Source organism: Nicotiana tomentosiformis, chromosome 6 (genome assembly GCF_000390325.3).
Source record: "Nicotiana tomentosiformis chromosome 6, ASM39032v3, whole genome shotgun sequence".
NCBI lineage: Eukaryota > Viridiplantae > Streptophyta > Magnoliopsida > Solanales > Solanaceae > Nicotiana > Nicotiana tomentosiformis.
The window spans coordinates 50,249,124-50,321,212 of record NC_090817.1 but is presented as its reverse complement, the minus strand read 5'-3'; the positions used below and the strand labels follow the sequence as shown (position 1 = coordinate 50,321,212).

The 72,089-nt window shown below is 38.1% G+C and overlaps 1 protein-coding gene and 1 long non-coding RNA gene across 6 annotated transcripts; both read right to left on the bottom strand.

Moving 5' to 3' along the window:
- Positions 1–19,102: 19,102 nt before the first annotated feature.
- On the bottom strand, positions 19,103–39,452 carry LOC104088496 (uncharacterized). Of its 5 annotated transcripts, XR_011408557.1 has the most exons (5): positions 39,143–39,452; positions 37,661–37,946; positions 25,261–25,327; positions 21,277–21,358; positions 19,103–19,440 (listed from the first exon to the last, which is right to left on the bottom strand). It is a non-coding gene; the product is annotated as an uncharacterized lncRNA (long non-coding RNA). The 5 variants fall into 5 exon arrangements; XR_011408554.1 differs by having other exon boundaries at positions 21,277–25,327; XR_011408556.1 differs by lacking the exon at positions 21,277–21,358.
- Positions 39,453–42,626: 3,174 nt separating this feature from the next.
- Positions 42,627–43,193, bottom strand: LOC138893974 (uncharacterized mitochondrial protein AtMg00860-like). The gene has a single exon (XM_070178646.1). The coding sequence runs from the start codon at positions 43,191–43,193 to the stop codon at positions 42,627–42,629; it is 567 nt and encodes a 188-aa protein (XP_070034747.1).
- Positions 43,194–72,089: the final 28,896 nt, after the last annotated feature.

Here is a 72,089-nt window from a genome sequence, read left to right as displayed (position 1 = left end):
AGTGTTTGAGAGATAAAAGAATCAGCTTCAAATTTATAGAAAGCTTCTTCAAAGTAGGTATTTAAGTTTGAGGTATTACTGGGTGTATAATAGAGAATGAATCTTAAGACGACGAGTTCACATGGTGGGATCAGTTGGGATGAGTTTTGATTGAGATCCACAGTGAACTTGGAAAGAGTAGTGTTTCCGTGAAGGCGAGACATGAGTAACCTAAAGAAGTTGGATCCGTTCACAAGTCCTTGGATCAGCATGGTAATAGAGATGATCAGTTCCATTGGTATAATAGGACAATACATGTGTTTTTGTGATAACACTGTTGGGTTTGGCAGTTTGTGTGACTTAGTTGATCTAGAGGGGTTCAATTATGATGGTTTGGTTTTGTGCAAATGGAATCCAAAGAGTTTGTGTTTATTTTGACCATGACTTGTGGTTGGTGTCTTCTACAGGCATAAGAAGTTTGTTGCATGTTGTGATTTTCTTCTAAATTGAGCTAAGTGGAAGGTTTCTAGAAGATGGAGTGTGTATCGTATTTGTGATTAAGAGTTGATAATGAGATTCTCGTATTTTTGCATTATAACATGATAGATGCGGTGAGTCGTGTGGCATTAGGATTGAATGAATAGGGTTGTGGTTCAGTTTTGCATAATAACATAATAATTGTCTTGTATCGCATAGGAAGGGTGCATTTGGTGAAGATGCATTGTGTATTGATTTGCAGATGCTTGACTAGGACTAAAGAAATCGTATGGTTGGCAGCCATTGATGTTCAGATTTTGCTACTTGGTGCGGACGTTTATGGGAGTATCTCGGATGGGGTGATTGTGTATGCATGATATGTCAGTTAATTAAGTGGGAGAGTTAGAGATCATGTATGGGGGTTCTAGTACTCTCACAGCTTGGAGATTATATTTCTGAGCGGACTATCTCTCTATTGCAGATTGTGGAAGTGGTGTTCAGGATTTGACTGCTGATTGTATATGTCATGGATATGGTCATTGTGGACTTTTCGAAGGTCATTTACCTATTTGGAATGATTCGTATCGGTTTGTAGGCCCATTGGTAGGCTAGTTAGAATGTGTATTCTACACTGTATTTGTGTTTGCATACTGAGCGCAACATTTTGCTACAGTTTGTCATTCAAATGGAGTTGATCTTATTCGCACCCTGAATTATTTCATGTGTTACTCTCTAATGCTATGATGGGTTGTGAGTCGCCGTGATTATTTATACACATGTTGTGGCCCTGTTTAGGCCTCGTAGCATTATATGAACGAGATGGATCTAGAGATGTTGATTTGCTTATTGCACAATAGATGTGCTTGCCATTTTCATAACGCATTATGCTATCGGTATTCCTAGGGTTATGTTTATGCACTTTATGTGCTTTTTATTGATACATATGTGTTAGGCGAGTATGAGAATTATGGCTCAATGGTTATTCCCATGTGGATTGATATGTGTGGATCGAGTTGCACTCCGCAAAAATATTATGTGTGGATCGGGTTGCACGCCCTAATGGGGTTATGTTTGACACAATTCTCTGCGCTATTTTCATGCGTTTTGTTTCATCCTTGCGGGATGCATTCATAGCATTATATTTTTATTTGTATATCTTTTAAACTTGTTGGATAATCACCTTTTTGTTCTCCTTCCATTATTGGTCGTATTCGAGCAGTTGCTTGGATGTCACACAAATCGCTTCAAATGAGGTTCTAAATGTTATTCATGTAGCCTATCCGTCAAGCGTCTTGTACTGGGTGAGATGAATTTATTAGACCTCTGATTAATATAATCGGGCGGATAATATATGTTTGGAAGAAGAATGTCATTAGTCAGCTTAGGTTTGGAACCAGGTTTTATTTTTATGAGGTATATTAACGTTACCGTATTTGGTAATGAACAGCTATTATGGTAGAAAGATATTGCTATGGGCATATGAGCGATGGGGTACATCAAGTGGTTACATCTTGGTAGTATGCTTATTGTTTGATACAACTTGTTGAGATTGATACTTTGTATATATATATATATATATATATATATATATATATATATATATCTTGGAAGGAGTTCTGGAAGTTTGAATTTGGTTCTAGGATTTGTAATCTAAGATTGAAGGAAGAATCATCAGTTAGGATTGTGTTAATGGTATTATATGGATTGATGTGATGTGAGACCACCCATGGTCATGTGTACGATGAGTTGTTCAGCGATTTGGCAGCTTTGGAACAATTCGTGCCATGTTTGAGAATGAACGCATGTCTAAATGGCGGAGTATGTAACGGCACGACCAGTTGTTTTGAGCTTTAGCATTTTGTTTGGCGGTTTGAGACTTGAGTAGATTCATATGATGCATTATGACTTGTATATATAGTTGGTTTCAATGTTCGAGAGGTTATGGGATTGATTTGGTAGGGTGATTCTCAATTTGGGCATGTATAATTGACATGCAAACATGGAGTTGTATTTTCCTCATGCTAATTGATATTTGATGTCTCTATTTGATGTTTGAAACATGAAATCACAGTTTATCTTAATAAATCCATGTCTAGGTGATTTCTGGTCGTTGCCTTGACTTATATACCTGAAAACATGCTTATTTCTCATCTTATTGTGTTAGAGTTGAAAAGGTTATATTTGAGCTACTTTTTGTTGTTGTTGGTTGTTGAAACTGAGCATCGGACCATGCCAACCTCGTCACTGCTTTTAGGCCGAGGTTAGGATTGCTACTTACTAAGGACATATGGTTGGTTGTACTCATACTATACTCTGCACTTCATGTTCAGATCCATGTGTTGCTGATAGAGGTGGTTGCTAGTGAGTAATATCTGGATATGCTTGGACATTTTGAGGTAGCACTATTGTTCCGTTCACAGGCCTTGAATTACCCTCCTTTATCTTATGTTATTACTGTTTAGTCTTACGAGCAATGTTGTATGTTATTTAGACTTTGTAGTTAGTACTCTGTGGAGCTCATGCACTTCGTGACACCAGATTTTGGGTTGTTTCAGTTTTATCATCATTATTACATTAGTTATTTATGTTATTCCGCTAATTGAGACTATTTCATTTTGTTGTTGAAGATTTATTCCGCATGTTTGTTGTTGGTTTGCCTAGCGAGTGGTGTTAGGCGCCATCACGGCTCTGGTGGGATTTTCGACTGCGACAACTTCACCTTAGTGATATATGGAGGTTGTCGAAGAACTCAGAATCAATATTCTTTTGTGAGGGTACTGCAATGGGAAGGGTTCGCTCGATTGTTTATTCTTGGAGTATTCATGTGCCAACAAAGCACTAACCATTCATTGTCTATTTATTAGGATCTAGACTGAATGTGTGACTCTTGAGAAGGTTCTAATGGATTCAAGATTCAATATGTGGTAGCTAAGGATTTTCGGATTTGGGTGTGACTAAGGATTCGAGATTTATGGTGGATTATGGAAGAGATATGGAGAATTTCTGTATCATTATCGATTTTGCGAGGCAGTGTTTGAGAGATGGAAGAAACAACTTCAGATTCATAGAATGCCTCTTAAGAGTAGGTATTTCAGTTTGAGGTATTATTGGGTGTGTAAGAAGGAATATAGTGGCTTTCGAGTCTTTGGACAATGAGTTCTCATATTGGGATCACTTGGGATGAGTTTTGATTGAGGTCCATACTGTACTGGGAAAAAGTAGTGTTGCTGTGAAGGCGAGACACGAGTAACCTAAAAACGTTGGGACCGTGTAGTAGTGCTTTGATCAGCATGGTAACACTTTTGGGTTTTATAGTTTGTGTGAATTTGTTGATCTATAGGGGTTCAACTATGAAGGTTTGGTTATGTGCAAATGTATTCCAAATAGTTTGTGGTGATTTTTACCATGACATATGGTTGGTGTCTTCTATAGGCATCGAAAGTTTGTTGCATGTTGTGATTTTCTTCTGAATTGAGCTAAGTGGAAGGTTTCTAGAAGATGGAGTGTGTATCGTATTTGAAATTTAGAGTTGATAATGAGATTCCCATATTTTTTCATAATAACATGATAGATGTGGTGAGTCGTGTGGCATTGTGATTGAATGAACATGGTTGTGGTTCAGTTTTGAAAGTGGAGGTCATGAGATCTAGAGAGCATGAGAGATTTCAGATGTTTAAGAGTATGCTAGAATTGTCTTGTATCGCATGTAAAGGGTGTGTTTTGTGAAGATTCATTGTGTATTTATTTGCGGATGCTTGACTAGTACTACAAAAATCGCATGGTTGGTAGCCATTGATGTTCGTGTTTTTCTATTTGGTGCGGAAGTTAATGGGATTGTCTCTGATGGGGTGATTGTGTATGCATGACGTGTAAGTCATTTAAGTGGGATAATTAGAGATCAAGTATGGAGATTCTGGCACTCTCAAAGTTTGGAGATTACATTTCTGAATGGACTACCTCTCTGTTACGGATTATGGAAGTGGTGTTCAAGATTGTATCGCTGATTGTATGTGTTATGGACTGGGTCACTTTGGACTTTTGACAGGCCATTTACCTATTTGGAATGATTTGAATCGGTTTGTAGGCCTATTAGTAGGCCTAATGTCACGCCCCGACTTTGGGGAGCGCGACCGACGCTCAACCGGAATAATCCGGCCATGCAAGCCTGTTAGATTTTCTTCTACCTAAACTCATCCATGAATAATGACGAGATGTACTCCATTAATCAAACACTGAAAGAATTTCATTAACAACTCCCATTTCATTTCCATTAACAGCTTCATTTATAATTTTTAAATTATTACATGTTTATAGATATAATGAAAAACATGTTTGCCAAAAATACAAACACATCTAGTTCAGTTCCCAACATCAAACACCACTCACAACCGGTCTACGGAGCCTCTAAGTACAACAGAAGAGTAGTATGGAAGTGTCGGCAATAAGGCCCCGCCTATACCTTAAAACAAAATGTACGACTCAAATATCATCAGGCTCCGGAATAGAGTAGGGCTCACAAAAACCTGTTGAATAGAGAGTGACTGCTAACGCGGACTAAAGCTGCCCGCTGATGAACCACTTGCATCCATTGAAGATGCAGCGCCCACGACAAAAAGGGACGGTAGTACATACAGAATAGTACTAGTATGTAAAGCTAACTGTCCACTCTCAAAATAGAATGCCAATATAAGAAAGGCAAAATCATAGAAACAACAATCAACAATCAATAATATCCAAATGCCAAGTTAAAACATATTAATTTCCAAAATACGAAGATAATATTATTTTTGGTTAGGAGATCTTTAGCACCGATATACCACTGTTCACAATACCACCGTTTACAATACCAATACCACCGTACGTTTAGCACGTAGTCCGATCACGACCCGATCGTCTAGGTCGTCTCATCTGAGACATCAACCACAATCACAATCACAATTTCAATTACAATTTACAGCACAATCACCACCATGTGTGCGGCATGGCATCCGATCACGACCCGATCTGCTAGGCCATCTCACCACAATGCCGTGTGGATCGACATCATCCTTTACTTTCAACCATCTCATCCCAATTAAGGGGAATAATGTTATCACATCAACCTGATCTCAAATAAGGGAAATAATTTTATCACATAAATCTCATCCCAAATAAGGGGAATGATCACAATCCAGTCCTACACCGGCACGTGTAGTTTCGGTGTTAGGTTATTTTAACCTACCCTTCCTCGATGACTATCGATACTCCCAAAAATATTTTTAATTTGCATACAAGGGAAACAACAATACAAATGCATTAACCTCATAACCTTTCACACCATTTATAGCCTCATTGGCATTTTTGATTTTCTTATAACATCATTATTTCATTGGTTTTCTTGGCCATACATATGATTCTTCTTTCATGGCACAATGGCCGTATTTCATATTTCACACTTTCATTTCTTTTCTTTCATGGATCAACATCATAAATATCAACATATATAATATTTCGAAAATCACAACTTTAGATTCATTAGTAATGTAGACTTCAAAAGCAATGGATTTCTTTCCAAGAAATGGAGTAAAATGATTGACAATCGAAGCACAAGTTAAAATCATAAACATATAACACACCATTTATTCTTGAAACACAATTTTCACTCACGAATATGTGAGAATGCAAAACACATTAAAAATAATCATAAAACATAGCATTAGTTAAAACAGCCACATTGGGGCATGACTCAAGGACATAAGCTTTTAGGAAAATTTACTTTTGAAGTAATTTTAGAATAGTTGAATCAAGTCTCATTTCATAATATTTCTAACATCATCTAATTTCATTGGCATATCTAGCCACAAGTATAGCTTTCATTCTTGGCACAGTGGCCACACTTTATATCTTCAACTCACTTCTTTCACTTTCGAGCATCTTTATAGATTATAAACAACAAGACATTTTCAATCAAGACTTTAGGTACCCATATGAGAAATTAAGAGTCTTAGGCATATCGAGTTTTTCTCACACAATTAGGCGCACTAGCTTTTATTTGAGACACAACTCAAAGCCATAACATTTTAATAAGAAATCAACACTTTGAACATATATATATTTCGACATAAGGCTCATTCGGAATAGTCAAGTTTATAAGGGATAACCCAGAACATAGGAATTAGGAACTTGAGCCACCCAAACTAAAAGAGTAGTTTAGCCATGGAATTCAATTCTATAAGAGTAGTTTAGCCAACATACCTCGATTTGAGCTTTTTATAAATTACTACAATGTTCCGAAAATCCTAGCAATCCCAATCTCAACCTTCAAGCTCCGAAAATACTACAATGCTATAATTGATTAAAATGTCCAAATATCACCCATCATTCAATACCTACTATTAGATATCCTAACTACATCAAAATAAATACGAAAAGATTCATAAATATCAATTTAGGCTTGATAATTCAGCAACAAGCCTTCAACCAACCCAAATTATCTAATAGGCACATCCATTAGCCTGTTCAATTTACTTCTTATCATTTAATACTCATTTGGAGTCATTAATAATACTATATTAATTACCCAACATCATCAAATCACTATTCATTGCCTTCTCCAACAAAACTCTAGGTTCAAGAACATCCATTTCAAGAACTAGTGTTGTATCTTATCCAAATGGTGATTCCCAATTAAATTTGTTCATCAATTAAGTTATCAAGTCTATTGGACTCAATAGAAACTCAAGGCATATGTATTTATATTAATTCATCACTATTTATCTTCTTCTTTACCCAAAAATTGCATTCTTAAGACCCACCCTTAGCGTTCATATAATATCCCATTATAACTTCAAATAAAACTCATAAACATGCTACCCATACTCCAATATAACATATATATGAAGCTAAAGTGAATGGATTGCCTCTTGGTGGAAGAATCTCACTTTTCCTCTTTTTTGTGTTCTTTAAGATTCAACCCATTTCCTATGGATTTGATCCATAATAATGTTTGTGTTATCACTAAATGATGTTATATAATCATCCTTGTGCCAAAATAACTTACCTTGAAGTGTATACATGGTGGAAGAGCTCCTCCTTCTCTCTAGAAATAAATTCCAAGTTGAAGAACTAATGTTTTCTCTCTCTAAACCCCTTGTTTCAGCCCCTTTAAAATGGCCCCTAAAACTGCGTAGGCTATGCAGGGTGGAATTCTATCCCCCTTCAGTTGGAAGCTTCTGGATTTGCCTACGCAATGGTGCATAGGCTACGCTCCTACGCTGCATAGGCTACGCTACTATGCTGCATAGGCTACACTACTATACTGCGTAGGCTACGCAAGACTCGCGTAGCTGTTCTGCCACCCTTTAGTAAAAAGGTGCTAACTTCTTGTAGGAATCTCCAAATGACAAACGGTTTAAAGCATTAGAAATTAGACACATAGACATTTCGTGTTATAGGTTATACACCATATAACTCTTCATATCTTGAGAGTTATGCTCGTTTCAAGTTAGGTCTGTGCGCACTTACTTGAAACTTTAACCCATCGTATAATTTCCAACTTGACTTAGTATTGAGGCTCTTCTTAGACCATAAACCATTCTTAATGTACCTCATACATATATTATCATGATCAATTGATATCATTCATATTATTAGTCTTGTTCATACCCGAATTAATATAATTAGTACCTGCCAATCTTCTAAATGGTCTTAATACACTTCGAACTTTTTTGAGGTATTACATTCTCCCCCACTTAAGAACATTCATCCTCGAATGTTTTACAAGTCATTATTAGGAATAGTATTATCCTCCTTTCACCTTAACCATCATCTTTAATCGTTCTTGACTTCCTATAGATCTTAGATATTCTTCCAATATTTCAACTTCCTTAAGGCCCCAAAATTTGGCTAACTCCCAAATTCTTTAGAAATTTCGGCAGAGTGTCCTCTGCAATTGGGCCTGGGCCTAACCACCTGCAAGGGAATCATCAAATCCAGTCCTAACAACATATACATGAACCAACGGCGCAACATAAAATTAAAACAATGCCAAACGTGGCCTCACGAGCAGTATACTACCAAAACGGAACACCTTTAACATCAGTTATACAGTTGATACATAATTCATAGAAGGTAACTCTTAGCATTTTCGTAGAACACAACTTTATAAATACATGACTATTCAAACAAATGAGGGTACTTCTTCTTCATTTCTTCCTCGGCATCCGAAGTGGCCTCCTCAACCTGCTGGTTTTGCCATAACATTTTCACGGAGCCAATTTCTTTATTTCTCAACTTTCGGACTTGCCGATCAATAATAGAAACTAGAATCTCTTCAGAAGTCAATTCCTCATTAACATCAATAGTCTCAACCGGAACAATGAATGTCGGGTCTCCAACTACTTTCTTCAACATAGACACATGAAATACCAGATACATGGAGGACAACGATGGGGAAACATCATACTCATAGTTTGGCCTATTTCCTTCAAGATTTCATAAGGCCTAATATGACTACATATACTTTACCTTTATTAGCAATTCACCAAATATATTCATAGAGAAAATCATGAGAATAACCCGTTCACTTTCTTCAACTCTAAATCCCTACGCCGAACACCCAGACTAAACCTTTGGCTACCTCCAACAATTACTCTAAGATGTGCTAGCTTGAATATTACAATAAAACTTCCTATCCAATATATTTGATCACGGGATGATGCTTCTTCTTTGACATGTTTGAACCTTGAACCACCATAGGTTACTATAAATATGAACAACGAGGTCCGAGATTGGGCTGTAATTTTTCAAGAATCCATCAATGTGTTGAGCAGAGAGTTTCAAGAGGTTATATCCTAAGAGACATGAAGGTTACTACCAATAGTGCTGAATTGTGATGACATCATTGATTCGACAAATGAGGCATAGAGTTGCCTAGTAGGCATTGATAATATAGGGACCATGTGATTCTGAGATTTAAAAGAAATGAGTCATTTTAGACAGGTGACATATGGGAGGCATGGTCGGGAGGATAAAGACATTAGCATCATCTATTCTTGGAAGACTATAAGTTATGAAAAAGACAGTAACAATTGTTTCATTCCATATGTGCCATGTTGGGCAATAGTAGGCCTCAAAGAGAAATAGACAAGTACGTGACACCAGTCGTCTCTTGGAATGTAGGGAAAATTAGTTCAACTCAAAATGGTAATATTTTGGCACCCCAAATGTGATATGGGTTTCAAAATGCATGAAATTGCATTATGCTCTTAACATTAACTAACACAAAGAATCTATGTCACAAGCCCATGAGGATGAAAAAAGAAGTTGAACACTTGTGAGATTATTATCATTCTGATAGCTTAACCCTTCACAATAGTTGATCCTATATGAGAGGACTAAAGATACAACAAACTTGTCTTTCAAATCAATATGCTCATGATATGTTCTAGAATCTTAAACATCCACCTGAGGTTGGGAGGGAAAGGTAGCGGTAAGGCTACTTTACTTTCAACCACACAGAAGAGAAACCATATAGCTATGACATCTTAATGTTAGGATGAAATCATATATTGGTTAGAGAGAATGAACACTTTGCTATGAGCTAGACACATTTCCGCCATAATAACTTTCAAGTTGCGATACCAGGCCATTTTATGGGCAACTATAATACTAGGAACAAAGTGATCCACTTACTGCGGAATGATCTAAGCGGACATGATAGTCATACTGAGATGTGCAAACAAAAACATCTACCTGTGACGAATTTGTGAAAATCTCAAATTTCCCAGAAACTCAATTGACAGGTACACATATGATAGGTGCTGAGATATGCTTTCATGTTACTAGACAGTGAAAAGGATTCATGATAATATTCATAAAGGAGTGAAGTGATTGTTCAAACCATAGGAGCCACATACACCGGAGAGAAAAAGAGTGGCTCAAGAAGGATCTCAACACTAGGCCGCTATACATTTGATTTGATACCACATAGGTAAACTTTATGAAGGTGCATGCGTAAGCATAAGTGAGAAGATGTTATCCATTTAAATTCAAAGGTTCTGTAAGAAATTCATCTGGTATAGTCCCTTGTTGAGAATTTAGGGAAGCAGTGGGAAGTATTAACCTAGGGTTATAACTCATTCCAAGGAAATCATTATAGAACTCAATTCCTCAAGAGGCCGTAAATAAGAGAATTTGTGATAGAGTGGCTTCATGAATAGTGCATCTCATTTAGAAAGTACGTACATGCAATGTTTTGTGATATAGCGTCTTGTTAAGACCGTGTTTATAAAGGCTCTTCAATATGGATGTACATATACAACAAGGAAAAATTATGCGTGTTCATAATGATGTACTAAGGAGTGACTTACTTAATGATTTTAGGTTGACAGGGTAGTACCTTAATTGATTCCCCTCTACTCCGCATCCATAACATACATTGGTACCATAGTGACATACCCCTGAATGATATCTCATACACTTCACACAACGAGGATGGGGTCCGCTAAACTGACTCACCCCACTTACCTGACTTTTAACCTTTTTGCATACGTTATAAACATTCCCCTTATCCTTCCTCACGGACCCCGTGATGGGATTAACCATCTCTGCAATAGATCGTTGTATGGACTTTTGGAATTTCCCAAATCTACCACCTTTAACGCTCTTCAGATCATACTCACAACATGACTTAAAATGTTCCCGCCCGCATATCGGGCAGACCAGGATGGGTGTATCCAACCTAAGGGAATTTGTTCTTCTTGTGCCTCCTATTTCCACAACCATAACATATTTCAAGAATCATCCAACATAATCCCGAGTAGCTCTTCTTTCATATCAAACATTCCGGCTAATTGATACCAATAATCCTCTTTCATTTATGAGGTGCTCTCACCACATAATCCGGTGGTGCGGTAACATTAATAGAAACAAGGACACTTTCCGTAGCAACTGGTTCTTTCATTCCCTCCTTGCTGTGTCACGACCCAAACCAATGGGCCGCGACGAGTGCTGGAGTCCTACATGTCGAACACCCTTAAGCATGCGACTAAGATATAAACATAAATAACATCCGTTGAATCATGAGAATAACATGCGTGAGGAAAACCTGTCCGAAAGACATATATATATACGTGCAAAATACGTAGGGTGAGCCGACAAGGCTGCTATAGACAACTATATATCCAAAATTTTGAAAGCCGACAAGGCCACATACTATCCAACTATACATAACTGTCTACATACCTCTAATAGAAAATACAACTGTACAAGGACGGGACTAGGCCACTTCATACCCATATATGTATACAAGCATATCATACCAAAATCAAAAGCAGCTCCGGATCAAGTGGAGCACGTCAACTCTCGCTGATCAGGGATCCTAAGAAGGGGGGCCGTCGACTTACCTACCTGCACCTGCGGGTATGAAACGCAGGCCCCGGGAATAGGGCGTCAGTACGAATAATGTACTAAGTATGTAAGGCATAAAAATCAGTACATAACAGACATAGATCAAACATGGAATAAGGAATTCCGACTGTAAGTCTAAATTACTTTGTAAATCCTGAAACATTTATAATGTCATGCACGTGCGTATAAATCTCGTGTCATACATAGGTATAGGTGTACATAATATCATCAAGCCTCTGAGGGCATCCCATCATATCATCTCGGCCATTGTGGGCCAAATCATCAATATATACCAACTGATCAGGTGGTGGTGCGTATATAACACCGTAACCTTTTCCCATATCTCATATACATATGTATACATATAATTACGCGTATATAACGCCATCTGGTCATGGGTCAATGTACATGTATAAATTAATAAAATGCATGAAAATATGTTAATAATCTCAATATTCCTTTCGGATAAACTTTATCAAATGCGTATCATTCGGAAACCCATGAACAGAAGATATAATAATATGTCACATGGGGAATCAAGAACATATAGACCCATAGTATTTCTATGAATATAGTCGTTTATGAAAACTGTGTGTTTGCTCATTTCTTATGTATAATTTGGATCATGCCAAAAATAAAGAAGGGATAGCCTTAACATACTTGGAGTAGGGAAAAATCCGTATGATATTATTGGAAAAGGTTGTACCGTACTCCTTTAGAACCGCAAAATTTCACGTTGCTACTGTGCTAAGAAATCTCGTTGGTTGAAGAAATCACGTTGCAAAAATTTGTACGACGTAATGAAAAATGTTGCTTCAGAACACTTTTACTTCATATTGTTTGCCAAAGAGACTCCTTAGATCTAAAGTGAAATATTGAATGGAAAAGAGTAAAATGATTCCTATGTCTCATTCTTTTGCTTTCTTGATAACACTTTTAACCAAATGAGATAAGGTACTAACTCTTTACACGTTGCCACCATGCAAATTGAATTAAGAGTCATTAAATGGAATATGGGGGGCTGCCACGTTTTGGGGAGGGGTTTTTAATCTTATCCTATAACCAATTAATTAATTAGGTAATATTCCGATACCCGATAATTAATCAATTACCCACATAATCAAGAATTATCTCAAATTACTTAAAATACTACTCACTTTTAATACACCTTACTATAATGGTCATGTGGTACCTTGTATGGCACTAGTCCATAAATACCGGGTATTTTAGCTCGGACCATATTTTATCCCAAAATGTCACACTTCGACGAAAATTCATTTTCTTCGATTTGCTTACCATCTGACCTTCACGAATTTACTTATTACTTGTTTGAAATAGCATAATTTTTATAATCTCAAAATAATTCTATTCCCGAACTTACGTCGATTAACTTACGACAAAACTTTAATTTACCAAAAATGCGGGATGTAATGTCTTATTTCCGAGCTTCCCTCAATTTATATATGCCGTACTTTCACGTACGAAAGCATGGGGTGTAACATCATTCCCCCCCTTTGGAACATTCATCCTCGAATGTTGACTGATGCACTTATCATTCCCGTTTGCGAATACTTTAATACTCTTCTTGCCATTTAGGAAACTGTTCTTTGAATAAATCCAAAGGCCAGGGCATTCCCCCCTTTAGGCCTCTTTCTCACACCATGACTTATGGTCGGAATCTTTCCAATCTCGTAATTGTTGCTACCTTCTATCATGCAGCCTGCACGACTCTAGCCTTCTAAATGCGCCTATGCAACTCTTCTCTCATTTTTCCTCCAACTTTTAGCCAATCGCTAGGCCTCACTGTGTAAACATATACAGAGCTTAATAAGGTGTCTCTCTGGGCATCTATAGGTATACTGAAGTTCTTCGCTCGGTACTTTGTTGAACTTAAGAATATTGCTATATCTTATTTTATAGACCCGGTTATCCATTCGAATGACTATACATCTAGGTAGGTCATACTATACCATAAGTCTTACTTCGATTTAACATTACTGAGGTCTGCTACCAAACTCCAGGTTACTTTCATTGCTTATCTCATATGTATAAATCTAAGTCCTTTAATGCTTCCTCATTACTGCTCATCTTAAGAATGACAGCCTAATCTCATCTCATACTTTATGACTTTTGTCCATTCATTGTTGATTCACCTTAACATTGATCTATCATCTACCACTGATAACTTGATCTCTTATGTAACACTGCCGCTAGGGCTCACGTTGCATCGAGGAATATTCGAAGTGATTTTCCTAATCTACTTAGCGGCGACACTAAACTTCAATAACCATACTTTATAGCATCCCAATGTGACTCGCTTACGTGGGTATTTTAATCCTGTACAATTCATGAACTCCCTTCAAATCATCACTCAATCGAAGGTCCAAACGTCATCCTTCATTTATCACAAGTATACCCTCATTTTACTACAAGGTTAACAATGCTATTAGTCTTAGACTCCTTTGAGTTCTTTCAGGCTATACTGAGCTTTCTATAACTTAGAGAAACCATGGGCTCTCTTGTTTTCATGGGCTTAATCCTAAGGAATTATCCATTCTCATCACCTTCTCACTCGCCCTTTCTTATCCTTACTCCTGTCTTCCTAAAACCTTGTCGCTTTACCATTATTTAGCTTGCGACCTACACATATCTAGTTATACTACTCGCAACCTTCTTTCAACTTGCTTGCACCATAGATTTCCTTGTGTTATTTTGGAACATCAAGCGAGATATCACATCGTCTCAAACTCTTCTTTACTCTCTTAACTAGGCCTCTCGGTACCTAGAAACCATAGGCTGGAAGATATATGCCACTAATGATGCCGCTATCATTCCTGGATACTGAATCCCAGTGCTTCTAGCCTTCTATCCGAAGTATGGACTATTCATGATCTTCTGCATTTGAGTATCTCGTACGTCTTTCACATTTACCTTACTTACCTTAAAATCTCGCATCAAATCTTCTATCTCTTTCATGACCTCCCTTCTACATAGGTATAATTCACATTCGCGACTTGAAGCTCTATTATAATACTTGCACCTCTGGTGCATACACACTCCGGTGGGAGCTTCATATTGACTTCTTATGAGGTTGATACTCTTCTAACTGACTTTATCGTAGACCATTATAGAATATGTCTACTGTACTATCTGTCTTATAACTCTGATATTAAGAGCGATCCTGCAATGTTCTCAATCACGATTTCTATAATTTTCTGGGTCCAATAATCAGACTCCCGATTTACTTTGTTGTTGTAACTCTTTAGTTTCCTCTTCCTTCTGATCAGCCTTTATGTAGGCTTAAGCTATCTTTTATTTCCATAACATTCATACGGTACCTTTAACTACCCCACCTCTTGTCTGAATATTTCCCAAGCATCACGATTTCATATCTGCGAGACTGAATTTCCCATGTTGGGGTTCACTACGTTTATCTTGCATGATCTGTTGATTTTTCTGTAACCTCTTATCTAGCCATGACTAGGCTGTTCCTGAACCAACTACTAACTACTCGTTGGCCCATTCTCATATCAATATTCCGCGTAATCTTTCTTGGGTCATTTTTTTTGTCTTAACTTACCACTCGCACTGGCTCCTTATTTATCCATAAAGTCCTGGGCAGGAACCCCTCACTTCCTCTCCTTGACGTCATGTTTGCATAATGTTCTAGGATCGTAGCCTATCTGTCGGCTTTGAATAAGTGCAATCTCATCCCTTTCTTATTTTTATTGCATTTTTCCTTTACCATTCCATAGCTACTAGAACCACTTAATTCTGACTTAATGCCACATCACTCCATATTCCCCCCTTTAGGGGAGTTCTAAGATTTAGAGCTACGACGATCTACCTATAGATGTTTTACCTCTTTATCTTTTTCGTCTTTTCACATCATCGATGATCCTTACTCGCCTTGATAACAAAATTTCCTTACTCGCGAGGGTGACACTTAGTATAACTGGTACATACAATCCCTTAAGCTTAACTTTGCTCACATTTCTTGCTTTAGGGAAGCGTCCTCCTGAATGACCTTTAAAGGTTATTCTTCTGTCGTCCATTCTATTATCGCCGGAACAAAATCTGAAATTCTCATGATGTCGACCATTATCAATTCATTCAGTCCCTAATTCATGTTTAGTTTATCTTGTTCACCAGCCCATACTGATTTCTAGTACTCTGGGTCTAACTTTTCCTTCCGGTAGTTGTGTTGGAGTCACGAACTTATTTCTCGAAATGAGGATATGACTTTATGGCCCGCATTCTTTTGTTGTCTCAAGGCATGTCACCTCTCGTCTTATCCTTCACTTGACTATAGACTCTGTAATACTGTCATTTTCATTTTTTTCCCACCGTTGCCATCCATGTATCACGTCTTACTCATAATCCTTCATTAACTCTCTTCTTATTTCCCTGCTAACATTTATGTTTATTACTTTATTTTAAAAACTCGACAAAGACATTCTTTTGCTTTTAGCTCCCCTTGCTCCATCTACTGGCTCTTCGGGTTACCTAACATTATTTCCCTAATAGGAACGGGAGCCACACTAAGGTAATATTTATCCCTTCAAGGCTTCCGGTGTCTATCCTTGTAGTACTCATATCTAGCTGTACTATTTTAGAGTGCACCATTTGGGTGTCTCACAAGGAGATCCATTACCACGTTTGCACTATCCTTTGGAAATGTCAACTAACACTGACAATCCATCCACCATTTTGGGTCACTCTAACCCCAGCCGGATCCTGATATCCGTCCTTCTCTTATATTGCTTCTGTTAGCTTCCATAGGGCATAAATGAGATGGGTGTGGCCAATTGTACATACCTCTATTACAATTGAAGGTAACTCAAAATGCTTATATTTCTATGCTTGAATTGTAAATACTGTTAATCTTCACCTTGCTTCTTTTACTTGCTGAAACTTGTGTCTACCTTCCGATTCTCTTATTCCTTTTTACCGTAAGAGTGGATAGGCATTCTTGCCTTAGGGATCCTTATCAAGAAGCTTACACATCTTAGTATACACATGATCTACTGAATACCTCATATTTATCCATCATAAGCATGATGCAAATTCGAGTTCCTCTGACTCAACTCTTCCACCACTTTCTCTCTTACCAACCGTCTTTATGGATGTAGGCATCGTCGTATTATGAATAAGATAAATTTTAGGAACTTGAGTTCTTACAACTGAGCTCTACCACACGATCTAGAGTAACAAGAAAGAGTGACAGTCCTAAATTCCCTGTAGCCTCCTGCTTATAAGTGTGGTGCACAACACACCCATAAACAAGACTCTACTAGACACGGTCTGTAGACAACCCTAGGACAGAACTGCTCTGATACCACTTTTGTCACCACCCAAACCGATGGGCCGCGATTAGTGCCCGAGTCCTACTTGTCGAACACCCTTAAGCATACAACTAAGATATAAACATAAATAACATCTGCTGAATCACGAGAATAACATGCATGAGGAAAACCTGTCCAAAAGACATATATACATATACGTGCGGAATACGTAGGGCGAGTCGACAAGGCTGCTATAGACAACTATATATAATGTCATGCATGTGGTATAAATGTCATGTCATGCATAGGTATAAGTGTACATAATTTTATCAAGCCTCTGAGGGCATCCTATCATATCATCTCGGCCACTGTGGGCAAAATCATCAACATATACCAGCTGATCAGGTGGTGGTGCATATATAACGACGTAACCTTTTCCCATATCCCATATACATATGTATACATATATTACGCGTATATAATGCCATCTGGTCATGGGTCAATGTACACGTATAAATGAATGAAATGCATGAAAATATGTTCATAATCTCTATATTCCTTTCGGATAAACTTTATCAAGTGCGTATCATTCTGAGACCCATGAACAGAAGATATAATAATATGTCACATGGGGAATCAAGAACATAGAGACCCCTAGTATTTCTATGAATATAGTCATTTATGAAAACTGTGCGTTTGCTCATTTCTTCTGTATAATTTGGATCATGCCAAAAAGAAAGAAGGGATAGCCTTAACATACCTGGAGTAGGGAAAAATCCGTATGATATTCTTGGAAAAGGTTGTACCGTACTCCTTTAGAACCGCAAAATTTTGCGTTGCTACTGTGCAAAGAAATCTCGTTGGTTGAAGAAATCACGTTGCAAAATATTGTACGACGTAATGAAAAACGTTGCTTCAGAACACTTCTACTTCATGCTGTTTGCCGAAGAGACTCCTTAGATCTAAAGTGAAATATTGAATGGAAAAGAGTAAAATGATTCCTATGTCTCATTCTTTTGCTTTCTTGATAACACTTTTAACCAAATGAGATAAGGTACTAACTCTTTACACGTTGCCACCATGTAAATTGAATTAAGAGTCATTAAATGGAATATGGGGGGCTGCCACGTTTTGGGGAGGGTTTTTTAATCTTATCCTATAACTAATTAATTAATTAGGTAATATCACGATACCCGATAATTAACCAATTACCCACATAATCAAGAATTATATCAAATTACTTAAAATACTACTCACTTTTAATACACCTTATACACCTTACTATCATGGTCATGTAGTACCTTGTATGGCACTAGTCGATAAATACTAGGTATTTTAGCTCGGACCGTATTTTATCTTAAAATGTCACACTTCGACGAAAATTCATTTTCTTCGATTTGCTTACCCTCTCACCTTCACGAATTTACTCATTACTTATTTGAAATAGCATAATGCTTATAATCTCAAAATAATTCCATTCGCGAACTTACGGCAAAACTTTAATTTATGAAAAATGCGGGTTGTAATGTCTTATTTCCGAGCTTCCATCAATTTATTTATGTCGTACTTTCATGTACGAAAGTATAGGGTGTAACATGTTGCCTCGAACCCATGGGTTACTCATATGGGAAATGAGACATGATGAGGATTTTAGCTTCCTATCTTGAGCTTTCTCGCACGTTCTGGAGTGTGAAAGAAGTTTGAAATTCTCAAATGTCCATGCAGCCTCCTCATTATAGATGTGGTCGACAACACACCGATAAGAAAGATTCTACTAGACACGGCTCCGAGACATCTTAGGACACTTTAAAACACTTGGCTCTGATACCAAGTTTGTCATTCCCCAACATTGGGGAGCGCGACTGATGCTCAACCGAGATAACCCAACCGAGCAAGCCTGTTAGATTTCCTTCTACCCAAACTCATCCATGAATAAAGAGGAGATGTACTCCACTAATCAAACACATAAAGGATTTCATTAACAACTCCCATTTCATTTCCATTAGCAGTTTCATTTATAATTTCTAAATTATTACAAGTTTATATATATAATGAAAAACATGTTTTCCAAAAATACCAACACATCTAGTTCAATTCCCAACATCAAACACCACCCACAACCTGTCTACGGAGCCTCTAATTACAACAAAAGAGTAGTATGAAAATGCCGGCAACAAGGCCCCGGCTATACCATAAAACACAATTTACAACTCAAATGACATCAGGCTCCGGAATAGAGTAGAGCTCACCAAAACCTGCTGAATAGAGAGTGACTGCTAACGAGGACCAATGATGCCCGCTGATGAACCAGCTACATCCATTGAAGATGCAGTGCCCCCGACAAAAATGGACGTTAGTACATATGGAATAGTACTAGTATGTAAAGCTAACTGTCCACTTTCAAAATTGAATACCAATATAAGAAAGGGAAAATCATAGAAACGTCAATCAACAATCAATAATATCCAAATGCCAAGTTAAAACATAATAATTTCCAAAATACGAAGATAATATTATTTTTGGTTGGGAGATCTTTAGCACCGATACACCACTGTTCACAATACCACCGTTCACAATACCAATACCATCGTACTTTTAGCACGGAGTCCGATAATGACCCGATCGGCCATGCCATCTTATCGAAGACATCAACCACAATCACAATTTCAATTATAATTTCCAGCACAATCACCACCATATGTGCGTTATGGCGTCCGATCACAACCCGATCGGCTGGGCCATCTCACCACAATGTCGTGTGGATCGACATCATCCTTTTCTATCAATTATCTCATCCCAATTAAGAGGAATAATGTTATCACATCAATCTCATCCCAAATAAGGGGAATAATTTTATCACATCAATCTCATCCCAAATAAGGGAAATGATCACATTCCATTCCTACACCGACACGTGTAATTTTTGGGTTAGGTTATTTCAACCTACCCTTCCTTTGTGACTATCGATAATCCCAAAAACATTTTTGATTTGCATACAAGGGAAACAGCAATACAAATACATTTACCTCATAACCTTTCACACCATTTATAGCCTCATTGGCATTTTCATCCTCTTACAACATCATTATTTCATTGGCTCTCTTGGCCATACATATGATTCTTCTTTCATGGTACAATGGCCATATTACATATTCCACACTTTTATTTCTTTCCTTTCTTGGATCATCATCATAAATATCAACATATATAATATTCTGAAAATCAAAACTTTAGGTTCATTAGTAATGTAGACTTCAAACAAAATGGATTTCTTTCCAAGAAATGGAGTAAAATGAATGGCAATCGAAGCACAAGTTAAAATCATAAACAAGTAACACACCATTTATTCTTGAAATACTTTTCCCCAAAAAGGGCAATACACAATTTCCACTTATGAATATGTAAGAATGCAAAACACATTGAAAATACTCATAAAGCATAGCATTAGTTAAAATAGCCACATTGGGGCATGACTTGAGGACATAAGCTTTTAGGAAAATTTACTTTTGAAGTAATTTTGGAATAGTTGAATCAAGGCTCATTTCATAATCTTTCTAACATCATCTCATTTCATTGGCATATCTAGCCACAAGTATAGCTTTCATTCTTGGCACAGTGGCCACACTTTATATCTTCAACTCACTTCTTTCACTTTCGAACATCTTTATAGATTATAAACAATAAGACATTTCCAATCAAGACTTTAGGTACCCATATGAGAAATAAGAGTCTTAGGCATATCGAGTTTTTCTCACACAATTTGGCATACTAGCTTTCATTTGAGACACGACTCAAAACCATAACATTTTAATAAGAAATCAACACTTTGAACATATATATATTTCGAGTTAAGGCTCATTAGGAATAGTAGGTACCCATATGAGAAATAAGAGTCTTAGGCATATCGAGTTTTTCTCACACAATTTGGCATACTAGCTTTCATTTGAGACACGACTCAAAACCATAAGATTTTAATAAGAAATCAACACTTTGAACATATATATATTTCGACATAAGGCTCATTAGGAATAGTCAAGTTTATAAGGGATAACCCGAAACATAGGAATTAGGAACTTGAGCCAACTAAGCTTGCACTTACGGGGACATCATGGAATTCAATTCTAAAAGAGTAGTTTAGCCAACATACCTCGATTTGAGCTTTCCTTAAATTACTATAATGCTCCGAAAATCCTAGCAATCCCAATCTCAACCTTCAAGCTCCGAAAATACTACAATGTTCCAATTGATTAAAATGTACAAATATCACCCAAAATTCAATACCTACTATTAGATATCCCAACTACATCAAAATAAATACGAAAAGATTCATAATATCCATTTAGGCTTTACAATTTGGCAACAAGCCTTCAACCATCCCAAATTATCCAATAGGCTCATCCATTAGCCTATTCAATTTAATTCGTATCATTTAATACTCATTTCGAGTCATTAATAATACTATGTTAATTACCCAACATCATCAAGTCACTATTCATTGTCTTCTCCAACAAAACTCTAGGTTCAAGAACATCCATTTCAAGAACTAGTATTGTATCTTATCCAAATGGTGATTGCCAATTAAATTCGTTCATTAATTAAGTTATCAAGTCTATTGGAATCATTAGAAACTCAAGACATATGTATTTATATTAATTCATCACTATTCATCTTCTTCTTTACTCAAAAATGACATTCTCAAGACCCACCCTTAGGGTTCATACTATATCCCATTATAACTTCAAATAAAACTCATAAACATGCTACCCATACTCCAATATAACATATATATGAAGCTCAAGTGAAGGGATTACCTCTCGGTGGAAGAATCTCAATTTTCCTCTTTTTGGTGTTCTTGAAGATTCAACCCATTTTCTATGGATGTGATCCGTAACAATGTTATTGTTATCACTAAATGATGTTATATAATCATCCTTGTGCCAAAACAACTTACCTTGAAGTGTATCCATTGTGGAAGAGCTCCTCCTTCTCTATAGAAATCAATTCCAAGTTGAAGAACTAATGTTTTCTCTCTCTAAACCCCTTGTTGCAGCCCCTTTAAAATGGCCCCTAAAGCTGCGTAGCCTCCCTGCGTAGGCTACGCACAAAAGCTATGCAGGGTGGACTTCTATCCCCTTCAGTTGGAAGTTGTTGTATTTGCCTACGCAATGGTGCGTAGGCTACGCTGCTATGTTGCGTAGGCTACGCTACTATGCTGCGTAGGCTACGCAAGACTCGCGTAGCTGTTCTGCCACCCTTTAATAAAAAGGTCTTAATTTCTTATAGGAAACTTCAAATGACAAATAGTTTAAAGCATTAGAAACTAGACACATAGACCTTTCGTTTTATAGGCTATATACCATATAACGCTTCATATCGTGTGAGTTATGCGCGTTTGCATTTAGGTCTTGTGCGAACTCACTTGACACTTTACCCTATCGTATAATTTCCAACTTGACTTAGCCTTGGGGCTCTTCTTAGACCATAAACCATTCTTAATGCACCTCATTCATATATTATAATGATCAGTTGATATCATTCATATTATTAGTCTTGTTCATACCCGAATTAATATAATTAGTACCTGCCAATCTTCTTAATGGTCTTAAAACACTTCAAAATCTTTTGGGGTGTTACACCTAATGAGAATGTGTATTCTACACTGTATTTGGGTTACATACTTAGTGCATCATTTTACTACGGTGAGTCATTCGAGTGGAGTTGATTGTTTTCGCACCCTAAAATATTTCATGTGTTACTCTCTAATGCTATGATAGGTTGTGAGATGCCCTAATTATTTATATGCATGTTGTTGCCCTGTTTAGGCCTTGCGGCGTCATATGAGCAATATGGCTCTAGAGATGTTGATTTTGTTATTGCACCGCAGATCTTCTTGCCTTTTTCATAACATTATGCTATTTGTATTCCCAGGGTTATGTGTATGCACTTTATGTGCTTGTTATTGATACATATGTGTTGGGCGAGTATGAGAATTATGGCTCAATGCTTATTTCCATGTGGATTGATATGTGTGGATTGAGTTTCACTCTGCAATGGTATTATGTGTGGATGGGGTTGCACGCCGTAATGGGGTTATATTGGATACAATTCTTTGCGCTATTTTCATGTGTTCTTGTGGGAAAGATTCATAGCATTATGTTTTTATTTTTATATCTGTTAAAGTTATTGGTTAGTTACCTTTTTGTTCTCTTTCCATTATTAGTCGTATTCGAGCAATTGCTTGGATATCACACAGATCATGTCGTATGAGGTTCTAGATGTTATTGATATGACCTATCGGTCAAGCATCTTGTACTGGGTGAGATGAAGTTATTAGACATGTGATTAATATAATCGGGTGGATAATATATATTTGGAAGAAGAATGTCATTAGTCAGCTCAGAATTTGCCAATGGTTCATGTCGGGGGATCCACTCCATAACTTGTTGTATTTGATGGGTGATTATGAGTTCCTACATGTTTATTTCTTCATTGTGGCATAGCAAAAGTTTGGAACCAGGTTTTATTTTTATGAGGTGTATTAACGTTATCGGATTTGGTAATGAGCAGTTATTATGGTGGAAAGATATTTCTATGGGCATATGAGGGATGGGGTATGTCAGGTAGTTACATCTTTGGAGTATGCTTATGGTTTGATACAACTTGTTGAGATTGATACATTCTATATATATATAAGAAAAGAATCTTTGAAGGAGTTCCGGAAGTTGGAATTTGGTGCAAAGAATTATAATCTAAGATTAAAGGAAGAATCATCAGTTAGGATTGTGTTAATGGGATTATAGGAATTGAGGTGGTGTGATATCACCCATGGTCATGTGTATGATGAGTTGTACAGTGATTTGGAAGCTTTGGAATGATTCTTGCCATGTTCGAGAATGAACATATGTTTAAGTGGGGGAGAATGTATTGACCCGACCAGTTGTTTTGAACTTTAGCATTTTGTTCACCAGTTTTAGACTTTTCATAGCTTCATATGATACATTATGACTTTTGTATATGGTTGATTTCGAAGTTCGAGAGGTTAAGAGATTGATTTGGAAGGGAGATTCTCAAATTGGTAGCTTAAAGTTGGAAGAGTTGATCAAGGTTTGACTTTTGAGTAAGCAACTTTTGAATCATGATTTAATGGTTTTAGTAGGTTCGTATAGTGATTTTGAACTTGGGTGTATGTTCGGATTTGAATTTGGATATTCCTGGAAGGTTTTGGCTCTATTTGTCGAAAGTCGGCAATTTAAAAAATTGGAGAGTTCATTGGTTTTACCGGAAGTTGACTTCAATGTTATTGGACTTCTATTGTAATTTTGTGACCTTGGTTAGGTTCATTTAGTTGATTGGAACTTGTGTGCGAAGTTTGGTTTTGATCTAGAATGTCTAAGTGTGATTCGGACGAGTTCGACAAAGTTGGAATGTTTGGAAGTTAAGAGGATGATATTGATCTTTAATTCTTGGTTTTGATGTTATTTATAGTGTTTTGAGCCTTTGGATGTTTGGATAATATATTTGGACTATTTGGTATTATTGGACGGGGTCCCGTGAGGCCCGGGTATGATTCGGGGTGGTTTCAGACAATTTTGGTTGAGTTTGGAGCAGCTAATGTACTGGTGTGTTGTAGTGCATCACGATCGCAGAGTAGGATTTTGGTTGTTTGGTATTTGTGCACAACATTCTCGGGGATGCAGTTTTCGTGTTCGCAGAGTGTTGTGGTAGATGGCTATCGCGTTCGCTTAAGGGGTTTCGCATTCGTGAAGTGTTGGAGAAGGTCGGACATCAGCCTTCTCCATTCACATTTGGTCTCTCACATTCGCGTAGTTGAGAGGCCAGTTAGACTTTGCATTCATGTGTTATAGTTTGCGTTCACATTGAAGGTTCCAGAGGCAGTGCTGGGTTGTGCATCGCGATTGCATGGGTCTAGTCGCAATCGCATAGTATATTTGCTGTCAGTGATTTAAGTTATCCAATTTTGGGATTTGAGCTCATTTTCACCATTTCAAATTTTGGAGCTCGGGAAGAGACATAGTCAAATCCTCAATACAAAACTATTTGAATGATAGAATAGTGGTAATAGAAATAAACAAAAGCCGACTTCAAGGTCTGCAAATAACATAACAGCTACCTCGTAGTCTCCACAAGCTAGAATCGGTGCAAACTGTAGAAATTACCACGCCCAGCAGTACCTGGATCTGCACATAAAGTGCATAGTGTAGTATGAGTACAACTGACCCCATGTACTCAATAAGTAACAAACCTAACCTCGGGCTGAAAGCAGTGACAAGCTCGGAAGAAAGTTAGTGTCCAACGCCAATAATCAATAACAACACATGATATACTGATGACAGTAAAAGTAAATAACTCAAAAGATATCCTGTTAAGCTCGTTCACAAGTATGGAAAAATTAGACATGCTTCCAAGTATAACAGTCAAATCCCAATCTTCCACCGAGATCACTAAAACATGATTTTAGCAAGTAAAATGTGATTTGATGATTTCAAACATGGACAATAACTCACGTAGTCATACAAATGGAGAATATATTGCATCAAAAAAGCATGATAGTAAAACAGGGCATATAATAGCATAAGAAGTACCCAGATCATTCAAAAGTACAGTACATGCATAAACACTCGTCACCTCGCATATACGTCACCCCCATCACATAACAAATACCATAGCCAATGAGAAAATACCCTCAAATCCAAGTTTAGATATGTTACTTACCTCATCCGGGCTAGTGTTCAACTTCAAATCGCGTAAAACCTTTATCTAGCTCTCCAACCGCACAAATCCAAGCAAAACATCATTCAAGGAAATCAACAATGCCATAGGAAGCGATCCCAATCTATAAAGCTTCGATCTTTGATGAAATCCCCAAAAGTCCACAAAAGTCAACACGGGCCCGCACACCCGAAATACGAAGCAAATACCAAAATCCGATAAATCATAACATGCCGAGTCCAAATATATAATTAGTTTCCAAATTCGGGTCTGAATCGATGGTCAAAACCCAAAATACACTTTCTTAAAGTGTAGGCGAAAATCCCAAATTTCATTTCAAAATTCCCCGTTTTAGGGTTAGAAATCCATGGGTAATCAAGATATAAAGTCAAATCCAAGTGAGAATTGCTTACCTCCAATGTAGTAGTGAAATTGCTCTGCAAAATCTCTCTTCTCGATGTCTAGGGCTCAAAATATGAAATAATAGGTAATGTCCCGAAATTGGCAACTTAAATGCACTGGTAGGCGTACCATGTATGATCGTGGTAGTACCACCATGATCGCTAAGGTCAATCTACCAGAAAGCTCTGCTATGCACCGCAAATGCGACTACAGCTTCGCGAATGCGAAGGTTCACATTGCCTAGGCCTTTACGAATGCATCACCTCCCACGCAAACGCAATGGCCAAAACTCTGCCTGACCATATTGCTCCGCATATGGGACCCCCTTAATCACGAATATGATGAACAAAACTCAAGTCAGCCAAAACCTTATGTGCGAATGCATCCCTTTGACCGCGAACGCGAAGCACAACTGAGCAACAAAACATCAGCAATCACAAAGGGGTTCTAAATGATCTGAAACCACCCCAAAGCTCACTCGAGCCCCTCGGGACCCCGTCCGAATGTGCCAACATGTTCATATACATAATCCAAACTTATCTGAAGTACCAAAACACCAAAATTAACATCAAAACCATGAATTATCGAACAAGATCAATCTCTTAGGTTCATAAACTTCTAACTTCGAACCAAGCGTCCGATTCAAACCTAATTAATCTTGAATGAACTGAAACTTTTCACCCACAAATAACAAAACAGACCTATTCCAATTCACGGAACAACAATGCTACCCCGGTAGCCTCAAAGTCAAGTGTCGGTCAAACTTGTGAGCTCTCCAATTCCTCAAATTACCAATATTCAACAAATAGAGACGAAACCTTCTAGGAACATCCAAGTTCAAATTCGAATATATGACCAAGTCCAAAATTACCATAAGAACCTATTGAAACCATCAAATCCCGATTCCAAAGTCGTCTACTCAAAAGTCAAGCCTTGGTCACTCTTCTAACTTAATTATTTCAAATCAACTCTAAACCTCTCGAAAATCAAAACCAACAATGTACGCAAGTCATAATGCATAATGTGAAGCTACTCAAGGTATCAAACTACTGAACAAGTGCTAAATCTCAAAAAGACCGGTTAGGTCGTTACAGATGGGAAGCGCGATGGTTGTGGTAGCATCGTCACAGCCAAGTATGCCAAATCTCGGATCTGTTGCACCTACCCTCTCGGCAATTCAATTTCCTCTTCCAATCGGGTGAAATATTCATCATTTTTGTTACGTCCCTTTCTATTGAACCCCTTGGGACATCAGTTCTTGCTAGAGCATTTCCGGCAGGGTTATTTTTGGCGGCCATCTTTCCTTTCGTCCTCGTGTTATAGGGTGGCTCACTACTGAAAAATTGTTCTACAGTAACACATGGAAAACCGTTCCCACATACTGTTAAACTATTTCCATAGACATATTGGAAAGGTTTACAGCCCGTTCCATCAGCTCGCGTGCCAATAGGTCTATATGAACGATTCTTGCAACGGTTTGCGTCGTCGTGGCTATAAATACGTCTATCGCAATGGTTTTCCTTTTCTCTGTTGGAACGATTATTGTTTCTAATTGGAACGGTTTAAAACTGTTACTATATTGTGTATGCAATGTTTCTTAACCGTTACCATATTATCTAACGCAACACTTAGGTAAGCTATTGTTACGATTATGTATGGATATAACAACGATTTCTTTAAGCTATCGTAACGGTTTTATTTGTATTGGAACGGTTTATAGATCATTTTGGAGCAATTTATAGGACCTATTACAACTGTTTGTATTGTCTAATGGAACGTCATTTGTGTCATATTGCAATGGTTCTACCCCAAATGCATAAGTTTAATACATTTCAAGAGAGTAAGTTTCAAAAATGTTGATAACAAAAGATTCCTATAGAACATTCATCTATAGCAATTCAAAATTTATCTTAAGTAAGGTCTAGTTCTTCACTGCTATCATCTTCTTCCATTTTTTGATCTACTCCACCTACAAATGAGGATAAATAAAGTCATTACCCTTCAAGAGAATTCGGTCTAAGAATGCTCACAGCACAAAGTGCCATGAGGAGGATTATCAGCCTTGCAACTTTGTGCCACTCTGGTTTTGTTCTTGTTGTAGGTAATGATATTTGATATAGTTGCATTAGGGTTTTAGCTAAAGTTATCCTGTTTTGTGGTCATGGGCTAATTGAAATGCATGTTTGTGTTCCTAGTGGCTGTGTGTGTTCTAAGCTACGCATATAACTGCATTTTAATGTTATCATAAGACAACATAGACACATACAAACTAGAAATGCATAGAATTTAACTTTTGTACACCGACGGTATAATTTAACCTGTTATAGCAAATTGCCTAGCTTATTTTTCAAGAGTATGGCCAGTTCTTTGTAATTATCTTTTAGGTGATCTCATCGGTGTATATGTAACACCCCGAAAATTTTTGAAGTACTTAAGCGCTATTAAGAAAGTCGATGTGCGCTAATTATATTATTTTGTGTGAAGACGAGGACTATTAATGGGATGGATATCAATTGGATATGATAATAAGTGTACGAGTCATATTATAAGTAATGTGGGGTCTAGGGAGAGCCCTAAGTCCAAGTCAAGTTGGAAATTTCACGATAGACTAAAGTTCTAAATGAGTACGCACAAGACCAAACTTTAGACGGACATATATATATATATAAGGAATTACGTGATGTATGACCTATAAAATTAAAGGTCTTTGAGTCTAGTTTCTAACGCTTCAAACCGTTTGTCATTTGGACATTCCTACAAGACGTTATGACCAGATTACCAAAGGCTGGCGGAGGAGCCTGCGGATGCGAAGCATCCGAGGCCGCGTCCGAAAGAGAGGTTGGCAGTGAAGTGCTGCCATAGCCTCCAGGTCCGCATCTGAGCTTCAAAGAGGAGTGAAGTGGGGATGCGAAGCATCCAGGGCCGCATCCGAAACCCAGAAATCTGGGCCTATAAATACAAGGTCGGGTAAAGAGGGTATTTTGTGTATTTGGGGGTTTGGGTTCTTGAAGTGAATGGTTGATTTTGAGCTCAAATCAAGCCCAATCGATCAAGGTAAGTTGTTAATGATGTTTTGGGTTGATTATTACTCAATATACATGAGTTCTAACATTATTCTTACATCCAAATACAAGATTTCATCGTCAAATCCTCAAGAACACAAAAATCACCAAAGTTGTGATATTTCAAGATTGATCTACTAGAGGTAATTCCAATGCTTCAAACTCGTTTATTATGAGTAGTTAGAAGTATTTGAAGCATTTGTTACAAGTTTTAATGGTTGAAAGATTGGATTATAAAACTCTAGTTCATGGCATGAAGAGTACTTTTTGCGAAAATAAGAGAGAAGGTGAATGATAATCTTGGCGATGAAATTTATGAATACAATGAACCTATGGGATTTGTTACTAATATTGGTCTCATTGGATGTTGTTATTGTATATTGAAGTTGATTAGTGTAGTGCATCATTGTAGTGTCATTAAGGGAAGAATTTGAGGTATGTTGGGTAAACTTTCTCTCTTGGAATTGAATTCCATAATGTTTTCGTAAGTTTCAAAGTATGGGTTGTGTATTAAAATATTATGACTTTGAGTCGTGTTTCAATGAAAGATAGTATGCCAAATTGTGTGAGAAAATCTCAATATTCTCATCGTTGTGAATGACTGGAATACTAATGAAAATTTATACAATTTGAAAGATGTTGAGGTGAGTACAATGGTATTTATGATATTTCTGTTTGCAAATTAAATTAAAAAATATTTTTTGGAGCATCATTAGCAAAACTGAGGAAGGGTGGGTCATAAGGCCCACACCTGAAACTACACGTGCCGGTGTAGGGGTGGATTGTGATTATTCCCCTTATTTGGGATGAAATTGGAACCTTTGAGAAATTGTGATATTATTCCCCTTAATTGGGATAAAACTGGAACCTTTGTGGATTGGAAAAGTCAATCCGCGCGGCATATGTGGGAAGGAGGCCTAGCTGATCGGGTGGAGATCAGATGCCATATGCGTATATGGTGGTACTACTCTTGGTAACAACTTTCTTTCTCATCACATGTCAAACCACATTGTTCGTGGGGAGATGGCCTAGCCGATCGGGCATGATCGGACTTCGTGCTAACAAAGATGGTGGTATATCAGTGCTAATGATCTCCCAACCAAAATTGTATATGAAGTTCGTATTTTGAAAATTATTATGTTTCAACTAAACATTTGGATATTGTTGATTATGACTTGTTGTTTCTATGTGTTGCCTTTTCTTATGTGGGCATTCTATTTTTGAAAGATGACTTAGCTATGCATACTAGTGCTATTCGACAGTACTAACGTCCCTATTGTCGGGTGCGCTGCATCTTTAATGGATGTAGGTGGTTCAATAGTAGGCGACATTGATCAATGAGAGCAGTGCACTCTTTTCAGCTGATTTGGTGAGCCCCGCTTTATTTCGGGGTCATGTATTTGTTTCTTATGTACTGTGTTTTGAGGTATAGCCGGGGCCTTGTTGCCGGCATTTCCATATTACTTTTCTATTGCACTTAGAGGCTCCATAAACAGGTTGTGGGTTATGGTTAATGTTGGGAATTAAACTAAAAATGTTGATAATTGGAAATCATGTTTTTCATAAATTCTATAAACTCGTAATGTTTTGGAAGTTATGAATGAAAATACTAATGGGAATGAAAAGGAAGTTGTTAATAAAATCTTTTCAGTGAATGATTAATGGAGTACATCTCCTCTTTATTCATGGATGAGTTTGGGTAGAAGGAAATCTAATAGGCTTGCTCGGCCGGGTTCTCTCGGTTGAGCGCCGGTCGCGCTCCCCGAGTTTGGGACGTGACAAACTTGGTATCAGAGCCTAAGGTTTTATAGTGTCCTGGGATGTCTCAGAGCCGTGTCTAGTAGAGTCCTTATTATCGGTGTGTTGTCGACCACATCTATAATTAGGATGCTACATGGGCATTTAGCAATAATACCCTTCTTTGATATTCTGAATCGTGCAATGAAACTAGTTGTGAAACTGTTTTTCCTCCAACTCGTGTATTGAGGTTCAAGGTAAGTTTAAATGCTCTTTTGGTTTATTCCAAGTAATGTTGTCATGTGGCATGACGAATGGGTAAAGGCCTGAATATTAAACGGATGGCACATGTATCATGTTGAATGAATAGTATGACCAGATGAGACAAGTATATAGTACCATGAGCATACTTTATATGAGAAGAGTACTAGAAGTGATTACCCACCTCCAAAGAGGCATTGACGTGATAAATGAGACCTAAGCTTAACCAGTACATGTGGATAGTGTGGGAACCATGTGTATGATTCAAAGATGTAAATTTGTTACATAGGCACGTGATTTATGAAAGGCATGGCCTGGAGAGTAATGATAAATGTGTAGGTCTCGCACGGGAGACAAGAAATTATGAAAGGAGAGTCAATTGAATCCACAATGAGAAGACCCTAGCACTAGGAATGTTATAAAAAAATCCCAGGAATGTGCGAAAGTTGTGTTACACTCCAAAAAGGATATTGACACGAGGGATTTGGATCCCAGGTCTGTGTGGCTGAATAAGAGTAGAGAACTTATGAGGTTAATACCATGGGGACTTAAATCTCCCTAATAGTCAATCATATACAGGAGGGCTACAGATGTGAAACATGTCTCCCTCAAATTGCTAAATTCCAGACTTGTGTCAAAATGTGAATCATTCACCACAAGTGGGGAGGGAAGGGCCATGGTGAGGCTACATAAGTTCGATAAAACGAGAGTAGGGCCATGTAGCTATGATGTTTGGATATTTTATTGAAGATATGTGTAGTATAGAAAAGTGGTAAGGGGTAACGTGATTCTCTGAGAGGGTATGCAAATGATAAAACCACTAGTACAAAAATAATGTGGAAGGTTAGGAAATGTAAATTCTTCGTACGTGACAATATACATGATAAGGTCAACGATACTAGAAACTAAGATCAAGGTTTGCCAAAGGGTTTTATACTTGTTAGAGAGTCAGGGACAATGGAACCCAAGGAAATAGTACAGATCAAATGTGAAAGGCTTGCGAGTTCTTAGAATGAGTTAATCACAAATTTGCGATTTAGCTAAAGTTCCAAGTCGTTAAGAAAGACAGAACGAGTGGGAGAGATAAATATGATGTTATAATAACCCAAGAGTGCATCAGGACTTGATAGAGAGTCTCTTAAGAATCTTACAAGCAAGGAAGTGTTAAGTGATACACGGATGAACACACTTTCCCACGGATATCCCAACAAGTGTCGAGAAGCGAGCATGATGAATTCCCAACTAAGGGAAAAGACTACATAACATATGGAAGAACGTATGGTTATTCACTAACTAGGAAGAATGAGGCGAGAATAATTGGAAAAGAATGAGCAGGATGGTTATCGCAAAATAGTTCGTATCAGAATGGTGGACTCGCCTAGAGCACAAGTGTTAATAGAAGATATACATGATCAAATGTAATGCAGCCGACTTGAGTGACACTGAATATAAACTAAAAGATATAGAGGGAGTTCATGTATACATATTACATAAGAAAGTGAGACTATTGGTGATGAAGTGGTGGTGTGATAAACTCAACAAACCAGGCACAATGATACTACGAGTTCATGGGAGGCAAACACGTATGTGGCATAATAAGGTGGTCAACTATGAATTAAGGGCAAAATGGGATATGAGTGAATACTCTAGTCATAAAGGAAATATAGTACCAACATATCTAGACAAAAGGGGAAATGTTTGAAATAGATTAAGAGAGGATGAACACTTGTTACTAACCAAACATGTTTAACATGATAGCTCTTACGCTGCAATACCAGGAAACACTATTGGTGACTATAATACTGGGAATAAGATGAGTTACTCATCGAGGATGGAATTAGGTGGACTAGGTCCTACACTTATAAGGAAAACAAGAAGGCGTCGTTGAAGAATTTAGAAGGATCTCAAGTTTTAGAAAAGGCCATGTTCGGGCCAATGACTTTTATTGAAGTAAATATATATGAAGGGTGTTGATATGTGTTTTGGGAAGTATTTAGCAGTAAAAAGAGATCGTGAGAATGTTCACGAGTGAAGTATAGTGATTTCTTAAAATCCTATAAGACTTATAAGGAGAAAAAAGGGTGGCTAAGAAAGGTATCAGAACGATGTTACTTCACATATTGAGGCAATGCCATGCAGGTTGATGTTATCAGGGTGTACGCGTAAGCTAGTAGATGTTATTCATTTGAAACAGATGGTCCCATAAGAAAATTGACCTAGTAATGTCTTTTGTTGGGAAATTTTGAAAAAAACAAGTTGCAAGTACTAATAAGATTGTAACCGTATCAAGGAAAATATTTTAGAACTCAATTCCTAGGAGGTCATATGAAAGAGAAATCTGATATAGATGTTCCACTAATGATGAAATATGGCAAGATGATCATTTATGCCTCTAGGAAACTCTATGACTCATGTGTCGAATCAATGATGTCATCACAATGATTAACAATGTCAGCATTATTGGTAGTAACCTTCATGTCTCTTAGGACATAACTTTCTGAAATACCCTTCTCGACACGTTGATGGATTCTTGAAAAATATTCCAGCCCAATCTCGGACCTCGTTATTCTTATTTATAGTAACCTATCGGGATTGAAGGTTCAAACATGTCAAAAAAGAAGCATCATCCCATGATCAAATAGTTTTATCGTCATATTCAAGCTAGCACACCTTAGAGTAATTGTTGGAGGTCGCTAAAGGTTTAGTTTGGGTGTTCAGCGTAGGGATTTAGAGTTGAAGAAATGAACGGGTTATTCTCAGAATTTTATCTATGAATATATTGGGTAAATTGTTAAGGAAGAAAGTATGTGTAGTCACATCAGACCTTATGAAGTCTTAAAGGAAATAGGCCAAACTATGAGTATGATGTTTCCCTATTATTGTCCTCCGTATACCCGGTGTTTCATGTCTCTATGTCTAAGAAGGTAGTTAGAAATCCTTTGTCTATCATTCCGGTGGAAGCTTGAGAAGGTGAAGTTAATGGGAATTGTCTTATGATGGGTATCTATTTGTCATCCCTGTTAGATAAAATTGGGAGTTGAGATTGCCTCCATTAATGTGTTATGGCAAATTCTGTGAGTCGAGAAGGTCACCTTGAAGGCCGAAAGTGTTGTGGAAAGAAAATGTTTTCGCTTGGTTGTATAGCAAGTGGTCGTGATTTGAAAGGTACTTTCTATGTGATATGATTTAAATACGTACAACTCATGTCCAGATATAACTCTTGATAGTTTAATACATGGAATGATGAGATTAGTGCAGTTGATATACATTGTGATGCTTTGTCGAGTTGTGGATATATTGATAGGTTGATTTTGATGATTCTCTGGCAGGTGGACAGGCCCAGTTACAGGAGAAACTCTGCCAAAATCTTTACGAATTTGTAAAGATAGCCAAATGTTTAAGGGCCATAAGTAAGTTGAAAATTTGGAAAGGAAGTATGAGATCGATGCAGTCATGAGTTCCTATGTATAATGGTTGGAGGTATAAGGATAACTCTATTCATAGAAGTGACTTGTGAAATATTCGAGGACAAATGTTCTTAAGTGGGGGAGAATGTAACACCCCGAAAATTTTTGAAGTACTTAAGCGTTATTAAGAAAGTCGATGTGCACTAATTATATTATTTTGTGTGAAGATGAGGACTATTAATGGGATGGATATCAATTGGATATGATAATAAGTGTACGAGTCATATTATAAGTGATGTGGGGTCTAGAGAGAGCCCTAAGTCCAAGTCAAGTTGGAAATTTCATGATAGACTAAAGTTCCAAATGAGTACGCATAAGACCAAACTTTGGACAAACATATATATATATATATATATATATATATATATATATATATATATATATATATATAATTAGGTAATGTATGACCTATCAAAATAAAGGTCTTTGAGTCTAGTTTCTAACGCTTCAAACCGTTTGTCATTTGGACATTCCTAAGAGAAGATATGACTAAATTACCAAAGGCTGGCGGAGGAGCCTGCAGATGCGAAGCATCCGAGGCCGCGTCCGAAAGAGAGGCTGGCAGTGAAGTGCTGCCATAGCATCCAGGTCCGCATCCGAGCTTCAAAGAGGAGTGAAGTGGGGATGCAAAGCATCCAGGGCTGTATCTGAAACCCAGAAATCCGGGCCTATAAATACAAGGTCTGGTAAAGAGGGTATTTTGTGTATTTAGGGGTTAGGGTTCTTGAAGTGAAGGGCAATTTTGAGCTCAAATCAAGTCCAATCGATCAAGGTAAGTTGTTAAAGATGTTTTGGGTTGATTATTACTAAATATACATAAGTTCTAACATCATTCTTACATCCAAATACAAGATTTCATCATCAAATTCTCAAGAACACAAAAATCACCAAAGTTGTGATATTTCAAGATTGATCTACTAGAGGTAATTCCAATGCTTCAAACTCATTTATTATGAATAGGCATATGTCGGAAGGCAGCCTAGCTGATCGGGTGGAGATCAGACGCCATATTGCGCATATGGTGGTACTACTCTTGGTAACAACTTTCTTTCGCATCACATGTCAAACCTCATTGTTCGTGGGGAGATGGCCTAGCCGATCGGGCGTGATCGGACTCTGTGCTAACAAATACGGTGGTATATCGGTGCTAATGATCTCCCAACCAAAATTGTAAATGAAGTTCGTGTTTTGAAAATTATTATATTTTATCTGAACATTTGGATATTGTTGATTATGACTTGTTGTTTCTATGTGTTGCCTTTTCTTATATGGGCATTCTATTTTTGAAAAAGGACTTTTAGCTATGCATACTAGTGCTATTCGACAGTACTAACATCCCTTTTGCCGGGGGCGTTGCATCTTTAATGGATGCAGGTGGTTCAACAGTAGGCGACATTGATCAATGATAGCAGTGCACTCTTTTCAGCTGATTTGGTGAGCCCCACTTCATTTCGGAGTCATGTATTTGTTTCTCATGTACTGTGTTTTGAGGTATAGCCGGGGCCTTGTTGCCGGAATTTCCATATTACTCTTCTATTGAACTTACAGGCTCCGTAGACAGGTTGTGGGTTATGATTGATGTTGGGAATTGAACTAAAAATGTTGATAATTGGAAATCATATTTTTCATAAATTCTATAAACTCGTAATATGTTGGAAATTATGAATGAAACTGCTAATGGGAATGAAAAGGAAGTTGTTAATAAAATCTTTTCAGTGAATGATTAATGGAGTACATCTCCTCTTTATTCATGGATGAGTTTGGGTAGAAGGAAATCTAATAGGCTTGCTCGGCCGGGTTCTCTCGATTGACCGCCGGTCGCGCTCCCCGAGTTTGGGGTGTGACAGTATAGAAGTTAAACTCAAATCCATATGGAAAGATTTAGAGTTGTGAAACTGCTGCATTGCTGACATAAACTCAAATGCATATTGAAAGATTTAGAGTTGTGAACCTGATCTCATGTGGTCATTCTAGTTATGTTTGCAAATATTATTCCTTTGTGTTCCATTAAAATAAAAAGAAAAACTCAGTTTTATCAAGAACTACTCGATTCAAAACCAAAAATGGATTTGATATAATTCAACATAATCTAAAAAATATCAAAAACATGAATGATTTAAAAAATTAGTCAAGCTAGGCCCTGAATTAACTCTATACTTCTTCACTTTTTATTTTCATTATATATAATCTTCAATGCCTATGAAAGTTGAGTGATCAAGATTGAAATAAAGGCAAGAAAGTTTGAATATTCTGTAGGCACCATCCAAACATAAGGACTTAGAACAAACTCTATGTTCTAAGTCTTTCCTCTCAAACATTTGAAAGTCAGTCACCCAAAAAAAAGCTGAACATTTTCTCAAAGCTTCCAAACATTAAATAAGTACAGTATTTCTTTTAGAAGTTAGTTCAGGCAATACTACAGACAACTTTTTAAGTCCACCCCAACTTTCTATTTAGCTTCTATAACAAATCCAACATAGGCCCAAGATAGAATCTTTAGAATTTGTTCCTCCCTAAAGGCTAAAATATGTAAAAGCCACTAAGATAGAATCCTTAAATAAATCAGACTTTTACCCAGAATATCTTCTCCCTCATGCAACAACTTTACCAATTAGCGCAGAATTACGCAGCGACTATACAACAACAAAGAGCCGGTAAGGTAACATACAAGAATATGCATCATAGTAATGACACTAGCTAGGCAACCACAGAATTATGCAACGACTAAGTGCCATAGGCAAAGTAAAAAAATTACTAGACTATTCAGACTTTGCGAGAGAGAGAAAGAGAGAAGTGGTAGAAGAAGAAGCACAAGGAAAGAGGAGAAGAAGAAGAAATAGAAGAAGATGTATAAAATTTGGTACGTACTGACCTTGAATGTTACTATCAACAGATGGTCTATTGTTTAGTTGAACATGAGCTTGTTGTGCAGAGGAAGCTTCTACTGGTATCATGACCGTCTATATTTCTAAATGTATCATGTAGTAGTCCATCAATATCATCACACTTGGTAGAATCTTCATCATCATTGCTTGGATGAGGTGTATTTCTCGAGGAAAATCCTTCCCCGTGGAAAACCCATTTGGTAAAACCATCAACAAATCCATGAACAACCAAATGATCCTCTAACACATTTATCACCATCATCCATAGATATCCTATACGATAAAAGTAAATCAACAAAACTAACCAAATAAACCAAAAACATATTAATTTGACATTGACAACTGCTTTTAAGGGTGGAACTTAGAAAGTCACAAACAGTAAAGCAATTTTGGCATGAAAGGCAGAATTACTTTTCTGTAATGTAACATGATATTTTATGTTTTGACTTCTCTTACCATAAAGCAAGTCTTCTAACAAAAGTAAAAAAAGAAATCTTTTTTGTTACATTATCACCTTCTTTATAAATATTAATAGCAAATATTTAGTTTCATTATTAACCATTTAATAAAAGTTAAAAACATCGTTGGTTATCAAATTTCTAAATCTTCCTTTGATGAATATAACATTGCATTGGTTATCAAATTTAATAATTTTGTAATAAAGTTAAACTTTACCCTGCAATTATTAAGATATAACTAGAATTAGAAAAACAAAGTGTGAAATATTTTCAAAAAATTTGACCATGTGATAGAAGAAAGATGATGAATCCCTGACTTGATCAACCCTGTTTATTTGATGTCCAGAATTTGCCTAACTGGAGAAATACCTTCATCACTATTAAAATGTAAAGTAACTTACCAGTAATTATACCTTTAATTAAGTGACCCATAATACCATTCTTCTTAAAACCTACACTGCATATTCCATTCTTCTCGTTCCCTTTTTATTGACAAATTTTCTGCTAAATTTTTCACAGATCTAACAATATTTCTAAAATGCCGTAAAAATAATTCCCAAAGTAACAAAAACAGTCAAGTTTTTGACATAAAAAGATCCTTATTCCTTAACTAGCTAAATGTCTTCACCACAATAGCATTGAACCTTCTAAAGCTTAACGAATATTTTGCTATCTTTTGTTCAACTTAAGGATTATTTTGCCATCTTTCGTTCGTTTTTTTTGGGGGATTGGCATTTCTTTTTGTATTGAAAAACAAATTACAATTAAACTAACCCAGAAAGAAAAAGATTCAGAAAAATATCTTTATGACAGTACTTTTGTCTATTTTCTCTTAAATAGGCAGAACGATAACTCCTATTTGCAGACAACAAGAAGTAGGCGACTTAGCATTTCCTAGAAAAATTAAACAAAATGCCTTATGTTTACCAACAAAAAGATGAAAAAGTCAATATAGATTGACACAATAAAGGATAGTAGGAAAAGATTAAAAAAGGCGTCAAAAAAACTTACCGTCACCGTCAGCCTCGAAACACTGGTGTTGGATTTAGGAATTTGGAAGAACACCTGGTTTGGGGAAGTACTCGCCGTCAGCCTCGAAACAACCGAATCAACTTCTACTATGATACTGAGGAAATCTTTGGGGGAAATGAAGACTTGAGTCAGTGATGCCTTGACTGTTGTAAGAGGAAGGATTTTGGAAGTTTAAAGTGAAAGAGAAGAGATGATTTTGTGAGAGAAGAGGATTTAGTGAAAGAATAGGTTTTGATTCGGGATATCTGATGCTTTGGATGCATCGACGGCTTAGTGGGGCAAGGGCAAAATAAAAACTTTAACCTAATATTAATATTATTAAAATTAGATAGTCAAAATAAAATAAAAGAGGGGTTATTTTGGTGGGTTAGCGAAATTCAGGGGGGGAAGTAAATAATCGTTCCAATAGATTGTTTTCCTATAAAACTGTTGCCATAAATAGTTCTATTGGAACTGTTCATAATAGTGTTGCGATAAAAATATCTATGGCAACGGTTCTATTACAACTGCAACGGTTTTATAGCTGCAGTGTGCCGATATCACCTAAATTCTATTGTAACGGTTGCAACCGTTAAGATATGTGGTCTACGACAACGGTTTGTGAACCGTTATAAAAATAATTGTTGCCATAAGCCTATTTTCTAGTAGTTGCTCGACCAGTTTAATGTGGGATTTGAGGCCTCAAGGAGGTCCGTATAATATTTTGGGACATATTAGTATGTTCGGACGGGGTCCCGAGGGGTTTGAGAGAGTTTCAGGTAAGTTTTGGTTGTGTTGTGCTGGTTTTTTATGTTTTGACATCGTTTCTACAAGTATAAATGGAATATATTAATAAAATGAGCTCCAAGTTATGTTTCTATTGAATCATTAGATTTGTATCGTAATTACGGAGCCATAGCAAAAAGAATCGTCAAATTTGGACATCGTATGAAGGAGTTATGCCCATTTTAGTGTCGGAGAAGTTAATTGTTGCTATTGCTTCACAGATGCAAATTGGGGTCCACATCTACAACCTTGCAGGTGCAAATAATGGTCCGAAATATGGAAATGACAGCAGGAAGAAAGCAGGTGTGGCTTTTTGGGCGGAAAAGCAAAAATTCCTGTGTATAAAAAAATCAGACTGCGTTCATTTGGTATTTTGAGTATATCTCGAGTTCTAGAGCTCTGTTTGAAGCGATTTTTACGGTGTTCTTGTTGTTGTTTCTTGGGAGTCAGCGTGAAACCTAACTTTTTGTATTTTAACATGATTACACAAGTTAATTTTTGAAATAATCCATGTTGTGATTGGAGAATTGTTGTTTATTATCAAAAACTTTTCTAAAGAGAATAATTGGGTTTTGAACATCGATTCGGAGTCGGAATTGGATGAAATTAGTATGGTTGGACTAGTATATGAATGAGCTTTCAGAATTTGTGAGTTTAGTCAGGTTCGAAGGTACAAGCCTAGGTTGACGTATTATTTTGACTTTGGGTATTTGATTACAGATTTGATCTTTGTCGATTTGGTTTTTTTTCCTATGGAATTAATTTAAGTTTTGAGTTGCTTTTGGCTAGTTTTGAGCCATTCAGAGGTTGATTCATGCGGGATGAAATTTCTAGAAGTATTGTTTGATTTGCTTGGTATTGTATTTGGATTGATTGAGATAAGTATCTTAACTAAACTTGGTTGAGGCACTAGTTGCCAGAGTTATTTGTGATAGTTACGTGCTATGGGTGGCGCATATGTGTGGGGTTGAGCCCATGTGTGAGCATAGGGGTATTTATCCATGCTCGGGTAGTGCTATAGGCCTTGGATTGATGATTAAGCTTTATGCTATGATTTTTCTAATATTTTTAACCTTATTGTGAGCTATTTGACCCATGTTTGCGGTTACATAGATGCTAATCTCCTTATTGAATTCGATAGTTTCTATTTTGCGATGAAATTTCTGATTTGAGCTATATTAGCACACTTTGCACATGCATACATCTTAACATGTCATATATACTAGTCAAAAATATAAAATCTGATATTCATTGATCATATACATGTATTCTTTTATATTTGACATGTGTGTGATATATTTCGGACTAGTAGCTCGTAACCACGACCGGCGGATTGTGTTGTTATGCCTGTGACCATGCTGGGCGGACTGTGATATAACCAAGCCTCGACGGACTCAAACCAACCGATGGAGGAATGACATCTCCGACCATACAAGGCCTCAAATGGAGCCATCTCGATACTGGACTGATAACTGTTGTTATAAGCAAACTCGACCAATGGTAAGAATATATCCCATAGCCCTCCAAAGTAAATCACAAATGCCCTGAGCATATCCTCCAAAATCTGAATTGTCCGCTCCATTTGCCCGTCGTTCTGCAGATGAAAGGTCGTGTTGAGCTCTACCCGGGTACCGAACTCACTCTGTATAGCTCTCCAGAAGTGTTAATCTAACTGAGTGCCTCTATTTGAAATGATGGAAATAGGCATGCCATGCAACCGGACGATCTCCTGAATGTAAATCTGGGCCAACCTCTCTGAAGTGTATGTAGTCATCAGCAAAATAAAGTGTGCCAACTTGGTCAATCTATCGACCATGACCCAAACTGCATCAAATTTCCTCAAAGTTCGTGGCAAACCAACCACGAAATCCATAGTGATGTGCTCTCACTTCTACTCCGGTATAACCATCTACTGAAGTAAGCCACCTGACCTCTGGTGCTCGTAGTTGACCTGTTGGCAATTCATATATCTTGCTACATCCTCAACTATGTCTTTCTTCATCTTCCGCCACAAGTAATGCTACCTCAGGTCACGATACATCTTCGTGGTAGCTGGATGAATAAAATTACGTTAATTGTGCGCCTGCTCTCGAATCGTCTCCCTCAGGCGATTAATATTAGGAACACATAAGCGACCCTGGAGTCAGAGGACACCATCATCACTGATAGTAACCTCCTTGGCATCACCACGTAACATCGTTTCTTTAAGGACCAACAAGTGTAAATCATCATATTGACAACCTTGATCCGCTTGAATAAAGATGATTGGTCTATGAAATATCCAACCTCACATGTCCAAAGCTAATGGCCTCTCCTTTACTGAAATGAATGCCAAACTACCCATACTCTCGGCCTTTTTTTTCAAGGCATCCGCGACCATATGTCCCTTGCCCGGATGATAGAGGATGGTAATATCGTAATCCTTTAGTAACTCAAGCCACCTACGTTGCCTCATATTAAGATCCCCCTACTTAAACAAATGCTGCAAACTATGGTGGTCGGTGTATACCTCGCACGACACTTCATAAAGATAGTGCCTCCAGATCTTGAGAGCATGAACTATCGTAGCTAACTCCAAATCGTGCACAGGGTAATTATTCTCGTGGGGCTTCAATTGACGTCAATCATATACTATAACTCGCCCCTCCTGCATCAATACATAATCCAAAACAACGCGTGAAGTGTCGCAATATGCAATTTACATCCCTGAACCAGAGGGCAAAACCAACACTAATGTTGTAGTCAATGCGTTCTTAAGCTTCTGAAAGCTCGTCTTGCAATCATCAAACCATCTGAACTGAGCATCCTTCTTGGTCAATCTACTCAAAAGAGCTGAAATAGACGAGAAACCCTCCATAAACCGGTGATAATAACCTTCTAGCCCCAAGAAACTCCCGATCTCGGTCGTCGTGGTAGGAGGAGGCCAATTATGAACTACCTCGATCTTTCTGGGATCCACCCTAATACCCTCACCTGATACAACATGCCCAAAGAAAGCCATAGAATCCAGCCAGAATTCGCAGATATAGAATTTAGCATATAGCTTTTGTTCCCGCAAGGTCTGAAGCACTATCCTCAAATGCTGCTCGTGCTCCTCCATACTACGCGAGTAGATCAATATGTCATAAATGAAGACAATGTCAAATGAGTCAAGATATGGAATGAACACCGGATTCATCAAATCCATAAATGCCACTATGGCATTAGTCAAGCTGAAGGACATCACTAGAAACTTATAGTGCCCATATTTTGTCTGAAAAGCCATATCGGAATATCCAAAGCACGAATCCTCAACTGATGATACCCAGATCTCAAGTCGATCTTCGAGAATACTCTAGCACCCTATAGCTGATCAAACAAATCATCAATGCACGACAACGTGTACTAATTCTTAATGGTGACTTTGTTCAGCTGGCGGTAATCAATTCACATATGCATACTCCCATCCTTCTTCTTCACAAATATTATTGGTGCACCCCAAGGCGACACACTCGAACTGATGAACCATTTCTCGAGAAACTACTGAAGCTGCTCCTTCAAGTCTTCCAACTCCACTGGAGTCATGCGATAAAGTGGAATAGAGATAGGCTAGGTTCCCGGTGCTAAATCAATTTCAAAATCGATATCCCGATCCGGTGGCATACCTGGTAGATCAACAGGAAATACATCAGAAAATTCCCGCACACTGACACTGAATCTATCATGGGAGTCTCCACATAACAGTCTTGGCATGGAAATCGAGAATGGCATGGTATGGAGACAACCAATGCATTCCCAAGATAACCTTGAAGTCAATCATATCGAGCAATCAAAGATCCACTCTAGTATCATAACCGCAGAAAGCCACTACATAGGATTGATAAACCCGATCCACAATAACAGAATCACCCACGGGCATGGAAACATATATAGGAACACCCAAGGACTCACGAGATACATCCATACATGGAGAAAATAGAGAAGAGATATATGAATAAGTAGACCCTAGATCAAATAGTACCGAAGCATCTCTACAATAGATAGAAATAGTACCTAAGATCACTGCATTGGAGGCGACTGCCTCTAGAAATGACTGGGAAGGAATAGAATCTAGCCGGAGTTCCATCTAACTGGCCTCCACCTCTAGGGCGACCCTTGCTCACCCGCTCTCTGCCTCGGGCCGGGCAGGCGATAGCATGTGCGATAATCATGGGCCAATGGTCTTGCTGCACTACCTTTCCCTGAAGTCTGGGAAAAAACCTCTTCATATGGCCCAACTCCCTGCACTAAAAAAAACTCTATGAGTGGAGAACTGCTGAATCTGAGTCTGGCCTTGATATCCTGAATTCCCGCTAGATGTGCCCTGAATAGCTGGCAGACGCTAAGTACTCTCTGGAATAGCACTAGAGTATGGTCGTGCTGGAGCACCTCGAGTAGTATTTGGTGCTGAATGCATGGGCCTGCTAGGATGGCCCCTCATAAATTGAACCCTGCCCCCAGACGGGGCGCCACTAAATCCACCAAAATGCTAAGGCCTCATATCCCTCAATGTACACTCTCTGCTCTAGTTGCAGATACGCTCGATCCTTCGAACTATCTCCATGGCTTGTAGGAATGGAGTCCCCAAATCTACCTCACAGGCTATAGAAACCCGAATCTCACGGTCCAACCCTGCAATAAACCTCTTCACCCTCTCTGTATCTGTGGGGAGTATGAAAGTTGCATGACGAGACAAGTCAGTGAATCTCGTCTCATTGTCGTACATAGACATCTAACCCTGTCGGATCCGCTCAAACTGACCCCGAAGCTTCTCTCTCTCTCTGAAGGCTGGATACACTTCTCCAAGAAAAGGTGTGTAAACTAATCCTAAGTCAAGGTAGGTAAATTTGCTAGCCTACTCTGGAGATAAGACTTCCACCATGTACGGGCCTTGCCTTCTAGCTGATATGTGGTGAAGTACACCCTGTTGGACTCCACTACTCCCATATTATGCAGCCTCTCCCTGCAACGGTCAATGAAATCCTGTGGGTCCTCTAACCGCTCATCGCTAAAGACAAGTGGATGAAGCCTAGTCCATATGTCCAGCCACTTCTGCTCCTCGACGGTCACGGTCGGTCTATTCTCTGGTCTAACTGCTGCAACCGGCTGAGCCCCACCTGCAGGTAATGCACCCGGGTCTGATAAACGACAACAGTATGACCTGGAGCATAAGCGGTAGGGATATGTGCTCCTCCCTGAGATGTGGATGGATCTGCTGGAAATATTCCAGCCTGGGCCATATAATTCGTGAACCGCATCATACAACCTATGACCTCCTGAAAACCCGAAGCGACCATAAAATTGGCTGAGGCCGGCTCAGCTGCAGGTGCCTCATCTTGCGCCTCATTAACAGGATCCTTCATCAGATCCACTGGTGGTGTTATAGGAGGAACACTAATATGCCCTCGTCCTCTAGTAGGAGCTGTGGCCCTCCCTCGGCCTCAACCTCTCACAACCGGGGGAGCAGCCCCTTTGCCGCCGGGTACAGCCGTCACGCGCGTTCTCACCATTTGTGATAGAATATGAGAAATATACTTAGCAAAACATCAACTGCATCATAGGAGATGAATAAAGAGAAGTTTCCTATCACCCTATAGCCTCTCGAAAATAAATATGGACATCTCTACACCGATCAGCAAGACTCTACTAGTCTTGATCATGACTCGTGAAACCTTTGTGAACCTATGGCTCTAATACCAAACTGTCATGACCCAAATCCCATAATAGGTCGTGATGTTGACCAACAATGCTGTTACGCAAGACAACGGTGAACCTCTAACTTAATTATCCATTTTTAACTTTTAAAAACTAAAATTTCATTAAATACATTGAATTAAATAAAGAAATCATGTAAGCATACAATGTTTCTCACCAAAATACCGAGTACGAATAACACATAAAACAAAGTGATAAAAATAATAAATACAACTGTGAAAATCCACAAGAAGCCCCCAAAACTCAATGTCACAAGTGCATGATCAATCTAGGGAATATACAAAACCACTACAGCTACTGTCTGAAATAAAATAGAAAACAACAATAAATAAGATAAGAGGGAGACTCCGGCTTCTGCAGATCGAAGCATGGAAGGAAACTCACTACTATGTCTCTGTGTGATGCGTCTACGTGCCCGTATGTGTCACTACCTAAACCAATGGGCAGCGACGGACACCCAGTGCCTTACCCAACCGAGCACCAACGTAACGTATCTTTCTTATCATACCATCATGGTTAAATGGGCCAGAAGGGCTTTCATGATATAACCAGAATAAAACATAAGAGGATATTCGACATAGGACGACCCAGCATAGAATACAAACTAATGCATGTGACATACGGGCCTATAAGGCTGAGATGATCATTTGTACACTCAAAACATAGGCTGACAATGCCATACAAGTATCCATATTCATGACATCTGTCTACAAGACTCTAATAGTACATAAATGTCATAAAGGTTGGGAAATGGCCCCGCCACACCAATCAGTACATGTCCAAATCATACTGACCAAATAGGCAACTCCGTAGCAAGTGGAGTGCACAAACACCTTTCGCTGAGCTGGTAGCCTACTAGGAGGACTCTCAACCAGTATATCGGGACCTGCGGGCATGAAACGCCACATCCCCAGGTAAAAGGGATGTCAGTAAAAATAAAGTACTGAGTATGTAAGGCATGAAAATAGTATATAAAAGACATGAAAGAAACATGGAGTAAAGAACTCATCCTCTAACTCTGAATAGCTCTCTGAATCATGAAACATTTATAATGTCATGCATATGTGTATAAATGTCACATCATGCATAGGTATATGCGTACCTAACATCATAAAGCCTTTGAGCACATCTCATTGTATCACCTCGGCCTCTAAGGGCGAAATCATTAACGTAGACCAGCTGATCAGGTGGTGGTGCGTATATAACGCCATAACCTTTCCCCATATCCCATATACATATAATATACACGTATATTACACCATATGGTCATGGGTTAATGTACATGTATAAATGAATACAATGCATAATGAAGTAAGTCAATACGATCTCTCGGATAAACTTTATTAACTTACGTATTTTTCTAAGACCCATGAATATATAATATAAAAATAGAACACACGGGAATCAAGAACATAGGCACTCCTAGTACTTATATGAATAGATCCATTTATGAAAGTTATGCGTTTACTCATTTGGTTTATATCATATGGATCATGCCATATTGCGCATATGGTGGTACTACTCTTGGTAATAACTTTCTTTTGCATCACATGTCAAACCACATTGTTTGTGGGGAGATGGCCTAGCCGATCGGGCGTGATCGGACTCCGTTCTAATAAAGACGGTGGTATATCGGTGTTAATGATCTCCCAACTAAAATTGTATATGAAGTTCGTATTTTAAAAATTATTATGTTTTATCTAAACATTTGGATATTGTTGATTATGACTTTTTGTTTTTATGTGTTGCCTTTTTCTTATATGGGCATTCTATTTTTAAAAGAGGACTTTTAGCTATGCATACTAGTGCTATTCGACAGTAATAACGTCCCTTTTGCTGGGGGCGCTGCATCTTTAATGTATGCAGGTGGTTCAACAACATGCGATATTGATCAATGATAGCAGTGCACTCTTTTCAGCTAATTTGGTGAGCCCCACTTCATTTTGGGGTCATGTATTTTTTCTCATGTACTGTGTTCTGAGGTATAGCCGGGGCCTTGTTACCGGCATTTTCATATTACTCTTCTATTGAACTTACAGGCTCCGTAGACAGGTTGTGGATTATGGTTGATGTTGAGAATTGAACTAAAAATATTGATAATTGGAAATCATGTTTTTCATAAATTCTATAAACTCGTAATGTGTTAGAAATTATGAATGAAACTGCTAATGGGAATGAAAAGGAAGTTGTTAATAAAATCTTTTCAGTGAATGATTAATGGAGTACATCTCCTCTTTATTCATGGATGAGTTTGGGTAGAAGAAAATCTAATAGGCTTGCTCGGCCGGGTTCTCTCGGTTGACCGCCGTTCATGCTCCCCGAGTTTGGGGCGTGACGGTATAGAAGTTAAACTCAAATGCATATGGAAAGATTTAGAGTTGTGAACCTGCTGCATTGCTGACATAAACTCAAATGCATATTGAAAGATTTAGAGTTGTGAACCTGATCTCATGTGGTCATTCTAGTTATGTTTGCAAATATTATTCTTTTGTGTTCCATTAAAATAAAAAGAAAAACTCAGTGTTATCAAGAACTACTCGATTCAAAACCAAAAATGGATTTGATATAATTCAACATAATCTAAAAAATATCAAAAATAGGAATGATTTAAAAAATTAGTCAAGCTAGGCCATGAATTAACTCTATACTTCTTCACTTTTTATTTTCATTATATATAATCTTCAATGCCTATGAAAGTTGAGTGATCAAGATTGAAAGAAAGGCAAGAAAGTTTGAATATTCTGTAGGCACCATACAAACATAAGGACTTAGAACAAAGTCTATGTTCTAAGTCATTCCTCTCAAACATTTGAAAGTCAGTCACCCAAAAAAAAGCTGAACATTTTCTCAAAGCTTCCAAACATTAAATAAGTACGGTATTTCTTTTAGATGTTAGTTCACGCAATACTACAGACAACTTTTTAAGTCCACCCCAACTTTTTATTTAGCTTCTATAATAAATCCAACATGGGCCCAAGATAGAATCTTTAGAATTTGTTCCTCCCTAAAGGCTAAAATTTGTAAAAGCCACCAAGATAGAATCCTTAAATAAATCAGACTTTTACCCAGAATATCTTCTCCCTCATGCAACAACTTTACCAATTAGCGCAGAATTACGCAGCGACTATACAACAATAAAGAGCCGGTAAGGTAACATAAAAGAATATGCATCATAGTAATGACACTAGCTAGGCAACTACAGAATTATGCAACGACTAAGTGCCATAGGCAAAGTAAAAAAATTACTAGACTATTCAGACTTTGCGAGAGAGAGAAAGAGAGAAGTGGTAGAAGAAGAAGCACAAGGAAAGAGGAGAAGAAGAAGAAATAGAAGAAGATGTATAAAATTTGGTACGTACTGACCTTGATTGTTACTACCAGCAGATGGTCGATTGTTTAGTTGAACATGAGCTTGTTGTGCAGAGAAAGCTTCTACAGGTATCATGACCGTCTATATTTCTAAATGTATCATGCAGTAGTCCATCAATATCATCACACATGGTAGAACCTTCATCATCATTGCTTGGATGAGGTGTATTTCTCGAGAAAAATCCTTCCCCGTGGAAAACCCATTTGGTAAAACCATCAACAAATCCATGAACAACCAAATGATCCTCTAACACATTTCTAAATGTCCATAGCGATTCATGCACTTTTTGCAAGGGCATAATATTTCATTTCCTTGGGCGGCTCGTTCAAATGCCTTATCAAGAAAATCATTCACTCAACGGATATACTCATCCGTCCATCTCGGGGGATTCATCCAACTTTTATCACCATTATCCATAGATATCCTATACGATAAAAGTAAATCAACAAAACTAACCAAATAAACCAAAAACATATTAATTTGACATTGACAACTGCTTTTAAGGGTGGAACTCAGAAAGTCACAAACAGTAAAGCAATTTTAGCATGAAAGGCAGAATTACTTTTCTGTAATGTAACATGATATTTTATGTTTTGACTTCTCTTGCCATAAAGCAAGTCTTCTAACAAAAGTAAAAAAAGAAATCTTTTTTGTTACATTGTCACCTTCTTTATAAATATTAATAGCAAATATTTAGTTTCATTATTAACCATTTAATAAAAGTTAAAAACATCATTGGTTATCAAATTTCTGAATCTTACTTTGATGCATATAACATTGCATTGGTTATCAAATTCAATAATTTTGTTATAAAGTTAAACTTTACCCTGCAATTATTAAGATATAACTAGAATTAGAAAAATAAAGTGTGAAATATTTTCAAAAAATTTGACCATGTGATAGAAGAAAGATGATGAATCCCTGACTTGATCAACCTTGTTTATTTGATGTCCAGAATTTGCCTAACTGGAGAAATACCTTCATCACTATTAAAATGTAAAGTAACTTACCAGTAATTATACCTTTAATTAAGTGACCCATAATACCATTCTTCTTAAAACCTACACTGCATATTCCATTCTTCTCGTTCCCTTTTTATTGACAAATTTTCTGCTAAATTTTTCACAGATCTAACAATATTTCTAAAATGCCGTAAAAATAATTCCCAAAGTAACAAAAACAGTCAAGTTTTTGACATAAAAAGATCCTTATTCCTTAACTAGCTAAATGTCTTCACCACAATAGCATTGAAACTTCTAAAGCTTAACGAATATTTTGCTATCTTTTGTTCAACTTAAGGATTATTTTGCCATCTTTCGTTCGTTTTTTTTGGGGGATTGGCATTTCTTTTTGTATTGAAAAACAAATTACAATTAAACTAACCCAGAAAGAAAAAGATTCAGAAAAATATCTTTATGACAGTACTTTTGTCTATTTTCTCTTAAATAGGCAGAACGATAACTCCTATTTGCAGACAACAAGAAGTAGGCGACTTAGCATTTCCTAGAAAAATTAAACAAAATGCCTTATGTTTATAATACTGTTGTGATAAAAATATCTATGGCAATGGTTCTATTACAATTGCAACGGTTTTATTGCTGCAGTGTGCCGATATCACATAAATTCTATTGTAACGGTTGCAACCGTTAAGATATGTGGTCTACGGCAACGGTTTGTGAGCCGTTGTAAAACTAACTGTTGCCATAGGCCTATTTTCTAGTAGTTGCTCGACCAGTTTAATGTGGGATTTGAGGCCTCAAGTAGGTTCGTATAATATTTTGGGACATATTAGTAGGTTCGGACGGGGTCCAGAGGGGTTTGAGTGAGTTTCAGGTAAGTTTTTGTTGTGTTGCGCTCGTTTTTTATGTTTCGACATCGTTTCTGCAAGCATAAATAGAATATATTAAGAAAATAAGCTCCAAGTTATGTTTCTATTGAATCATTAGATCTGTATCGTAATTACGGAGCCATAGCAAAAAGAATCGTCGAATTTGGACATCGTATGAGGGAGTTATGCCCATTTTAGCGTCGGAGAAGTTAATTGTTGCTATTGCTTCACATATGCAAATTGGGGTCCACATCTACAACATTGCAGGTGCGAATAATGGTCCGCAAATGTGGAAATGACAGCTGGAAGAAAGCAGGTGTGGCTTTTTGGGCGGAAAAGCAAAAATCCATGTGTATAAAAAAATCAGACTGTGTTCATTTGGTATTTTGAGTATATCTAGAGTTCTAGGGCTCTGTTTGAGGTGATTTTTACGGTGTTCTTCTTGTTGTTTCTTGGGGGTCAGCATAAAACCGAACCTTTTGTATTTTAACATGATTACACAAGTTAATTTTTGAAATAATTCATGTTGTGATTGGAGAATTGTTGTTTATTATCAAAAACTTTTCTAAAGAGAATAATTGGGTTTTGAACATCGATTCGGAGTCGGAATTGGATGAAATTAGTATGGTTGGACTAGTATTTGAATGAGCTTTCAGAATTTGTGAGTTTGGTCAGGTTCGAAGGTACGAGCCTAGGTTGACGTATTTTTTTGACTTTGAGTATTTGATTAAAGATTTGATCTTTGTCGCTTGGTTTTTTTTTCCTATGGCATTAATTTAAGTTTTGAGTTGCTTTTGGCTAGTTTTGAGCCGTTCAGAGGTTGATTCACGCGGGATGAAATTTCTAGAAGTATTGTTTGGTTTGCTCGGTATTGTATTTGGATTGATTGAGATAAGTATCTTAACTAAACTTGGTTGAGGCACTAGTTGCTAGAGTTATTTGTGATAGTTACGTGCTATGGGTGGCGCATATATGTGGGGTTGAGCCCATGTGTGAGCATCGAGGTATTTATCCATGCTCGGGTAGTGCTTAGGCAATGATAGGCCTTGAATTGATGGTTAAGCTTTATGCTATGATGTTTCTAATATTTTTAACCTTATTGTGAGCTATTTGATCCATGTTTGCGGTTACATAGATGCTAATCTCCTTATTGAATTCAATAGTTTCTATTTTGCGATGAAATTTCCGATTTGAGCTATATTAGCACACTTTGCATATGCATACATCTTAACATGTCATTTATACTAGTCCAAAATATGAAATCTGATATTCATTGATCATATACATGTATTCTTTTATATTTGATATGTGTGTGATATATTTCGGACTAGTAGCCTGTAACTACGACGGGCGGATTGTGTTGTTATGCCTGTGACCACGCCGGGCGGACTGGGATATAACCAAGCCTCGACGGGCTCAAACTAACCAATGGAGGAATGACATCTCCGACCGTACAAGGCCTCAAATGGAGCCATCTCGATGCTGGACTGATAACTGTTGTTATAAGCAAACTCGACCAATGGTAAGAATATATCCCATAGCCCTCCAAAGTAAATCACAAATGCCCTGAGCATATCCTCCAAAATCTGAATTGTCTGCTCCATTTGCCCGTCGGTTTGTGGATGAAAGGTCGTGCTGAGCTCTACCCGGGTACCCAACTCACTCTATATAGCTCTCCAAAAGTGTTAATCTAACTGAGTACCTCTATTTGAAATGATGGAAATAGGCTTGCCATGCAACCGGACGATCTCCTGAACGTAAATCTGGGCCAACCTCTTTGTGGGTGAAATCATCTTGCCATGCCCGTCGGTTTGCGTTTACTCGTTTCGTTTGTATCATATAGATCATTCCAAAAGGGAAGAAGGGATAGCCTTAACATACATCAAGTCGTCAATGCAACTCAACAACAAGCTTATGACAACTAGCGGGCCATCCCTATAACAAAAAAATACATGTACAACTTTGATGGCCCTAGTATATCACGTATCTCAAATGATAACTCGATTCTAAATAAAACGGGCAGCATTTTCCCTGATTTTACTGCTCCCTCAAGACTACTATAGGTGAGATGCAAACACCATACAATCAACTACTCAAAAATAACCCAGCTACAACTCGGGACCTTCAATACAACAAAAACCCCAAATATACCATAACACACCCAATCAACAAGTTATCAATTAGCCTGAAATTGCAACGACGAGTCACCAGCCCACTACCCTATCACATGTGGCACTTCTCCATGTCCTTTATCCTTACAAACTCCACAAATCAATAGCACAAGAGGCCAACACAAGTGGACTACAAAACAGTCCACTGAAAGTGGAATAAATCAAACTCAAAGCTTACGATCACCGTCCCGTGAGTTCTAACTATTAGGAAACGAATTTATCAACCTTCCTTGATATTTAAAATCTTAAATACAGAAAGTAGGCATTTTCTTAACTATGAATTACCTTTCAAAACTCAAACTACAAAGAAAAGGAGAGGCGGTATAATGAAACTTACATCGTATGGATCATTCTAATGTTATCGCTTCTTGATTTTGTACCCGGGATGTTAATCTTGCTTGGAATTTCTTGGAATAGCCTTGGAGATCTTGAGAGTGTTTTGGGGTAAGTTTTCTCTGAATATTGACGAGATATATAAGAAAAAAGATCACTTATAAGCCCAACCTCTCAATTCTCCAAGCAGGTGGGTAAGCTGCCTGCTTGGCAGCTTGAGCGGTGCAACTTCGGACGCTTGTATTTCTCCACTCTGACATTGTATTGACAAACGGTTTGCAGAGCTGGAAACTAGACACATGGGGCTTGAATCCCAACATGGGGCTTTAATACCATATAATGATATCCCTGTAACTCTCAATATATTGGGAGAAAACGGCCTCGCAACCTGTCCTATAAACCTGCCAGTTTCTCCGATGAGCGGCGATGTGGCTTGGCGACCCTACTTTTCAAATTCATATTTCTCTACCCCTGATGTCGTATGAATAAGTGTTTTGGACCGTTGGAAACTAAGTTCCAAGACCTTCATTTTTATATGAGATATGTCCCAAAATGACATCATAAAGCTTACGAAATTAATTTCTCAAAACGGCTCGTTACAAGGCAAATCTTAACTCGATTTTTTCGTATATTAAATCCGATTTGTCCTAAACTTTATATTTTATATCCAAACATTATGTATAATCATACTATGATTTTACACTCATTTAAATCATGATTAACAAGTCTCATATTCATTATACGTCACATTGGGATGCACAGAATGTAATAATTGTCTCATTTGTTTTTTTTCAAGTCTCATTCATCTTAACTTAAGACTTCGATAAACCTTCCTTATCCTTGCAGAAGAATTTTATCTTTTTTGAGATTACATTAGATAATCTTATAATGGCAGTGACGTATGAAGTACGGGGTGTAACAGTATGACCACCAGAACTACCTGTCTCTGTACCTGCACAATAAGTGCAAAAGTATAGTATGTACGTAAATCAAGGTGTACCTAGTAAGTATCTAGTCTAGCTTCGAAGAAGTATTGACGAGGGCTAATTGACACTTACTAGTGGTCAAATGATTATATACATAAAGTAGATAGTTATGAAATACAACAACTAACAATGAGACAGATTAGCTTTAATAATAAATTTCCAAATATGGATTGTTACAAAATTACTAAAAATGCCATAATCGCTCTAGAAGGCACAAAATTAACTGATACCAATACCAAATGAAATCTAAAGTGTCACGCCTAAGTCTGCTTATGCGAACGGCTCAATCCCATAGGAATAGTGTTACATAATACAACTGAGGCGAACGGTCCGATCCCATAAGAATAACACACAATACCGCCGAAGTGAACGACCCGATCCCATAAGAATAGTTTACAACACTGCCGAGGTGAACGACCTAATCCCATAAGAATAGTTCTCAACTCATGTCATGGAGAATGTCTCGATCCCATAAAAATGAGAAACTCTCTCACTCACGAAAATACATGCGAGTCGAGAAGGCACATAACTACCGTTCATTAATATTTCACAATTTCAAACATAAGAGACTAGGTCAATATTTTTATTGTAGTCTCAATATCAGTCATAAATTGATGGAATCAAGCAAACAAGGTAAATCAAATAGCGCATTTAAAGAATGATGTGTACCTAATTCTACCCCGACATAAGCATGAATCTAGCTACGTACGGACTCTCGTCACCTCACACGTACGTAGCACCCACCACAAGTAGCACACAACAATTAATACACCTTCAGGGTTAAATTCCATCTTACATGGTTAGGCAAGAGACTTACCTCACTTCCAAGATCACTACTCAGCTCTCGTACTTCACTTGTTGCCTCAAATCGATTCCGAGCAATATGAAGCTAGCCGAAAGTCGTACAAAGTAATCACTACATTCTCAAAGGTTCATAATATATCCATGAGAGTAATTTCCCAACCCCGCTCGGCAAGTAAACAAAAGTCAACCTCGGGCCTACGTGTCCAGATTCCAAAAAATTTCAAAGATAAATGTTACCCATGACATTACGAACTCAAATATATAACTTGTTCGCAATTCCATAATCAATTTCGTGGTCAAATTCTATTTTTACCAATCCCTAGGTCTTCTAACAAAATCCCACAATTTTTACTAATTTCTATGCTAAAATCTACCCATAATCCATGTACCAAACTCATAGTTGGTAGAAATCACTTACCTTGTCATGCTGATGAAAATCCCCCTCAAAAAGAGCTCTCAAATACGTCCAAACCTAAGTGAAAATGTGAGAGAAATGGGCTAAGCCCCGAATTAAAATGTAGTATGCCCAGCGGTTCCTTCTTCGCGATCGTGGAAGGTCCCTTGCGATCTCGAAGACCAAACTATTCCACCTGACAAAAATCCCCTTCGTGTTCGGGACAGACTGGTCGCGTTTGCGATGCACCATCTCCCAGCCTTCTACGTTCGTTGTCCCCCAGACGCATTTGCGAAGGCCAATAACATTCCAGCCCAACTAAACCTCAGCCTTCTTAGCATTTGCGAAGATGGATCCACATTCGCGGGGCTCTCTTCGCGTTCATGTAGAGAAACAATCATAGAACCCTCTCCAGCCTTGTTCGCAATTGCGGGCCTACCTTTGCGATCGCGAAGCACACCAGTACACCAGCAAACCATCAATATCATCTAACTTCAACTTTGATTCGGGTGGTCCGAAACTCGCCCGAGCCGCCTGGGACCCAGTCTAAATATACCAACCAGTCCATAAACATACTATGGACCTACTCAAAGTCTTGGAACACGTAAAATAATATTAAAACCAAGAATCGCACCTCTACACCAAATTAATCAAAATCTAAACATCAAAGTCATTTCAACTAACTTCGAACGCGACGAACCTTACTTAGACAACTCGGAATGACGCTAAATTTTATGAACAAGTCAAAAATTACAATACGAACCTATTCCGAGGCTCAAAATTCTAAACCAACATCGATAGCACCAAATTATACTTCAAATCAAACTTAGAAAACTCTGAAACCTTCAAGACGCCAACTTTCAACAATAAGCACTGGAATGCTTCCAAGACACCCGAAACTCAATCCGAACATACGCCTAAATACAAAATCATCATACGAACCTATTGAAACCTTCAAATCCCAGTTTTGAAGTTGTTTACTCAAAGTGTTGACTCACGTCAAACTTGGTCATCTTAGGCCACTATTATGAAACTAAGTGTTCCGAATTCAAACAGTACCCTTCCAAAACTAAACCAACCATCCACGCTAGTCATAAAATAGTAAAAGCACATATGAGATGTCTTAAATAGGGGAATGTGTAACTACAAAGCAAAACGACTGATGGATCATTACACATTTATGTCAAGTATTTATAGCAAATATTTAGGGCTTCTAGGGTTTCAAATTTGTATTTTAGATGAGCAATCAATGATGACACTTTTATGATGAACTTAGAGGTAACGGAGGTGAAATCAAGAGGAAAGGGTAAAGAAATCTAACCCTCTTGGAGAATCTAGCCGTTGAAGGTTTGGTTCTTTGGATATAGATTTTACCAGAAGTTTTTGCCTTTAACCTCCGGATTTTTGTAGGTCATTGTTGAGATCATAGATTCCCTCGAAGCTGGTTCAAATATGAGGTGCATGTAAGGGGTTAATATAACGATCCGACCGATCATTTTGAGTATTTGCATTCTATTAAGCCGTTTGATGTCTTGAGTAGCTTCATATGATGTACTATAACTTGTGTGAATAGTCATTTTTGGTTTTCTGGTTATTCAGAATTAGTTTGGAAGAATGAATTTTATGTTTGAAGCTTTAAATTGAAAGAGTGGACTAAGTTTGACTTTTGTGTATTTGACACTGAATCAGAGTTTGTATGTTTTTGTTAGGTCCGGAAGGTGATTTTGGACTCAAGCTTATGCCTGGATTTGCATTTGAATATTTCTAGAAGGTTTCGATACTAATTCGCGAAAGTTGTAAATTTGAAGGTTTGGAATATTTATAAGTTTGATCGAGAGTTGACTTTGATTATATCAGGTTCGGATTGTGGTTTCAGGTATTGGAATATCTTAGTTATGTCATTTGGGACTTGTATACAAAATTTGAGCTCATTCTGGGTTGATTTGATATGTTTCAGCACGAGTTTTGAATTTTGTAAGATTCAAAGTTTATTATGTTTGATTTGAGGTGCGATTCATTGTTTAGATATTTTTATGCGTGATTTGAGGACTCGAGTAGGTCCGCGTTATATTATGGGACTTATTGGAATGTTCGGACGGGGTTCCAAGGGGTCGGGCATGATTCAGATTATTTTCGGACCATTTTTCTTCATAATTGCACTACTGGTTGTGCTGATGTCTGGTGCACCAAGTGTTCTTCGCGATCGCATATTAGGAGATGAGATCGCGTAGAGGGAAAATTGGATTTGGGCAGTTTCTTAATTGCGGTCGCGATTGGGTGAATGCGATCGCGTAGCTTGGTAATGGATACAGTATGCGTTTGCATAGTGGAGGCCGCACTCGCGCAGTGATTGGGCTTAACTGGGCTGGCGGCTGGTTTCCTCTTCGGGTTCGGGATGTTGTTCCTGCGATCGCATAACTTTATGAGCCTTGTGTATCACGTTCATGAGGTTGTTGCTGCGATCGCATAGTGTAATTTCTGGGGCAGTGCATCTTTCTTCTTCGCGATCGCATAACTTTATGAGCCTTGTGTATCGCATTCACGAGGTTGTTGCTGCGATCGCATAGTGTAATTTCTGGGACAGTGCATATTTCTTCTTCGCAATCACGATTCATTAATTCATCTAGTGATTATAACTACTCCATTTTCGGGGGTGTTGGCCATTTTTGCATATTTGGAGCTATGGAGCTCAAATTGAGACGATTTATGAAGTGATTTTTCACCATATGGATTGGGGTAAGTGTTCTCCACTCGGTTTTGATTATATGACATGAATCTATCCTCGTGTTTGGCATTTGGTTGAGGATTTCAAAAGAGAAATCAGGGTTTTTATCTAAAACTTCATAAAGTGAATTTTCGAGTTTTGAGCATCGATTCGAAGTCATATTTGACTGAAACTAGTATGGTTGCACTCGTAACTAAATGGGTTGTCATATTTTTTGAGTTTTGTTGGGTTCCGAGGTGCGAGACCGAGTTTGACTTTTTGGTTGACTTTGGGCTTTTGATTAAAGATTCGACCTTTATCATTGGAAATGTTTCCTTAGGCACTATCTGATGTACGCGCAGGATGGTGTTTCCAGAGTATTGTTTGGCTTGTTCCGTATTAGATTCGGCTTGTTCGAGGTAAGCAACACTTCTAAACTTGGTGTTAAGGGTATGAACCTCTGAATATATGTGTTATGTGTTAGGTATTGAGGTGACGCACATGCTAGGTGACGGGCGTGTGGGCATGCACCGTGTGAATTTTGACTCGGATGATTCTGTGGTACCATGTAGTATTCTATCTTGTTTTTATCCATGAAATTTCTACGTGCTAGAATAATTGAGCTGTGATCCATGTTAGAAATCATGTATAGGCTATGTGCTTATTTTGTTAAGACCCACTGAGGTCATTTTTGCTGTTATGTTATTTTCTTAAACTGTAACTACATACTCAGTCATATTTATTCATTTGTCTGTCATATCTCAGTCTCTGTTATCATCGTTGTCATATCATGTTGTCATGTTATCATTATTTGGGCTGATTGGCATGAGATTTGTGATCCTGAAAGACTGGAGAGATTGATGGCTGAGCTAAGGCTGAGGGTCAGATTGTGAGTGATATTGATGGGATCAGGCTGCACGCCGCAACAAGTGTTATTGATTCATGATGGGATAGGGTTGTACGCCACAATGGGTATTAGTAATTCATTTATGGATCAAGTTGCACGTTGCAACAGAACTTATGGCTATGTGTGGATCAGGTTGCATGCCGCAACAGGCCTTATGACCAAATATGGATCGGGTTACACACAGCAACATGCCTTATGGATATATGTGGATCGAGTTGCTCGCCACAACAGGCCTTATGGGCTTTATTACTATTGATAGGATCGGGCTGCGTACCGCATCAGGCACCGTACAGTGCTGAGTGACTGAGTGTGCTGAGGGATTGAGTATGATGAGTGGGAGTGCGAGACAGTGATATTGAGTACTCTGAGAGTGTGAGTACATGAGTTCATCCTTGTGATGCATTGCATTGATGTGTATACTTGACATACAAGTACATAGATGCATTTTCTCATGCTACACGGTATTGTGACATTCATGACTTCATATGCGCATTGACATGTAGGCATAGAGATATGCTATCTGAGATTGAAACATCTTATCTGTTGTTGAGGTTTTGAGGAAAAGTCACAGATTTCTAACATATTTTTGGTGATTTCAATGAAAGATTTGCGATTTACTGTTATGCTTGAAAAGCATGCCTATTTTTCCGTAACTGTGAACGAGCTGAGCATCATATCTTGAGTTATTTCTTGTAGTACTTTTATCATATTGTTATGAATTGTTGTTGGATATTGGTGTTGGAACCTGACCGTTGTCCAACCTCGTCATGCTTTCACCCTAAGGTTAGGCTTGTTACTTATCTAATACATGGGGTCGGTTGTACTAATACTACACTTTTGCACCTTGCGTGCAGATTTTGAATGCTGATGTCACTGTGTATGGTGGGAGCTGGCATTGAAGATATTCATGCATTCCAGTCATAGCTGCCACTTGTTCTTGGTAGCTTTAGAATTAATAATCTATTCATGTATACATCAAACAGATGATGTATTTATTTCTTACCAGCTTTATAAACTATAAATCTTAGAAGCTCAAGATTTGTACTACGAGTCCTTGGGAATTCATTGTATAAAAGTTTAGTTGTATTATCATTTCTTCTCTTAATGAATCTCATTTGAATTGGTTCATTTTTAACAGGCTTACCTAGCGGGTTGGGTTAGGTGCCATCACGACTAGTTGGATTTTGGGTCGTGACAAGTTGCTATCAGAGCTCTAGGTTCGTAGGTTCTACGAGTCATGAAAAAGTGTCTAGTAGAGTCTTGCAGATCGGTATGATGACGTCCATACCTATCTTCGAGAGGCTACAGGGTATTTAGGATAAACTTCTCATCTTTACTTCCTTATCGTTCAGCATTGATTCAGCTTGAAGCGTATCTCTTTAAATTCCTTCCACTCACTCGTATACGCACATGAGCGCTTGGTATCAACTATACACCGATGGCTTGTGATTCTCTGGACGAGGTGCGAGAAGTGTTTTTTGCGTTTGGTGATGGGCCAGTCTAGAAGACTTGCGGTAAGATTTAGACAGTAGCTTAGGCTCAGTAGTTTCAGTTGTGTGAGCATGTGCTTTGGGCTTATATGTCTGGTAGTGTCCCTATGAGTGTGATTTATGTCTCGGTGAGTGGTTGGATGGCTAAATGATGATTATGTTGAGACCGCGGGATGTGTTCAGATAGTTCTGATATGACAGAAAGATTTTGCTTGGGATGTGAAAGGACTATTGGATGCTCGATTTCTGTGGATATGTCATACGGTCTGGAGTTATGAGGGTTTTGAGGGATTCTTTCATGTTATTTCATTGGTGGGATGATGTGTCGTACAAATACGACACTTTTGACACTTATTACATAGACTTTAGCTCATCTTTTATAGCATTATAAGTCATTTCTTATGTAATTTTGGTGTTTTACAAGAAACTAGATTTGAAGAACCAATATCATAAAAGAAGATGACAAAAAACTATGAAAGGCAAAAATGCGGCAGGTCTGCGACCGCAAGAGTGATGTGCGGGCCGCAGTGTCATCGCAGAACGAAGCAGAAAAGCCTAGTTTCTGAGAGCGAAGTCTGCGATCCATTATGCGGTCGCATAACATTTGTGCGGACCGCATAGTGATCGCATAATTGTAAAAGGAGTCCAGTGAAGATGACTATACGGTGTGTTATACGGCCGCAAAAGTGATATGCGGACCACATAACCAAAATGCGATGGACAAACTGGAAGTTTGTGTGATCAACTCTACGTTGGAACTGAAGATATGCAAACCGCGAAAGCCTTCTGTGACCCATTCTGCGATCGTAGACTTGATCTGCAGGGTCATTTTTGTCAGTTTGTGACCACGACTTTTAGACCATTATAAATAGAATGATTAGGATTTTTGTGCAGTATCTGGTCTGACAGAAAGAGGCCACACTTAGAGCATTGAATGCACCATTATTTTGGAAGCTTTTGAGAGAGAATCCAAGATTTTGTCTATATTTGTAAGCTTCATGACTTTATTTACTACATTATTCTTGTATTTTACTATAAGTAGCTAATTTTAAATACTAATGTGTTGAATCCTACGTGGGTGTAATGTTAATGGGTGTTTATCATTTAATATATATATAATGGTTGATCGATTTCTATTCATTTCTCATACTTCATTTATGGTTGATGGTTGCAAACATTGACTAGTGCCAATTCACTCTATCTTTACTTGGAAAAGTAGGTTAGAGTTAGGTAGAATTGAATAGCATGAACTCAAGGCTTTAAACTTTGTTTAATAGAATCTCTTAAGGATAAGTGGATTCTACTTGGCATAAATTGGTTGTTCTTAATTGTAACTCTTTTATATTTGGAAAAATCATAACGAGGAAATACTATCTAATTATTGAAAAATATTGGGTAGTCATTTAGGAATTATTTGCATTTCATAGGATCTTCCATTAGAAATATATAATATTAACACCGATAGCATTATATTCCATAGATGGATACACAACCTTGGTTTCTAAATCAAATTAATTAAATCATCTCAACAAAATTGCTTTTCTAGACAATTCACAATTATAAAACACTGTTTAAACTAACGGAGTAGAATTACGGCTTAAGTCAAGTTTCGCACTATTTAAGTAGCCTTTTCACACCTATTCCCTGTGGGATTCGACCCCAACCTAGTTGGGTTATTATATTTGACATACACCACCTTACACCATTTATATAGGTGTAATTTGGGCGTACCAAATTTTGTCGTCATTGCCGGGGAATACGGTTTTGAAATTACTAAGTAGTGTGTGGTTTACTTGACATCTTCTTCTATTCCACCACACTTTGCTTGTTTTGCTTGGTGTCACTAGGTAAACATGGGCGAGCCGGAAGAAGAGAATGTGTTTGCGGATATAGATGAGTATATTAAGGATACAAATGCCATTGTCCCTCCAAGAGTTGATGCTGCCACATTCAAAGTGGAACACAGTCTAATCCTAATGCTAAAAGCAGAGAGGTTCTTCTGAAATTCCACCGACGATGATCCTACACAACATCTCAGAAATATTTTAGGTGTGTGTGCAATCCACAAGCATAATCATGTCTCGAATGATGCCCTAATGTTGAGGGTGTTAAAGTACTCTCTAACTGGAGAGGCAAGGCAGTGGATCCAAAATCTACCTCCTAATTCCATCCAAACTTGGACCGAACTTGTCCGAGCTTTCCTAGCAAAATGGTTTCCACAAAGCAAAAAGTCCGAGCTCTGGGATAAAATTTTATTCTTCAATCAATTATCGGGAGAGCATCTACATGAGGCATGAGATAGATTCAAGCTATATCTGGTGAGGTTGCCGAATTATGGCTTTCCAGATAATATTCTATTGGATAAGTTTTACATGGGCTTGGATCCTATGAATCAATCCATAGCCAATAATGCAACGGTTGGGTCCTTTACGGACAAAACATTTGCATGGGTCACACAAATCCTCGACAAGATGGCCGAACATAACCACGCTTGGCACTTGAAAGATGCCATGGGGGGAATTGCATATGGCACTCCCTCCTTGACTAACATGATTAAGGAGAAACAAGAAAGAGATCAAATAATTGTCGGGCTTGCCACCAACGTCAACGTGTTGACGAAAATTTTCACTGAAAGCCAAACAAAAAAGGTGAATGTTGTGAAAGATGTGCAACCCATGTCGAATGAGGAATACAAAGAAGCAAATTATGTCAACAATTCTCGTGGAGGATATCAAAGACAATCCTACCAAGGTTCAGGACAACAGCACCAATGGAGGTCTAACTCGCAAGGGCAAGGCAACCAACAGTGGAGAAACAACCAAGGTAGTTCAAATCAAGGAAATTGGAGTAACAACCACAACAATTATTCTAATCGGAGTTCAAACCCCTATGTTCTACCAAAGGGGAAATATTCTAACTCTTCACATTAGAAAGAAAGCTATTCAAGTTAGTCCAAGTTGGAAAACATGCTTGAAAGAGTATTGCAAAATCATGAGAGATCCGACTCTTCAATGAAGAATATGACCGAACTTGTTGGTTCTCACACCGCATTCAAAAGTTAGAGATGCAAATGAGGGATCTCTCAAGAGAACAAAACCCGAAACAAAAATGCACACTCCCCAATGATATAATTACAAACCCAAAAGATAATGGAAGTGGTCCAACCTCTTTGTATGGCAATCACAACTCGAAGTGGAAAACTACTTCAAGGAGAGAATGAAAAAGTGGTCGAAGTGGAAGATTCTGAACAGGAAGTCGAGGCACAAGTTGAGGTGCCAAATGTTGTTGAAGTTGAAAGATTCCGAAGAAGATGCGCACCCAAAAAGTGAACGATGAAAAGGTTAAGGAAAAGGTAATAGGGGCACCAAAAACTCTAGCACCAATTCCTAGACCTTCTCCTCATTTCCCTCAAAGGCTAACTTGAAAGGTTGATGATAGAAAACTGGAGAAGTTCTATGATATCCTAAAGAAATTATCGGTGAATATTCCATTTGTGGAAGCATTTCAAGAGATGCTAGATTTCGCTAAGTACTTGAAGGACTTGATTACTAAAGAGAAAACCACCAAGAATGAAGTGGTGAATGTGACTCATCGGGTTAGATCCATCATTGAAACAATCGCCATCCTAAAGAAAGAGGACCCTGGAGCCTTCACCATTGCATGCACGATTGGATTGTGTGACTTTGCACGAGCCCTTTGTGATAATGGGGCTAGCATAAACTTAATGCCCCTTACTATTTACAAGCAAGCGGGATTAGGTATGCCTAGGCCTACTAGTATAAGGTTGCAATTGGCCGACCGTTCAATAAAGTGACCGTTGGGAATAGTTGATGATGTGCTTGTGAAAGTGGGGAAATTTCTCCTCCTTTCCAACTTTGTTATTCTCAATTGTGTCATAGATAAAGATATCCCTATCATCTTGGGGAGACCATTCCTTTTTACCAGGAGGTCACTCATGGACTAGGAACGAAATGAAATTAAGTTCCGAGTTAATGACGAAGAAGTGACCTTTCAAGCAAGTATGGGTATGACATTTCCCCATGCATACAAGAGTATCTCAGTCATTGATGTTATTGATGAGGTAGAAGATGCAGTTGAGGTAACGATGGAAGAGGGATGCCTCGGCGAGGCATTGGCGGCTATTTTGGTTAATTTTGATGGTGGGGACATAAAAGGATACGTGGAATCGGTGAATGCGTTGGAAGAGCTTGGGTCCTACACTTATACACCAAAGAAACTTTCTCTTGACATAGAGAATAGAGTCACTCCTCCCGCTAAGCCTTCAATTGTCGAGCCTCCACAACTTGAGCTAAAACCACTCCCGCCGCACTTAATGTATAAATTTCTTGGCTCTAATGAAACTCCACCCTGAATTGCACTGCACCAGAAGATTCTCAAGAGAGATTTAACCCAAGAAGGCTGGTATTGGCTATGTTTTGTCTGTTCTCGTATAGTGCCTACGAGAAATGAGACCGACATCAGTATCGAGAAGGTGATCCTCATTGCTTGCATCATGTTGGGTATCAAGATTGATGTGGGAGAGCTTATATTCCCTAAAATTGCGGTCCGGGCAAACCAGAAACAAACATCGCTCACTTTTACATGCTTAATTTATGCATTGTGTGAAAATGTAGCGGTTCCTCTGTTCCCCAAACATGACCGCATAGTAAAAGCTATCCAGGACATTGACATCACTCGACACAATGATTCCTCAGAGAAAATGGTCGAAGATCCACCAGAGCAATCACTCACACTCCCTCCAACATCGTCAGGTTCAGTAGCACCTCATGCCTCATCAGTTCCAGACACTTCATCAGTACCTTCCACCTCCACATCCACTCCTAGACCGGCCATTTCGACACCACCTGCCTCACTTCCTACACTCTTGAAGCTTGATCTACTGGCACAACATGAAAATGCCATAGTAGACTAATTGACAAAAGAACTTCCATCGCTCATCTGACAGGCATTGGTGCCACTCCAAACCTCAGTAAGTAATCTTTAAAAGAAACATCTATCATATGAGGATCAACTCAAGCACTTTGAAGCTCGCCTCGAGAAGGTTGAGCATGGAGGATTTGGGGACATGCCTTAACTCAAAAAGGATGTAGCTGAGCTCAAGATCGAGCTGCATAAGATGCAGACACTGGGGTTTGATTTGACCACCCTTCTTCCGGTGGAAGGGGAGCAGGGCACTGGCACCTCCCATGTACCAAGTCTTGATCTGGATTTCACAAACTTCCCATCAGCTGAGGAGGCACATGGTACTAACATCTCACAAACTCCGGGTTCCGTTGCACACAACAATGATCATTCAGACGAGGAATCATGAGAGTCTCGTGGGGAAACTGATGAGGGGCGGATATTTATAAAGGGTGATGATCAGAGGGACAATAGAGGTAAACAAGTTGGTGCTGTTGTAGAGGAACTGGGTGAAGATAAAGATGATGTGCAGACAGCTATCACACATTCCCTTGCAGATATGGCTGTCAGAGCTACTACCACAACCAAAAAACCATCATCGAGTGAGGCCAACAGCTCCCATGTCCAGGACCTGGCTCTGCAATAGGCGAAACTTCTTACTTTGGTCATATACACCAATGCCCAGTCAGATGATCCACCCACTGCCTCCAAAGTTTTAGCTCCAGGCTCCACGGTCGCCTCAGATATTCCATGCACCTAGTGCTCCCCAGCAAGCTCCTAAACTTTGTTCTTATTTTGTTTTCAATGCATTGGGGACAATGCATGTTCTTAAGTTGGGGTGGGGTAGTCGACAAACTTTTGCAACTTGTATATAAATTCTTAGTCCCAATAGAGTAGATTTGTATATAGTAATGAATTCCCCTTGGTTTTTATGGTCGTAGCATAATACGTTTTGACTTGTTTGGTGCTTTTGTTCTAGATTCAAGCATGTGATAAGTTTTTGTGGAATAAATTGCACCCTTCAAATTTTGTAAATAAACAGTTAGTCATACTTGTGAAATCGAGGCTCGCTCATTGACTTTGTGCTTACTTAGAATCTTAAATATCATGTGATGAAGCATTGAATTGCCTTGTATTCACTTGAAGGCTGAAATTATGCCGATTCGAGCAATTAATGCGTTGTGAGTGGTGAGAATTTGTGTAAATAATGCATGTGCTCAACTTGTAATGTCTAGAACTTACCCGGCTGGTTCCTCAATGCAAATCTCAGGTTGATGATTGGGTGTCGAAATGATCTTAGGCTCTCTTTGTGATTGCTAACTAGTTTTTGACCAAATTGACCTCCCTGGTGCATGTACCATCCTAGTTATCCCTCGTTGAGCCTTTAACCTTTTATTTGGCGACTACATTACAAATCTTTACCCTTTTTGTGAAATAATTCCCTCTTTTGACCTATCTTTCCTTGAATGTTGAGAATGAGGCTAAAAGCCTAAGTTGGGGGTGTTGGTATCAATTAGGAAATGGTGAAGATGTTCATTGTGTGTAGAAGCAAATACCTCAAAGTTGTGTTAGATGAAGATACTCAAGCTCCAATAGAAAAGCAAAATAATATACATGTATATATATATATATATATATATATATATATATATATATATGGAGTTTTGAGAAAATTAGAGTGGTAATTTAAGGTGGTTCTATGTTGGTACTAGAGGTCAATAAGGGCCATGTGGTTTAAAAAAAAGAGCAAAATGCAAAAAGTTCATAAAAAAATATGTGTGTAGCTTTCAAGGAGAGTACAGTCACTATATTCCCAAATATTCATCCAACCTGTACCGAAGCCTACACTACAACCCTTTAAAAGTCTTTTTTGATCTACAACCAATTGTTCCTGAGGTAGCAATGAGTTAAAATAAGGCCAAGCATATGGACTGATACTTGTAGCACTTAGCCTTCTTTCTGAGTGCAAGAGTGTTTAATTGTATCCCCTGTGCATATGTGTTGAGTTGGGGATTTTCTTTGATGTGAGCATGCATATTGAATTGCAAGATTTAGCAGAAGTTAGGCTTCTTGAAGTAGGATACAAGTGCATATCTAGCTATGGGTAGGACTCTGTCATTGTTCTAGAGGCTCGAAGCTCATAAACTAATTATTCGAACTGTTAAATGATCTTTGTCCTAAAAGAAGAGTGAGTATATAAACAAAAAAGGGTTATATGATTATTAGCTAACAGTCAGCACCATCCATAGTCACTACTTCTTTGTGATCAGTCGGAAGTAGATTAGCATTTGGTCAGTTGATTTTTTTTAGTTTCTTGAGGGTAAGCAAGAGTCTAAGTTGGGGGTGTTGATGTTCCGTACAAATGCGGCACCTTTGACACTGATTACATAGACTTTAGCTCATCTTTTTAGCATTATAAGTAATTTCTTATGTATTTTTGGTGTTTTGTAGGAAACAAGACTTGAAGAACCAAGATTATAAAAGAAGATGACAAAAACCTATGAAAGGGAGAAATGTGGCAGGTCTGCGGCTGCAAAAGTGATGTGCGGGCCGCAGACTCATCGCAAAACAAAGCAGAAAAGCCTAGTTTCTGAGAGCGAGGTCTGTGATCCATTATGCGGTCGCATAACTTTTGTGCGGACCGCATAGTGATCGCATAATTGTAAAAGAAGTCCAGTGAAGATGACAATGCGGTGTGTTATGCGGCCGCAAAAGTGATATGCGGACCGCATAACAAATATGCAACGGAAAAACTGGAAGTTTGTGTGATTAACTCTACGGTGGAACTGAAGATATGGGAACCGCGAAAGCCTTCTGCGACCCATTCTGCGGTCGTAGACTTGATCGGCAGGGTCATTTTTGTCAGTTTTTGACCACGACTTTTAGACAATTATAAATAGAATGATTAGGATTTTTGTGCAGTATCTGGTCTAACAAAAAGAGGCCACACTTAGATTATTGAATGCACCATTATTTTGGAAGCTTTTGAGAGAGAATCCAAGATTTTGTCTATATTTGTAAGCTTCATGACTTTATTTATTACATTGTTCTTGTATTTTACTATGAGTAGCTAATTTTAAATACTAATGTGTTGAATCCTACGTGGGTGTAATGTTAATGGGTATTTATCATTTAATAAATATATAATGGTTGATCGATTTCTATTCATTTTTCATGCTTCATTTATGGTTGATGGTTGCAAACATTGACTAGTGCCAATTCACTCTATCTTTACTTGGAAAAGTGGGTTAGAGTTAGGTAGAATTGAATAGCATGAACTCAAGGCTTTAAACTTTGTTTAATAGAATCTCTTAGGGATAAGTGGATTCTACTTGGCATAAATTGGTTGTTCTTAATTGTAACTCTTTTATATTTAGAAAAATCATAAAGATGAAATACTATCTAATTATTGAAAAATATTGGTAGTCATTTAGGAATAAATTGCATTTCAAAGGATCTTCCATTAGAAATATATAATATTAACACCGATAGCATTACATTCCATTGATGGAGACACAACCTTGGAAACTAAATCAAATTAATTAAATCATCTCAACAAAATAGCTTTTCTCGACAATTCACATTTACAAAACACTGTTTAAACTAACGGTGTAGAATTACGTCATAAGTCAAGTTTCACACTATTTTCGTATCCTTTTCACACTTATTCCCTGTGGGATTCGACCCCAACCTAGTTGGGTTATTATATTTGACATCGACCGCCTTACACCATTTATATAGGTGTAATTTGAGCATATCATGGGACGAAGTAGATTTTCATGCCTTGTTGATGGGTTCAAATTCAGGAAGATTAAGTGATTGCATAGTAGTTGTGGCTCTGAAAGGGTATAAAGAGATGTCCGTTTGAGGCTAAGAAGGCGGATTATCACCTGCGGGGTGTCCTGAGGTTGTGTGATCCCTATGTTGTTTATGTGGAGATTGTTCTCTTACCGGTGGGTTATATGTGTAGGAACTTGAGTTTGGATTGCTTGAGGAAGCTGGCTTGACTGTTACGAGGATGAATTCGAGCTTAGCAGATGACTTGAGGTACTATATAGTTTGTGTTACATGAGCTTATAAAGGATTTAGTTTAATCTCACCGCGGTATTATGGAAGTAATAAGTATGGGCATTGTGAGTTATTGAGTGTTTTGATCTCTGTCTTTGAGCCAAGTGGGGGAGTCTGCTATCGATGATTTGATTACATGGTTACTTGTTGTATTGGTTTCGGTCTGAGGCATATCTGTGGATCGGTTATCTTGCAGTGGTTGGTTTTGAGGATGACTTGAGTAAGGAATTTCTGGATCATGATGTATTACACTTTATGGGTATATGGGAATCATGGAATGATTGAGTTGTTATTCGTGAAGTATGTAGTGCACATGAAGTAGGAATTTACTCGATTTCTTAGAGGTGTGGAATACATATTTGGGTGTTGTCGTGCTAATGGGGCATAGTTCATTCGGCCCGTTTGGGCGGTGCAATTGAGACTTTAGTAGAGTGGATGATTCTCGAGAAGGTTCTAATGGGTTCAAGATTTATATGTAGCCATTGAGATTTTTCTGAATTTGTATATGGCTAGAATCTGAGATTTGCATCGGATGGTGTCGGGACTTGCAATATTTATATATCACTATGTATTTTTAGTATCATAAAGGTAAAAAGAAACATCTTTAGACTCACAGAAGGTCTCTTCAGAGTGGGTGTCTCGGTTGTAGTACTTTTGGGGTGCTTAAGAGGGAATTCAATGGTTTATGGGTCTTAAGGCGGTGTGGTTTTATGCTAGTATCTCTTATGGTTAGCTTTGGGTAAGGATCATAGTGTTTTGGCAAGGAGAAGTGTCAGCTTGAGGGTATTTCGGAAGGAACTCGAAGAAATATGAAAACTTGGAAGTAGGTTGGATCAGTATGGTAATGGTGTGTTCGATTCTTTTGGATCTTATGATGCGGTGAGGCTTTACGGGTGTTTTGTGGAAATACTCTTGGATTTGGCGGTTGAGTTAGGTGGGATTCATTTCTAATAGTTTGGTTATGTGCAAATGGATTTCAAAGTGTTCTCGATGGTTTTTACCACAGTTGGAGATGTATATTTCCTACCGATATGAGGAGCATGTTGTGTATTGTGATTTCTACTGGATGGGATCATGTGAAAGGTTACTGGATAATTGAGTATGTAGTTTGCTTGTGACTCAGAGTTGATAATAAGGTTCTCGTGTTTTCATATGATGGCCTAATAGAGGCGGCGCGTGGTGTGAGATTGGGATTTGCATATGCAAGTATACGATTCAGTTTCAAAAGGAAGGTCATGAGTTTAGGCAGCACTGACGATTTCATATGTTGGCACTATTTGGTATTACCTGAGAAGAGTGTACATTTAGAAGGCGCACTAAGTTTTGACTTACGGATGCTTCATAGGTATTGCGGTACTCGCTTGTTTGACCGACTTCTGATATCCAGATATTTTCTATGTAGCATGGAAGAATTATAGAAGTGTTTCTCGTGGGCATGATTATGTATGATAGATGTGTTAGTCATTAGAGTGGAGAAGTTAGGATCGACTATGGTAATTCATATATTCTATGGATTTGGAGACTGGAAGGTCTCATAAGCGTATTATTTTGGGGTTGCGGACTGTGAAGATGTGACCAAAGTTAGATAGATGGTGGTATGTGTTATGGTTAGATCATTGTGGGCTTTTTGAGGGCTATTTATCCATTTGAGGATGACCGGAGTTGATTTGGCCCATTGGTAGGCCCGAGGAGGATGTGTATTCTACACCAGGTTGGATTTGGTGACTCGACACAGTTATTGCAGAAAGGTGTATCATTCGGTTAGAGTGAGCTTCTTCGTGTTTTGATATGTTCTATGTGTTACTCTTCCATACTACGAGAGGTTGTGATTTGTTGGTTATATGCATGTATGATGTGGTTCTATACGGGCCTTGTAGCAGAATTTGAGCGAGATGGATATTTAGGTGTTGTATGGTTGATTGTGCCTTGGTTATGTTCTTTCTGGGCTATGGTATAAAGTGCTATTCGCTTCTCCATGGTTATGGTTATGCACTTGCATACTTGATGTCGAATTGCTTGTGGTTGTTGATTTTGAGCATTGGGGATCGAGGTAATTTCATATGGATCGGTGGTTGGATGGGTCACGTATTGTAGTAGAGTTGTGTTGGGATATTTTCCCTTGTGTTAGATTCGTGTGTCTTGGTTCTACTATGTATGGTGGGTTCGTAGCATTACGGTTGTGGTGGTGCTTGTTGATCTTGCAGGACAATTTTCTTATTTGAGTCATTTTTCATTTTTGGGTGTATTTGAATTGTTGCATATTGGTGCACGGATTGTATGATTTGTGGCTTAAGGTTGTATTATCATGGCATGTCAGTAGAGTGGCTGTATTTTTATGAGATGAGGTTGTTGGACCTAGAATGGGTGATATCAGATGTGATTGCGGTATATTTAGAAGGATAGTATCACTGATCGGCTTAGAAATTGGCTATAGTTCTTGTCGAAGGAGG

Bases quoted from the DNA above. Each gene is read 5' to 3' on its own strand.
- LOC138893974 (XM_070178646.1), bottom strand. From the start codon at position 43,193: ATGGCTTTTCAGACAAAATATGGGCACTATAAGTTTCTAGTGATGTCC.